A 71910-nucleotide genomic window follows, 5' to 3' on the forward strand; every position below is an offset into this window, starting at 1 on the left:
GCCTACACACATGCCAACACACACACACACACACACACACACACACACACACACACACACACACACACACACACACACACACACACACACACACACACACACACACACACACACACACACACACACACACACACACACACACACACACACCCGTCCTTGGCCCGTTGGGATAAGAGACGCATTCTTTCTCAGAAACGTTCTCTTGATCCTGAGAAACACATCCAGCCCAAATTCCAAAAGTGCTGGGAATCCTATGTTTATGGAAGGCATCTCGGAGGGAGCGTTGTGGGATCAGGCGTGGGGTGCCCTGAGGGGTTTTCAAGGACCTCTGCTGTCCCGGATCTGTGATAGGATTAGAGCCACAGCACACAGACGCTTTGATCTAGACGTACCCTGGTGAAGATGGGGCATGTACTGTCCAAACAAGTCCAGGCCCCAACGGTAGAAATGAGCTTTTAGTAGAAAGTTCAATTGCGTAAGCGACAGACTGACAGCCTTTGATTTCACAGCTTATTTGACTGTAGCTTAGTCATTAGTGCATTCCTTACACAGTAATACGTTAATAAGCCTCTGGATGGTTTTGACACGAAAGGATGGCTCTTAGAGTTATTCAGGGATGCAAGTTGCAAAGTTTCTCCCATAAATTTCTGCTCCTTCCCAGAGCTGTCAAATACTAGTCTGACAATAATGTCTCACTGTATGTTTAACAAAGTAAGACCCATGTGAAGGTTTGCCACGACGACTCATTAACCTCTGCTATGACATTAATTTCTTACTTTGTCTCCTCTGGTCTTTGCTTCTGAAATTTCAGCCTCACCACATCAGTGAGAGAGAGAGAGAGAGAGAGAGAGAGAGAGAGAGAGAGAGGGAGAGAGAGAGGGAGAGAGAGAGAGAGAGGAGAGAGAGAGAGAGAGAGAGAGAGAGAGAGAGAGAGAGAGAGAGAGAGAGAGAGAGAGAGAGAGGGAGAGAGGGAGGCTGAGTCAGTGTTGTAGCTCAGCGGTACTAGAAAGGCCTGGGCTTCATCAACTACACATCTGATTCATCTACCGTGGTATACAGAGAGAGCATGCAGTAGAGAGAGAGAGAGAGAGAGAGAGAGAGAGAGAGAGAGAGAGAGAGAGAGAGAGAGAGAGAGAGAGAGAGAGAGAGAGAGAGAGAGAGAAAAGAAGGAATGAGAGAGAGAGAGAGAGAGAGAGAGAGAGAGAGGGGGAGGCCTCCCCCACCCTCCTCACGCTTCCTGTCTAGATGATTTAAGGAGATGGGGAGAAATGAGAGGGGACCTTAAAAGGCAATGTTTGGGCGTGCAGGAGCGTTCGCTCTCTCCATTATCATACCCTGGGCCTGTGTCTGTGTAAACACAACGTCTGCCTGCACGTCTGTCTGTACGTCTGTGGAGGTGAGCACTTTGGCACAGACTGAGGCACTTCACACACACACACACACACACACACACACACACACACACACACACACACACACACACACACACACACACACACACACACACACACACACACACACACACACACACACACACACACACACACCAATGTAAACAAGAATTGGCAATGTATTTTTCACCTTGTCACTTTCAAGTGATAGTTTTCTGACTTTGGAGAAAAAAAGGGACAAGGTTTACAAATCACTTTGACAAATGTTTAGGCTGGAAAGGTCTTCGGTTATATGGTAAAATGGCCATGTATTTAAACCCAGAACATTACATTCATAACATCTAGCATAGGATGTGCCATGTATAGCAACCTGTAGATGAGCATATATTACACCCCAGTCTGTACATAGCAGTACAGACCATGTAATACTCAAAGAATGTGCACTATTGCTGTCATAAGAAATAAAGAAGTTGATATTAATGTGATAATAAAACTTTATTAACACAAGAGCATGGGAAACAGGAAATGGATCCAGGATGCAATGTTTATTGTTATGTGTTGGTTATTAACAGTGTCTGTGGTATCCGTATCATTAGACACACAAAGCATGGCAGAGGAGTGTTGCGTTTGTTTATATTTTCTCGGCCTGTAGACATCTGTGGTGGTGAGACATCCGGGGTCCTAGATGAGGCACGTATGCAGCACCCTATATAGATATGGAATAGTCTCTGGTCGGTTCCCAACACATTATTTAGACAAAATGGCAGTCCTTTTTGGTGACTGCGCTCGGGTTTTACTGACTTCTCCACCTTCGCGCTCACTTTTCCCTTTTTAAGTCAGCCAGCGGCAGGCTGTGACTAGAGAAGGGAATGTGTGCAGCCAGCCGGCGAGAGCGAGAGAGCGAGGAAGAGAGGGGAGGGAGCAGGCATGCTTCCATGATCACCGCCTGCAAGAGCCTGAAAGACCCCGAAAGAGTGAATGTTTACCAAAGTACAGCTACATTTTCCATGATCCCAAAATAAAATTGGCTCAGAATTCCTTATAAGGGCTGCGGGGAGGCTCCAGGAGGGAGGTTTGAGACAACCTAAAGCCCCTTGGAGATAGTTCAAAACTGTTACGGATTTCTCATGTTATTTCTTATTTTTATTTGATGATTCTTTTTGTTGTTGTTGCTTTCTCTCTTTGGAATAAATGGAAAACTCCTTAAATTAGATTACAGGAGATTTATTGTACTCCTAAGTATTTATTACAGCTTTCGGACACTTTAGTATGGACTGTGAGAACAACTCCGAGCATGGCTCTGTCTATGGCATCATCACTAAGCTATCTCTGCAGGCCATACCTTAGCTAAACAGAGTTAGACACAACTATCCCTGAGCCCATGCTATTGAGTGTCCTGTTTCTGTGTGTCTGTGTGAAGCATTGTGGATCTGCTGTCTGTCTTCTGGGACTGATGTTTAACTGCTCTTTTCTCTCTGTCTTTCCCTGTTTCAGACTGAACCAAAGGACAGCGCATACACGGTAACCAATAGGTGAGTATCACATGATGTCAGCTCCGTTATCTCAGCCCAATTATCTGCCTAAACCTCCTCAGGGGTCAGACATTATGGCTGTGATTGACAACTGATGTAACTTCTCAGAAATGAAAGAGAAGACTTTATTTTTTTCATGTAGGCTACAGTCTGGTGTATCCCTGTGAGTGGCCCCTATGCAATCCCCCAGACCTGTGCAACAATTGTGTGATTACACCATCCCTCTTCCTGGGATGAGGGTCAAAACGGAGCACTCAGTCACAGGTGTTTATATGAGCTCAGCATAGTGTCTGGTTGCTGAGTAATGTTCTGCGGTGTCCATGTCCACACACTGAAACGTGCCAGACAGAGACACTGTTCAAGGGCACAGTCAGCCCGCCATTCTAAATTGGCCGAAAGTCAGACACAGAGGGGAACGCTGTATATCAGATGATATCAGATATCAGATCCAAGAAAACTTGTCCGAAACCTTACTGTCACCAGTGACCCACAACGACATCACTTCCTCCTGACAGACCGAGATGATGGTGTCTTCTTTACTCTGATTCAATTGTGTGTTTAGCTATTTTTTACCTGCCAAACACAAACATTAAATAATGACCGTATATAAACCAGATGGAGTGTCAGCGCTTCCATCTCCTTCCTCTTCCTCCTCCTTCTCATCCTCCCTCCTTCACCTCCTCCTCAAGCCTCCTTGTGGTGCCTGAGGCCTGAGGCCTGATGTGGGTAGGCAGGAGGCTCCTGTAAGCCTGTCTTTGTGGGCCAGGCTAGTTACACACTCAGGAAGCAGGCAGGGCACTGTGCCCCTGCCTTCCTGCCTGAATTCTGTGGTGTTGTGACCTCAGTGACACCCAGATGCCCAGCAACAGATGTGTCCCCTGTGAACCCAGGGACCTGGTCACCCTGACACCTACACACATCTAGTCCATTCACCAGCACCTAGCATAGACATATCACACCTCTCCAGTGAGGGATCCTCTCCCATATTATTGGGGTATCAGTTCAAAAGTTATTAGAATGTTATAATGTTCTATCAAGTTAACTGATTATTTAATCTAATGTATATGAGTACACCAGTTTAATTATCAAGTAATAGCATTAAGAATCAACTGGGAAATGGTGCCCACAAACTTTATGTGAGAAAGGAGTGAGAGCAAGGCTAACGGTATGTGGAATGAGTTAGATCATTTTTTTAAATGGAAGCTCCAGCACAGTAGCAGTGATCTAGGGAGAGATTTCATAGCCACAGGGATGAGAGGCACGGCTGATGGAGGAAACCTGGGTGTAATGTGAAGAGTAGAGGAAGTATACTGAGAGCAGAGGGAGAGAGGGAGTTCCTGGGATGTGTCCCAATTGGCACCTTGTTCCCTATATAGTGCACTACTTTTGACCAAAAGTAGTGCACTCTATGGGGAATAGGGTACCATTTGGGACTTAATTGTTTGTTTGCTCTGCGGCTGGGTGTCCTGCAGTTAGGGGTTTAGTTTGGGCGATGCTCCTGGCACCCTACCCCCTCTGTGGTCGCTGTGAGAAGAACGTGCTGGAACAGGAGAACGGCCCACACCCCTGCTGTCATGATGGCAGCATCTCTCTCAACAGCGTGCTGCTGATTAAAACTCTGTGGCCAAAATCCAACATGGCTGAAGATCCTCAAAAATCAGTGCCAAACGCATTCCAAAACACCCCAAGTATTCCGATCCCCATGTAGGGGTTAGGGGTGTGGGAATTTGGGAATGTCAGTGGGATTGCAGGGATTAGGGTTATGGGAACAGGGAGGAATGTCAGTGGGAGTGAGGAGTTGAGGGCACAGGGACAGGAAGGAGCAACATTTAAATATGCAGGCAGGCAGGGGTCAAAGTCATTTCCTGTTCTCCAACATAACGTTTACAGCCCGCACATTCCCCCAATATACAGCAAGCCTCAGTCTTTATGGTACCTCCCTCTTACAGTTTGATACTGGAATGGGACTGCACAGACAACTGTCACAATGTACTTATGTGTGGTTCCTGCTGTTTGGTTGAGCGCTCTAAAGAATCCTCCATTGCTCTTCTTACCCACAGGTCAGTCTGCACTGGGGTCTTCGGACCTCTTTGGTTTCTTACCTAACTCCAACTTTCTTAGTCAGAACTATCCTATAGCGATGTGAAGAGAAGACAGGTAAGGTAAATCTGGGGGGGCCTGCCAGAACACTGGCGTTGATGTTTTACTGTGTAGGTCTATTGCTTGGTCCTCAGGCCCCAGGTGCAGTGCTGCATCTCTGGTCAATTGGGAGTCTGAGATGAAGCACTGTAGCTCGGGAAGGGGGGCGCAGCTACAACGGGGTGAGCAGTCTGAGTGGTGGCCCCATGTCTATACCTCTCTTCCTTATTTTAGACGGTCTTCTAATGGAGACATATGTTCAGGATATTAGGGATGGAGGGCCCACGTGACTGGTGCTGCCCCTCCCAGCCTCTCTCCCTCCCTCCCTCTCTCCCTCCCTCCCTCTCTCCCTCCCTCCCTCTCTCCCTCCCTCCCTCCCTCTCTCCCTCCCTCCCTCCCTCCCTCCGAGATGCCATATCATCGCTCCACCCATGATGTTTACCTCTGCTTCATACAGCCGTGTGGTCCAGTAAAGTTACTGGTGTGTTTTCCATGCTTTAATTCACCACCTCCTCCTGAGTGCATTTGCTGCATTACCCTGGCCTTTTCCTCGCTCCCGGGGTCCAGTTTTCCCAGGAATCCCTTGGGCAATCACAAGGGGGATTCCTGGAAATACTGTTCTTGGGGGTGGGGCTTGACTACATGGATCTGGGATAGTAATACAATCTGCTCGTGATATATGTTCCACAGACATGTGTGATGTCATGGAAAATTCTACGAACGGGGAAGGACAATGAAGTAAGATAGAACGAATGCTACACTATTTTATATCTTGATGCAAGGCCTGGCCTGGATAAATACTCTTATGTATATATGTGTCTTTACCTTTTGATATGAATTTCACTATGTCAGAGAATCTTTATAAACTCATACAATTTCATATTAGCTATAATATAACTTTTTCATATCAAATGTGCCACGTGAATTTTTTTTAAACTGTCAATAAATGTCAACATTTCCAACATGTCTGTCTCAGTCATTCCACTTTCTTGTTACACTACAATGTTTAGTATCATCGAAACTTGCTAGAATGACCCAAATCTCATTGTGGACACACGGCCAAATAGGAAAACAGTGCCCTCTACAGTGTATGTAGATATATCAACACCACAACTTGCTTGTCAAAATCTTCACCACAAGGGGTCAGAGTTGAGCCACTTCCTTACATATTCTGCTGGTAGAAACCCTCTTCTCACACCACTTTGATACAAAGTGATTTTCATTGCAGGTTAGGAGAGAATTTTTTGCCTTAATAACATATGTTAGTTCTCCCAACCTGCTGCTTAAGTTTTCCTAACCTACTACGAAAAAGTAACTTCGGTATCAAAGTAGAATAGGCCATCATCCTATCATCATCATCACCCATCAATGTGCTACATCAGATTAGCCTACCATGGCAGATGAATATTTGAGGGACTTAACATATTTCAGTTCACTTATGGTAGGAGTAGCATTTACACATACAGAGGAAATGTATATGAGTGTTTGTGTGCACCTTTCTATAGCCATCGTCAACAAAACAGGCAATGTGTACCACAAACTGGGTGTTCTGTGTACATTACAAGACGGGTAGTTGAAAGAATGTGGTAGTTTTAGACAAATAGATCTCTTTTGGGGGAAAAGCCAAACTCACTTTTGTATATATCAATGTATTCAAACAGGTAACTTGGACAAAGTTCATCTGACTACAGACAGGGGACTGTACAATGTTAATAGGATATGTAAAACGAATGCAGGGAGACGAAACTGCTTTAGACAGGAACTCACTTATAACAGATTTATTTTCAAATCTCTGAAAATGTATTTTTTCTTTTAAGCAGAAACTGCTGCTATACAAACTCCCCCTTCAGGCATGCAGGAAGCACATGTACAGTGACTCATATCAATGTAGGTCGGAAGATGGATAGATACTCACATTCATAAGAGCTTTGCTACACAATCAAATCTATCCCTCCAATGAGAGTCTACTCGACATAGAACACAGTCTGGGCTGCAGAGATCTGAGAAGCTTTCTACTGTCTGGCATAAGAAAGACAGGAGCACCACCATGGTAAATGTTCCCTTGCTCCACTCAAGCCTCCCTGCAGTCACGTGTAAGAGGGTCTTCATGGCAGAGAGCGAAGGGAAGTAAAAGGCACAGCATAGGAGTAGGAAGGCCTGCAGTGAGAGAGAGTTAGAGTGAGAGAGGCTGCCCCTTTAACACTCACTTCCCGCAAGGTTATCTGGAAACTCCTCAGGGCCCCCACACACACTCACTCACACACAAGGCACTAATGGGCTGTCTAGGCTGTAATTGCTTGGTCACGTTTGGCTCTACTTGCCCACTGGAATCCACTCAGAGCAGTGGAGGCTGCTGAGTGGAGGACAGCGCATAATGATGGCTGGAACGGAGCAAATGGAAACCCATGTGTTTGATGTATTTGATACCATTCCACTTATTACGCTCCAGCCACTACCACTAGCCCGTTCTCCCCAATGAAGGTGCCACCAATCCCCTGTGACTCAGAGGCGACAAAGAGAAGGCTATTTGTAGTGTACTACACAGCAGTAAATAAACACGTGCATACTTCAAATCGGTTGACTTTTGACTTCAATGGCTTTTCTGTAGGAATGTCTGTGGGTGTGTGGATGAATCTGAGACAAGGTTATACTGGCTGTGGAGACGAAATGCTGTATTCAAGATAGATGTTGACAACTTTAGCACTATGAATTGACCAGCATCAAATGACTAAATACTTAAACCCTTAACAGACACATAAGGAAGTAGTTAAGACTTTACTCTGTCTGGCATTTTCTTGCCTCTCTTTGGACTGGGGAATTGGCATTTCCCAGATTGCAGGTCAACAATTCTGTATGTCAAAGCTCAACTAACTCACTAGGCTGCGAGGGTTTTCCATGGTACACAAAACGATTATAAAGTAACCTATGAAAGATAGTTTAGCATGTGTCCTCCAATGAATGAGAATTCAAATACAATAGACACAGACCCTTTAAGATATGGCCTGGTCATTTTAAGGGTGATACCTTTAAATGCTATCTGATCAAGGTGGCCTGGTTTATCTGCTCCTCCTCATACCTTCTTAATGTCTGGAGTAGTGGGTGGTATGGGCGACGACATGTTAGATGCAAATTCCACAGGCTTGGAGGGAATCTGCTGCTGAAACTTCATGTGATGATGACTCACGGGAAGGGAGCGGCACACTTAGCCGTAAATGGTGCAGAGGCACCTGAGTTCACACACACGGAAACGCGCAAGCACGCACACACACACTTCCCTTACCTGCTGATTAAGCCGACAGCAACACACCTTGAGTTGGGTGCGGCCAAGCTCAACCCCTTATCTGAGTCACAAGTAAAACCATAGTGTTTGACCAGCACTTTGCCAGGCCGACAGGCCTCTTCCCTTCTCCGCTAGGTGTGAAAGTGAGAACCCCGGTGCTCCCTCATGCAGTCAGACATGTGTTGGGCCAGGTGCGGGATCATGGGTATCAGTTGCTCCCGGTAATTGTGTGACAGATTACAGCACAGCGTTCAGGGAGGAAGGGGAATGGCTGTTTGGGCCACGGCATAAGGAGTGAATGATACCTCCCGTCGAGCGGGAAAGATCCAGCATAGGAAGTGACTCCCCGCAGCCACCTGAAACCATGGATGGGACTTTTGTGTCATTCTGGCTCACAAAATAAACCCCTAGACTGAACATTTACACTTCAGGTCCAACTTGTTCCATGGGCACTTTCGAGCAGATCTCGTATGTTTACTTAGTCTGGGAATCTTGAGCTTTTCTGATCATGTTGTCTTGTATGACCACATGTTCAGAAACAGTACATACTGCACCATATAGTACAGTGCATACATTTACACAAGACAGCACCAGTCAGATTGAGTTGGAATCTCAAACTTTTGGTTACTGGCCTAACGCTCTAACCACTAGGCTACCTGCTGTATACGACCCACTTTATGCTTAATGTAAGATTATACAGTACCTAGGTCCGACAAGGACACCCACAAAGGAAGCCTACAAAGAAAATCTGTGAAAAAAGACAATAAAGGCCACACAAGCGCGTCTTATACTACACAGCTTGGTGAAAAATACAATACGAGGTGTTTTGATGCTTCAGAACAGCAAGCAAATGAGCTGTGTTAAAAATAAAGCCATGATTGGTTTTGTAGCAGGAAAAGATTACCTATTAAGTGGGCTATTGAGAATAGAACATTGTTGTTACTAAATATGGGGGTTATTTTAATGACCAAATCCATTCACATTCATTTAGAAGGTAAGCTACACAGCCTGAAATAAATATCTAATGGTAGGTAGCCTGAAATAAATAGCTATTGGTAGGCTATACACTGGAAAATGAGGTGAGGCAAGGATTTTCGGGTTCCTCTATGCATAGGAACTGAACAGTAGCCTACTATATCATCAACAGCAAACAACATAATTGAGAAACTATAGAAAATATATATTTTAAATTCTATTGATCATTGGATTGACTGGCAGACTCCGCAAAAACATCTGCACATGATGGATGGGGTGGGTTTATGAGGGGGGATATGTATCTGTGTTTACTAATATACTTTTCTGTAGCCTTGTGAATTCAAAATGTAACGCATTTTTTTCAATGTTCTGCCTATAGGTTGATTTAGGGACACGACAGATTGAAATGTGATACTTTTGTTCGAGCTCTCGGGCAGTTTCACAAGGACGCCACATTGGGGCGCGGTCTCTGTCATACAGTACAAGGTTCACAACGCAGATAATAACGTTTCTGTTTCACAGAATACACGCAGTTTCACAATTGAATCCATAAACAATTATATATGCAACGATCCATCGATGCGCCCAGCTGAATACGATCCTGTAAATGTAGCCGCGTTTAGACGTTGTCAAGAGCATCACAGTCATTTATGATAAATTCATTCCGCACATTTATTTTTACAACCTGTAACAACCGATGAATATCGAATGGCCAATCAGCACCTGAGATACGTGTCCTTGTTTAGAAGGTTACACTTTGGTCCTAAAGATCCCCCTCCCATTTGGAACGCTGAAACGGGGTCAGAAATCATGTTCTGAATATAATCCTTGGGGATCTGCTCCATATGATGTCTTCCCTCTTCAATCGTGTATTAATAGAGGCTGATGGTGTACAAGATGTGGGCAAACATTACATTACTAGGATAAAAAAATAAAAGTTTTCCTCAATTAACATGACTATGAAATGACATGTGTGGTGGTGCTGCTACTCATTTATAATCTGTCAAAGGAGCAGGCTTTCACCACCTCACACTGTTACGTGCCTGCTTGGTCTGTCGTGGGAGCAAATGGATAAGGTAGGACAAGGCCAAAGAGAGGTAGGGTTTAGTATGGCGCTGGGGCTACATTACACTGCAGTAGCAGCCCTGGTAGATGGCAGGAAGAGAGGGAGGAACTGAGCCCAATCAGCATGTGACACCTCACCACCACTCACTGGATCTGCCTATGTTGAGGCCACTCTTCTGCTCATGAAGAGACACCTTGGTAGTTATAGATCTTCTATTACTGAGATGGTGAATGAGTCTTGAGAAGATGCTCATGAATGGGATTTCGTAATTGGGCTGTTTCTTCTGAATACTCTTATTTTTTCCAAATACTCCCCTTTTACAAGTCACTAAGGAGTGCTGCTGTGGGTGAATAATGGTTCAATGGAACATTTTGAAATAGGGGTGTGTGTTCTTTCACCTTCTAAAAGGTCACCAATGACATCAGACACAAACTGTGAGATTGACCTACCATTTCGATTGACCTCGCTTACATTTGTGACAGGCATTTCTTCACTCCAAGCATGATCGTCCCTTTGGCCCCTTTTGTTCACCCAGAGGGATGTCTGGGGCCTCCCTCTTTCTCTGCAAACAGCTGCTTTCCACTTGTGTCGATCTCATAACGGATGAAAGGACAACCAGGACTTTTTCACCCTGCTGCAACCCTTGTGCTGTCCTGTCCTCCTTGCCTGGAGAATGACTTGGCTCTCAGCAGCCTGGTGTCTAGTGTGACCACACAAGGCCCCTTCTAGGACTCTCAGGATAACCCAGGGCAGTTAAGTACCATTCAAACAAAAATAAATACAAGTCACGTACCCAAAGATACACTATTTTCCTGTTGACAAAGTGGCCTAGCAGGAGTGCCATCGAAATTACTACACTGACAGACCCTACAGAACAATGCAAACACTCCAATAATGTTGTTGAGCTGAAGAAGGAGTAGTCTCACAGACATCTATTTTACTTGGAATCACCAATTTCCATTATGTAAGGGGGTGAGGGTAACCTACACCTTGTTGCATTGCACTTTGTCCTTAAACCCATTGTGTAGTTCTCCATGCGCTTCTCGGTTGTTCGACTAACCCCTTTGACACTTTTTACTATTGTATAGAATGTGAGTCCCATGGTGAAGACTTGCTGCCAGCAACAATTCTTCTTTGTTTTAGCCAGTTTTATGAGTTGTAGAAAAACAAATTTTCCACAACAGCTATTTTAATCCATTTTAATATTTACAGATATAAATCCGGGAAGATCTTTTCTTCAAAACACCACCACAGGCACCTACAACTACCCACCACCCCAACAATATTTCACAGGAACTGCTTTTTCTAGATTACAGCAATACCTTTCCACAAATTTGTCCCTTTGCATCAAGTGACCATACCTTTAGACAAATCCTTTGCATCTTTCCTTTTTATCTATCCCCAACCCTGCTGATGTCAAATTTGAAAGATTCTCACAATACGAGGGTTGTGTGGTAGTCAACACGTAAATGTGTAAAGACAAGAAAATGGAAAGACCAAATTGTAGTCCCCCCATCATCCGGGCCTAAGGAAGAAGTCTATGTGTTTTCTTCAAATTACAGAGACTTGGACAGTGATTCTGACAAGTCATTTAAATTTATTCTGACATGCTAAAGGGAATAAATTACATTTTTTATAGAATGTCCAGCTGTAAAATAGCTAAAGCTGGGTCAGGGGGATTATTAGGGAGGGGGAGAAACAGTTACTAGTGTGCATCTGTCTTAACTAAAGGCTGTGAGAAATCCAAATTATTCTTCCCTCAAGACTCAAAGTATACAGAAATGTAAACCCTCAAACTTTCTTTGCAATAAAAAAGAACAAAAATTAGGGAACAAAAGGTCACTACTCTAAGCAGCAGTGAAATTTAGTTGCAGAGAAAGAATATTTTACAAGAGGATCTGCTTCATCGCAGGAAGAAGAAACAAAAACACCCTTCCCCCAAAATGATCAATTCAATACAGGGAAAGACAACTCTATAAAACTGAAGGGGTAAAAAGTAGGTTCTGATTCTTTAAAAAAAAAGTGTATATATATAAAAATGATAACCGAAGGGTGGGTGGTGTGAGGTCCTCTCAAAAACGGAACATTGATGCCATCCATCAAAGCAACTCAATGAATAAAAATGAAAAAATAAAAAAAACGACATTTGTCGATTGGCATTAACATCTCAAAATAAAAATAATTTGTGTCATTTTTTTTAAATAAGCAATTTCCAAACAGGTTTAGTCAAGTGGTGCCTAATTTATAATGAATATGCTTTTGTGGAGTTGATCTTTTTTATTCATTGTTTGAGACTTCAGAATACCAAGTACAATATAGTTAATGCAGCGTTCTAAAGAGGAACCTAGTAGTCACTAGAATTGTTTTCATCTTCACATTTGAAGCTCTTCTAGCACATATCAGCAGGCAGAATCTTAATTACCCTTTTTATGAAAAGAAACTAAATAAATCCAATGTTTGCTTAGTAAATACCCAGGATTCATTCATAAAGAACAGTTTCCGTTTACATCTTTCATTTTGCTTGAAAATGAGGGAGAAAATTGTCGTTTCAAAATGTTCAATCTGACTGACGTGTGTCTGGGTCATCGTGCCACGCTCGGTGACTGAGGGAATGGGGACAAAGCTGCTCTGACAGGGGGCCATGAGGTGAGGCAGGCACCCGAGCAGCAGATCTCAGAGGGAGAAAGTATCAAGGGGAAAGTATTGCAATGTGCACAATAACATCCACAGTGAGCCAACCATGTCTTATTTTCAGTTTTGAAGAAACACAAAAAAAATTAAAAAAAATCTTCAGGGACAGGACAATAGAGACGGCTACAGCTTCGTAAAATTCCATACCAAGCCGGCTTTCTGTGTGGATATAGTATATACATACCAATATATAGATATATGCAGAGCATGTTATCTATATAGAGCAATTACATATATAGTATATGGAACGAAAGTTCTTTTACAGGAAAAAAGGGTTGCCCACAATGCCTGGCAGGCTCTGGTGAATTTGATCCTGGAATCCGGGGTGTGATTGGAAGGCAAATCCTGCTACGGCCACTCGTCTTAATTTCTTTGTCTTACTGCTCAGAAACCTGCAAGAGAAACGAGAAGAGAGAGAGAGAGACAAAGAGACAAGAGGCCATAGGTTACACATCAAGTCGAACGGGTTATCTTCATCAAAAAAAGGGTTGAGCGACTGCTATCAACAAGGCCAAGTAAATGACGACAGTTTTCCAGCCCTGTAATAAAAAAGTGCCCAGTCATCAGTCCCGCTCTGCAGCAAGCTCGGCCCCACTGCTGCAGAGTGCCTGAGACGGGGAATCAAACATTTACTCTGAGACTCCTGTAATGAAGACATTCACCACCACCTTAAAAAGGTTCACAACTAGTGCAGGAGACAACAGCAGCTGTGTAGTGTACCGGGAGTGGGTATAGACAGAAAGACAAGTGGAAAGCGAATAAGGAAACAATGAGTCTTGTGAACAAAAAAACAAAAAAAATCTACTTTTAAAGGGCGTAGTTCAACCGAGATAACAAAAACACTTCTAAAAAGACAAAACGGGGATGTGATCTGCCTGTGTGAGACAACCTCCCATCATGCTTCACTGCAGTGAGAAGTAATCTTTACAGACAGCCATTACCCAATGACATGTATTCCCTCTCCATAGCCACACCCATGCAGCTCAGCAGCTGGCCTTTAGAGGCGCCAATCCAAAGGATAGGAACATGGGCAGAACAGGATTAGGTAACACTAAGATGTGTGAGGATTCCTCACTCTTTCTCATGGGCTTTGACATTCTTTTGTCTTCCTCAAGCAAGCCTTCACACCTTGATGATGCGTTCCGAGACTCACCGAGTGGGTTTAGATAACTGCAGCTCAAGTCTGGACATGATCTCGTCAGATCTGAGTGATATGAGAAGAATTTGACATGAACGCTCCTGAGTCACCTCCTGCTACAGCAATTCTCTCCGATGTGGTAGGATTCAAAGGAAAGGTGCAGTTTCGCTGCAGGCATTACATGGGAGTGTGTTCAGAGAGCCATCAGAGGATCTATCCGTCCGAGAAATAAACAAAAGTAATGGTTCTGAATTACACATGAAACGCTCTGGACCTTTCGCGTATTTAATGGACGTCAATGTGAGTCATTGGTTCGATGACAAAATATAACACACGGATATGAAGGAGGAGATCCCTGCCGTGTCAAGTGTCCGTATTATGTTTCGTTGGGAGTGGAGGGGCTAGCTGATGTAACAGATCAGTCACACTCACAGGGGTGAAAGGGCAGCTCAATTCTCCATATGCGAGCTATTAATAGAACACGCCTCTTCTAATACAGCAAATATCCTTTAGGAGATTTCACAGCAACATGACGATGACATTTAGGCCCTACACAGACACTAAAATGACCATGTGATGATCGATATGTTTCAAAGAGTAAAGGCCTGGGTCAATGGAGTATGCTATGAGCGTTAGCTACTTGCGTTTGCCTGATTATATCAACGTGGCATGCTCTAAACAACTATCATATAATACAAGGCAATGGAGCAATAGAGGGCTGAAACGCAAACTCACATTAACAAGGTTTCCATTGTTACAAGGCTAACAGAGTGGCCAAGTCAAATTGGTATCCAAGAAACCCAGCAAGTTCTTTCAAGCTCCAATACGTCGGAGCTTGACTATTTAAATTCCTGGCTGTGGCTACTCAGCACCCTTCACTTGCAGTGTTATCTTAAAGGGACAGAGAGTAGTAGAGAACAGATAACCGTCACCAGACCTTAGAAAGAGATGTCCTTTTATAGCTTTGCTTGTGAGCAAGGGGTTCCTTTAACAAAAAGCTCCTTTTTATTATTATTTTATAAAAAATAAAAAAAATCAGTTACGTAGGGAAGACTTTGATCTCTCCACCCCTGCAGGGAAGGCACATAAGCAGCGCTCAACTGTGCGCATGGAGTCCACATACTAAAACAGACATAGTGCACAAAGGATTAGACCAATACCACGTCATCAGCAAATCCTATTTATAAACTAGCCTCTTCACAGCACTTGTTCACTGCCATCATTGTGGGATGTGCCTTGAAAGAGAGGGGAAGAGAAAGGAGGGCGGACAGAGTGTCCTCCTGCTTTGATTTCATATTTAATGGCTTTCAAAGCTCTTCTCGGCCGAGCGGAGACCGAACACCGTCATTTGTCGTGCCCGGAAAGGGGCAGAAGAGGATTTGCCTGACATCATGGAGAAAGCATCTCATACAAGAAAAACTATAATCATCAGTAAACCTAAGCAACCGGAAGCCTTGTTTGGGACAGGATTTTACCAACAATACGTCACACAAAATGGTAGCCTCTCTGCTAAATCAGAGGGGCTGGCGTGCTGGGGAAGAGCAGGACTGATACACTGAGCCCTCTCGGGGGCGCCATCCGTGTCATGTCACCAACATACATCGGGCCTTTTTTCCCCCCCTCTCCAATTAACCTGCACTCAACCCCCAAAAACATTTTTGGTCTAATAATAAATACTTAATCCACATAGCTCGGATGATAACCATTGTGTATTGAGGACTTAATTCAGCCCTGCCTAAGCCGTCTGGACCAAGCTGGCACACATGGACTAATACACATGGAACGGAGGGAGGGCTTCATTAGAGTCCTCCATGCAGTGTGTGGATAAACGCATGGTGTGTGCGGAGCAGTGAGGTCTGATGAAGCCAATGCAACAGATATTATTAGTGGTGGTTTTAAGTAATAGGGGTTTGGCATTGACTTGAAGTAAACGTGGCTTTTACTACTAAATCTAATACAGGTCAGGTAGTTGGTATCCAACAAGGCCGCCCTGCAATTTCATGCCAGAGATTACAAATCTAAATGGGCTATAGCCTAATCCCTGTGGAAATCCTAGTCGTCACCTGATGAAAACAGCTTCAGGTTTTTTGAAAAATTGGTTTGACTCCTCCACCATCAACCCTGGGCACCCGGGATACCCTCTACGAGAGGGAGGGGGGCGACTGGAATTAAAAGAGGTCATTCAAGAGTCACATCACATGAGCACTAAAATTACACATGAAAACCGACAGCAATTTATTAACTATTGCACCAACATGTATGAAACCTTGATTAGTATGTGGTTAGAATCTCACTCCTGCTCAACCAAGTATTTTAGAGCATTCCAATAAAGATTAACAAGTGTTAGATCCAGGAACAATGATTGCGAGAAAGAGTGAATCATACATCCCATTAAGAGAAGGGGTTCATTCAAAAGAGCGAAATCACTATGATTTTAACATCCAAAGAAGATGATAAAGCCACCCCTTTGTCCCAGAGAAGAATAAAGACATTTGGGTACAAAGTTAGTAGTCAAATTTCCCAAGGACGTCTTTGCATCTGCAAGACAGACCAATTGAATTTCTCTTTATCTTTTGGGGGCCTCCTCGAACTAACACTTTTTTTCTCTCATTAATCTGGTGGGAGAGAACGTTCCAAATCCACTTGTTTTTTAACGTTTTTTTTACCACTTTGAAGGGGGAACGAAAATGAAAGCAATTGGTGTCTCCATTTTTGCACTCCAAACGTCGCTTGGCTTTTTGCTACTAACCTTTCATGTTACTCTTGGGTTTGTCAGTTTGCTTGCCTGTAGGGGTTTGTGCCTGTTGCCCCTGTCCCCCTGAGGACGCGGCCTGCTGTGCTGCTTTCTGCTTCAGCATTGTCCAGTCAAACGTGTAGTCGTACTGGTGGTTCAGGGTCCTGGACAAGCACACAAATACGTTCAGACATTGTCACACAGCTCTGCTTTATTAAAAATACCACTTTACTGTTAAGGCTGAATTTGTTGTTTTCAGCCTTCACATACATGAAAGCAGACTGACGACATACAAAACATAGGACGAACTGCTGTAGGCAGTTTAATTTTTATTTTTTTTAAAGAACACTTCACTATTAACATTAGTACAATCTGTTATTAACACAACGTTGTTCTGCATTGTGTGTCAACACTGAGAAGAAGAAAAAAAACATGACTTGGTGTGTGTGTTTCAGCTCCCTTGGGGACAGAGGTAAGAGGTTGAGAAATGATGAGCACCTGAAGAGAATGCGGAACAGCTGACGCAGGTACATGTAGTCAGGCGCCTCCTCAAACCGCAGCCCACGGCAGTAGTTAAGGTACATGGCAAACTCTGCAGGGAAACCCTGAAAACAAGAGTAGGAGATCGAATGTTATCTACTTATCCATTTCTCAACTGTTTTGGTTATTATACATTACAATGACAGTCGGCACCTAATCAATTTCTTTAAGATGTGTTTTGGTAACTGACAGAACAAAAGTGATTGTGAGGTTACACAAGTCACTCCACAGCCTAATGCAAGGCTTGAGAATGCACTCGCAGCCAGCTACTTAAGTATTTTAATGACCAATGGCCACTATGCTTTCAGTTCCAAGGCTATGCATAACAACCACTATTTAAAGACTGGATTAGATTAGCGCCTCCAGCCACCATATCTCTGCTCTTGTACACAGAGAGAAAGCCTTCACCCGTTACAATGCACATACTTCACTTGCTGATGTGGCCACTCGTGGACACCAGTAATCTCTGGACTTCCATAGTATCTACCGTTCTGTCCCTGTGAACCTGACTAAAAATAGCGGCACGGCGTGTCAGAGTTCATCAATTTAACACAGTGGAATCCCTTTACACAGCTGATTGAAATTATCAAAAGGTTGATGATTAGTTGATCATTTGAAATCAGCGGTATAGTGCTAGGGCAAAAACATGCACCCATTGGGGTCCCGAGGATCGATTTTGGGAAACACTGTTCTATGGTTTCACACGCTCACCTTACACAACACCTCGACTGGAGTCGACATCTTCTTCTCGCTAATCTTCTCGTACTTCTGTTTCTTTGTGGCAGCCTGTGGAACATGTGGGCGAGAAATGAAAATGTTGTGCACCACAGTTTAACACTACCCTTTGCAGTTTTCCTTCATCCCCAGCGAGATCAGTGGCTCATAACATAACAGAATAAGGAATTTGTTTGGCCTGATGTGATTTATAGCACTGAAAGAGCCACCTGAGGGCCATTAGAGAAAGTTGCGTTACTCTGTAAGACTACTCATGGGTCAAGTGTGTGTACACAAGTGGTGTTTCGCGACCTAGTCCATCTCGCTAGGCCGGGCAATTGGGCTGTATATGCATGTAAAGAAAGGCTTGGTGCTGAAGGTATTTCAGAAAGCATTCATACCCCTTAACTTATTCCACATTTTGTTTTTATTAACCCTCATTCTACCAGGTAAGTTGTGTTACAGCCTGAACTCAAAAAATATATCTCACCCATCTGCACACAATGCCCATAATGACAAGGTGAACAAGTTTCTCTGCTAATTCATTACAAATGAAATACAGAAATCTCATTTACATAAGTTTTCAAACTTCTGAGTCAATACTTTGCAAAAGCACATTTGGCAGCAATTACAGCAGAGTCTTTTCTGGATAGATTATTCTTAAACTCTTGTCAAATTAGTTGTTGATCATTGATGGACAACCATTTCAGGTCTTACCATAGATTTTCAAGTAGATTTAAGTGCAAACTAACTTGGCCAATCCAGGACATTCACTGCCTTCTTTTTAAGCAACTCCAGTGTAGATTTGACCTTGTGCTTTAGGTTATTGTCCTGATGGAAAGCAAACTAATCCAGGTACTCCTCTAGGATTTTGCCTGTGCATCGCCCCATTCCTTTTCTTATCCACAGTCCGTATTACAACCATACCCATAACATGATGCAACACCACTATACTTGGAAATATAGAGTGTGTCACTCAATGTGTTGTATTGGATTTACCCAAAACATAACACTGTTTTCATCTACCAATAGGTGCCCTTCCGAGGCATTGGAAAACGTCCCTGGTCTTGGTGGTTGAATCTGTGTTTGAAATTCACTGCTTGACAGAGGGACCTTACAGATGATTGTATGTGTGGGGTACAGAGATTAGGTAGTCATTCACAAATCATGCTAAACACTTATTGCACACAGATTCCATGTAACTTGCGAAACACATTTTTACTCCTTAACTTATTTAGGCTAACCAAAAGGGGTACTTATTGACCCAAGACATTTCAGCTTTTCGTTATACTGAACAAAACTACAAAACACAACAATTTTACTGAGCTGGAGTTCATAAGGAAATCAGTCAATTGAAATAAATTGGGCCCTAATCTATGGACATGACTGGGCAGGGGCACCCACTTGGGTACATTCCCCCCACAAAAATTGCTTTATTGCTGACAGAAATACTCAGTTTACTCAGCTGTCCGAGTGGCTGGTCTAAGATGCTCCCACAGGTGAAGAAGTAAGATGGAGGTCCTGGGCTAGCATGGTACACATGGTCTGCGATTGTGAGGCTGTTTGGAAGTACTGACAAATTTCCTAAGCAATGGAGGTGGCTTATGGTAGAGAAATGTAGATCAAATTCTCTGGCAACAACTCTGGTGGACATTCCTGCAGTTAGCATGCCAATGTCATGCTCCCTCAACTTCAGACATCTGTGGCACTGTGTTGTGTATCACAACTGCACACTTCAGAGTGGGCTTTAATTGTCCCCAGCACAAGGTGCACCTGTGTAATGATCATGCTTTTTATCAGCTTCTTGATAATCCATCCACTTGACAAGTGTGGCATATCTTGGCAAAAGAGAACTGCTCACTAACAGGGAAACACATTTGTGCAGAAAATAATATTTGTGTGCGTATAGAACATTTGGGATCTTTTAATTTCAGCCCATGAAACATGGACCAACACCTTACATATTGCGTTTATATTTTTGTTCAGTGTAATTTGTTCAAATTTCTAAAAACGTTTACATTGTGGGGTATTGTATGTAGGTCAGTGACAAAAAAAGCATTTTAATTTTAAATTGAGGCTCCCGAGTGGCGCAGCGGTCTAAGGCACTGCATCTCAGAGCAAAAGGCGTCACTGCAGTCCCTGGTTTGAATCCAGGCTGCATCACATCCGGCCGTGATTGGGAGTCCCATAGGGTGGCACACAATCGGCCCAGCATCGTCCGGGTTTGGCCCAGGTAGGCCATCATTGTAAAGAAGACTGTTCTTAACTGACTTGCCTAGTTGAATAAATGTTAAATAAAAAATAAAGTTGTACCAAAATGTGTAAAAAGTCAAGAGGTATGAATACTTTCTGAAGGCACTGGACCTAACACCTTGCCGAGGACTTCAGTTTCAAGCACTAGTACTGCAGGCTGCTGTTACATGTAAATTAGACGAAGCACAGGCGTTGTGTACCCCATTTAACCCTGCTCGTTGTAAATTAAGAGCCTCACTCACACTGATTTTTGCCATGTCAGAAAGGGCAAAGGTACATTATGTTGTAAATGCAAGTCTAGGTGAGGTTACAATAAAGAGTATACAACTACATTCGAGGCACCCCAATTCTCTACAGGATATGTGCATTTAAAAATAAGGTAGCTAGTGGAACCTCTGGGAAGTAGCTGACCTCAAGGAACACTACAACTTGAATGGAAAGTTAGGGATAATCTACTAGTAAGACTCACTAACAAGCTACCCTGAAATGCACGAGGCACATCACACAATGTTAAATTGAATTCACTGAAGTTGTCAGAGGACAAAACTACTTAAACCATTCAGCTTGAGTAAAAAATGAATCCAATGTGAAGTCATGAGAATGGTAAAGCGGCTGAAATTGAATTGATGTTATGAGACAGCTTGGGGGGGGGGGGGGGGAGTAAAAAAAATATTTTAAAAAGCCTAGTAGCAGGAAAAGTGGCGGCGAGTGAATTAAATATTAACCACCTATTTAGTGGACAGGGGGCCCTAGAGTACCTGCCTGGCCTACCTTTAGTCCCTGCCAGGGCAGGCTGGTTCTGTTGAAATACATCAAGACGTATCCTAGCGACTCCATGTCATCTCGGCGACTGGAAAGAAACACATTTCATTCAGTACATGTACAGAGCTAATACATCTCTGTTGGTTCAAGCGCAACACATTTCACATTCATCTCAAGGCCTTTTGTAACAGCTGATCTGTACCAACTTCCAGACCACTGACACCATTTTACCATTTTGAATTATGAGATGCCAATAGGGTGGGGTGTCTATCCTGTTAAAGTGCTTTAACAGAAATCAATCCTTCTCTCCTTCACAAATTTTGTTTTAGGGGCACGGCTTAGTGAAGCAGCCACATCCTTTGTTTTTTCATATCCCAACTGAATGCTTAAAATGACAACATGAAAACATAAAAACGCTTGTTTAAACAAGGGAACTATAGGATTTCTAACCATGTTAAATTCTATTAATCACAAAAGGTAATGTTCGCAATGAACCAAGGTTATGAAAATTACTGCAAGCTTCGGTTGCTGCAATGCCATAATGGTATGTCAAAAGATAAAGTAGGGGAAAAACATCTCCAGTCTGACTTAATTGCTTTACATTACATCCCAATCCAGAGCAATGTGGATAAGGGGAGCAAGATTGATCTGGCTAAATTACATGGCCCCATTGGTAAAAACTGGTAATCTGGGTCAATGGGAAGTGCAGCCGTTTGGTGGCAGCTAGATTCTAGTGACCAATGGGACCAGGTTGACCATCATGAGAACAAGTCCTTCGAGAGCCACTCTGCAGTCTCAGCAGGAACAAATAAAAGCTCCTTCACGCCACAAAAAAACAAAACAATGGGTAGATACCAATATAAGTGGGGAAAGAGACCCATTAACCAACATAATTAGTCCTAGGAACCTAGCCACTGTGGCCTATACAAACGAGGAGGATTAGAGAATATCCAGCGAAGGCTGAAATATATTACTGTGTGCTGAACTGTTCTTACCTCTGCTCGATTCCCAGATGTGCGTTGATGCTGGCATAGCGAGCTGTGCCTGTGAGGTTTTTGTCTTCTCTGTAGGGTATGTGCTGTCGTGTCCGGTTGTCCCGGTATTTTTTGGCCAGACCAAAGTCAATGAGGAACAACTGTAAGGGGGGGGGGGGGAGAGAAAAATAAAAAATACAACACATTTTAAAGTTATCCTGATTCAGAGGAGCGGTTGACAAAATTGGAGGCTGGAGCTGTGAGAGACCATGGATCTATTCTTCCAATTTCCTGCTTTGCCTGGTGTACCATTTGACTAGAAAAGCAGCCATTCTCAAGGCCCCTCATTGTTATCTATGAAAACAATGCTGGCCATATGACGGCAGGATCAGGAAAACACCCAGGGGTCAAAGTCTGAGGCAAATTGAATTTCTGCAGGAAACTCAAGAACGTTTCTCCCTGCCTACTAACAGCCCTCTAAGGTTGTTGAAAGTGTCGGCCTTCAAAAGTCTGTCTTGGATCGGAATGACATCTAAATTTGTGGACTGCCTGCCATACTACTCCACTCTACTGCCCACGCACAACTGCAAGTTGCAGTCCCTGAGAAAATGCCTCGCCCAACAGAAGTGTTTGACTGACGGCTGCCGTCGTATTGAAACGGATCCACTCAGCCATGCCTGCTTGCTTGGCTCAGCCAGGGATTCAAACATTTCCTGTTGTCAAGACAAATAGCTACGCCAGCCGTAAAATTTTATTTGGCCGCTTCCATCTGAATTCTGGTCGGGAGAAAAGGCAGCGCCACACAGAAGAGTCCACTTGCTGCAAACTAACACTCACTTTACCACGTTATTCATTAACGTGAGCCTTTTTCTTCCGTGCTGAGGTACCTTTTGTTCAATAGGAAGTTTATTGCAGGCAGAATGGAACATTTGAGAGTCGATAAATACACAATGTAGCAAGGCGAGTGGCTACCCTAAATAGCATATTCCAGCTTTCATAGAACAAAAGCATGGGAGCTTCCATTAAACCTACTTCGTTTAAACAGTAAATCATGGATGTCATAAGGTGAATTCACCAATTTGTAAGTCGCTCTGGATAAGAGCGTCTGCCAAATGACTTAAATGTAAATGTAAGAATGCCTTAAATTGAAGTAAGCTGCTATCTGGTAAGATATCGGTCAACTATTGAACCTACAGAGCATGCACAAACAATGCGTACAGTCAAAGGATTGCTGAAAGTTAGTTTTATAATTTGAACAATAAAAAATGTGGTCCAAATAGACAACCTTTGTATTGTTCACAAAAAAAGTGGCCTGTTCTGTGTCAGTTACCTTGCAAAAAACACTTAAGAGCTCATCTCACAGGACAATGACCTTCACAATACATACATGTTGGTATCAGCTCTAACATGCCGAGTCATTACGATTCCTTGGATTTCAGTTCCTACTGGACCAATGTGTGTCAACATACTGAAACATTAATCTTAAAAACAGCCATAGTGACTCAACAGGCCTATCCTAACAAACCAAACTGTGAAACAAAGTAGCACAAATCTAGATACTTTTAAAGCTAAGTCAAAGTATGCATCATCATTTTCTGACTGGGGGTTCTGGTTGTGCAAAGCCATACTAGTAATTAGCCTTCAAGCACAGTCTAGTTCTCTTCCAACTTGATGTTGAACTGTAGGTCTGCGAGCGCACAACTCTACCCCACCCATCTACCGCGCAGGTCCTCATTCAGGCTTTTCAGGCCCTGTATTTCCAAACACTCCTTTTTTTCTGCGCATTGTGCCTCTGGCTTCTGGCCAACAGTTGTCCAGGCTAGGCAGCCTGTGAAGTCAGCAGCAGTCTCTTAACAGGCAGCTGGTTCAGACCAGCTCGAATGCTGCCACATAGCCCTCTGTTCCAGAGCAACTGGCAATCACCACAGCAGTTTTCACAGCCACATGGCCCAGTTATCCCTTCTCTGTAATGCTATGGTGCAAGTCATATAAACCAAGTAGCTACAGTTGTATTGAGCAGACAGAAAATCTTTAGGAACTTGACAAATTGCAGTGATCTCACCTCAATTTTAGCTCGTTTTGGCCAGCACGGTCCCTTGAAATGGACACACTAGTCATAGTGGTTAGTGACTGATATTTTCCTTGGTTGAGCATTCTAAAACCAAGAAGGTGATGATAATTTGGAAAACCAGGAAGATAAAATAATCTTGTGTGTAGCAGGCACTTAAAACTCAGTGAAACAGCTCCAAGGAAATGGAAAAGCACCCAAAATATCAATTAGCGCCATGACCACTTCAAATGAGAGAGCGTGTCCCTTCAAAAAAAATTATATAATAATCATAACCTAGAAAATTCAACATCATCTCCGCTACTCGTCACCATGTCCTTTATCCACCTACTCTCAGATCCCTGCAATCTGGATTTGGTGTTAATCTCTAGATCTGTTTAACATGTGTGTCTGGTTTAATGCCAATACAGTGGTCATAAAATAGTGACCAAATCAAATAAATAAAAAGTAGTAGTACTGCTTCTAAATGGTGTAAAAAAAAAAGAGGTAAAGTTTGAAAAGTAAAAAAAAAAAAAAAAAAAAAAAAAAAGTCAGAATTTGGGGGAGTATTAAGAGGCGGTTGTGGTTTCAGACCTGGTTTAATCCTGAGAAAGATGGGTCCTGAGAAGAACTAACAGCCAAGCTTCTTTTCCTCTTCCCCACTGGAGATTCTAAACACTGAACAAACAATAGAGGGTGCAGTGCATCAAACAGGATAGCTGACAACCCCACAAGGCCAGCGCAGACAGGCAACACCAAGGCTCAGAAAAAGAACGGGAGGAGAGGTAGGAAAATGGGAGGGGGAGAGAAAGCCCAAGGCCATCCTTCGTCCACCAGCAAGCATATGAGCTAAAATCAGAGGAGTCAGACTATGGGAGGACTTCCTAGAGGAGTCAGCCTGGGCTTAGTTGCAAGCCAGTATTTAGACTAAGCAGATGGGGGGGTCCTGCAGAATATACAGCCCACACTGACACACCAATTTCATTCAGAGGCAGAACTGAAGACAATATAACCGCCAAATCCCTAAGTTATTTTATCTTGCTATAAAAAAGTAAAACACCTATTTCCAAACCTGTTTCACGATTTTGACGTTGCAGTGGCTTTTTGATATTGCAGCATTTAACGCTAGCAGTGCCACACCAGTAGAAGTGCTTTTTACAATAATCATTAAACAAATTTGGAGTAACAGTCTGTCTGGGTACAGAACACAATATGCAGTTGACTTACTGGCACAACTAGGGTTAAAAGAGGAGGCAAATAATTAAGGCCATTCCCTAAAATGGGCACGCATTTAACAATGTGTGAAAAAGCTTTGTAAAAAAACAACAAAAAACGCAGCCACCCAACCCCACTACCTCCTTGAGATCTCACAGGAAGCAATGAATCAAATAATTGTTTAATAAGTTTATTCTGATGGCTTGGAAACGGTGGAAACCTTCAGTAAGGAAGAGGGTAGAATACTTTGGAAAAACCCAATCTGGCAATGAGCAGCTCTACAGCGCAAAACAGAGGAAAAGCGTGCAGTCAGAAAGGAGCATGAATTCATCTGCATGGTGTAGATTTAGCATAGCTGCGAGAGACGCATGACAGGACAGCCTTTGTGATAGTGGCTCTTAGATTCCAATAGAGCAGCCCAGGACAAAGCAACAAAACAAGCAATTAGTTTACAATGATGCCAAGCTGAGTATCACTCTCCAAACCATAGGGAAAAAACTATTGTTGGCGAGGTGTACACTTGCAATCTATTAAAGAGTGTGTGGGAGGGGGAGGGGGGGGGGGTTAAAGATTAACTATTACTCTTCACTCTACTGTTAGTCAAATGTTAGATTTACATCAATGGCGCTATATGTCCAAATGAAGACTACTTCATAAACACACTAACTGAATTAAAAGGCTTTTGGGTACAATAAGCACCATTGTAGAAGAGCAGGTTGGAAGCAGAATGCAGAGTGAGTTCAGGTGAAGAGAAAGGCAGTTGATTTAAACATCAAGAGGATAGAGTGGGGTTCGCAAAAGCTACTGCTCTGCCATGTCTTCCCATCCATTGAGTTCAGTGCACATCCTACGCAAGACTTCTCAGGCTTGGGTGTCAGAGCTTGCAGTCCAAAAGGATTGTATGCGCACCTATATAAATGTTGGTGGAGTTTAGTAAAAAAAAAAAAATTAAAAACAAGAAAATAAAGTGACAATTTCATGTGTATGTAAAAAAAAAAAATAAGCTTGAGGCTGGCATTCACACAGACACACAATGGTAAACACTTATTCCAGACAGCACTGCCAGAAATGGTAATACAGGCTTCAACGCTCGAGTACCCAAAAGGTACTGCTTCGTTTTGATTAGACTAGCCTGCCGCTATCTGATAAGTTTATATCACATAACACTAACAACCTCCACAGTTCACGTGGACAGGTATGTGGTAAAACACACACATTCCTGCTTTAACTTTGCCAAATGTTGCCTGTCTGCAAGGGCTCAAAATAGTAAGTTATTTAAAAACAAAATACAAAATCAGGCAACTTGAATACAGTTGGTATATGAAAAAAGAATCAAAAACGCCTTAATTATTTTCTGCAAGGGGGAAAAGAATAATTGAGATTACACATCATGCAGAAGCCTTTTTTTTGTCTTACTAACACCTGTCTATGATCTGAAAGAGATCCACAACTATAAGTAAACTGAGGGCTTGTATTACCTGGTCATAAACGCACCTTAATGTGTCTACCAAAACCATTCCATCCTTAACATGTGGACTAAACCAACCAAACAATTAGCCTTAAAATGGCCATTACCAAGGACACGTAGCGTATTCAAAGAAAATAAAATCACATGATTTGCCTCACTGAGGATTATATTTTCTACAGAAGAATACTTGGCACCACCAAAGCGTACAAAAACAAGATCATTTGGGCTACTTGTATCACTTCACACATCGTTGTATAAAACAAAGGCACTAACTAGGTCAGAGATAGTCAACATAATGCATCTCAGGACGGGGAAACTGCTGTAAGCTTACCTTGTTACAGTGACGGCCAATACCCATTAAAAAGTTGTCTGGCTTGATATCTCTGTGAATGAAGTTCTTTGTGTGCACATACTCGATTCTGCTGATCATCTGTGGATCAAAAAACAGCAACCTCTCAATCAAACGCAAGAACTTGAAAATGTTGTCTTAACTTTGGGTTTACATAAGATTTTTAGTCATTCTCCCTTTTGCAGCCAGAAAATGTGTGTTTTGGGTTAATCTTAATTAAAAATGTAAAAAGCAAACAGACAAAGGGGCCAAAGTGAAAGATAAGGAGCAATGATGAAACCAAGCCTTACTTGGTCTGCGAGCATTAGTACAGTTTTCATGGTGAACCGGCGTGAGCAGAAGTTGAAGAGGTCTTCCAGACTGGGTCCCAGCAGGTCCATCACTAGGACATTGTAGTCCTTTTCTTGGCCATACCACCTGCAAGACAGCACCAGCCACATGTCAATATTCATGCTAACCCATAACAAAAAAGTTTATTTTTTCACCTTTATTTAACTAGGCAAGTCAGTTAAAGAACAAATTCTTATTTTCAATGATGGCCTAGGAACAGTGGGTTAATTGCCTGTTCAGGGGCCGAACGACAGATTTGTACCTTGTCAGCTCAGGGATTTGAACTTGCCACCTTCCGGTTACTAGTCCAACGCTCTAACCACTAGGATACCCTGCCGCCCCAGTTATGGAAACTATACGGTAATGCAATGTGTGTGGTCATAGGTCAATACCATAGCCAAACATTTTGTGGAGGGTGGAGTTAAGCAATTAGGCCTAACCAGTTGCTCCAGAAGCATGGCTTTATTCACAGATGACCAGCATTTTCTGGTTAAAGAGCATAGGGTTCATCATAACCCCATCACAACCCCTGAACAAGCATTTCGCTACACTCGCATTAACATCTGCTAACCATGTGTTTGTGACAAATAAATTTGATTTGATTTTAAACTCTTGTGAATTACAGAGGGTGGTTTCATTTTTCATGCGGGGCCTGGTGCTAGTTAACTTCTTGAGTGTAGGGGCAGGATTTTCATTTTTGGCAAAAAAAACACACCCATTTGAAACTGCCTATTTCTCAGGCCCAGAAACTAGAATATGCATATAATTGTCAGATTAGGATAGAAAACACTCTAGTTTCCAAAACTGTCAAAACATTGTGAGTATAACAGAACTGACATTGCAGGCGAAAACCTGAGGAAAATCAAACCAGGAAGTGATGTTTTTTCTGAAAGCTCTCTGTTCCACTGGATGCCTTGCCTCCATTTAAAGGGATATCAACCAACCAGATTCATTTTCCTATGGCTTCCTCAAGGTGTTTGTCTGAAGACTTAGTTTCAGGCTTTTATTTTGAAAAATGAGCGAGAAAGAACTTCGCATCAGTGGATAGCTGGGTGTTCGCAGAGTTTTGATTGCGCAACAGAGTGGGGCAGCCATTGTCGCTCCCTCTCCTATTGAAAAAGCGACAGTCCCGGTTGATATACTATCGATTATATATTTTAAAAACAACCTGAGGATTGATTAGAAAAAACGCTTGACATGTTTGTGGACATTACGGATAACTGAATTTGTGTAACTGGGAGTCTCGTGTGTGCAAACATACGAAGATCAAAAGGTAAGCGATTTAATCTATTGCTTTTCTGACTTTCGTGACCAATCTACTTGGCTGCTAGTGTTTAATATTTTGTCTACTATGAGAGATGTTCTTACATAAACGCTTGTTATGCTTTCACCGAAAAGCTGTATTGAAATCTGACACACCAGGTGGATTAACAACAAGCTAAGCTGTTTTTTGCTATATTGCACTTGTGATTTCATGAAAATTTAATATTTTTAGTAATTTAATTTGGCACGCTGCAGTTCAACGGGTGTTGATGAAAATGATCCCGCTAAAGGGATGGGTGCATCAAGAAGTTGAGTAATCAAATGTAATCCTCACAGCTCTGCCATTAGAGGTCAGGGGGATTCCCAACACCTCTCCAGTACACTGCCAGACCAGCAGCCGCCAGGCAACCATCTTGTCCAAGAATCCAAACAGAGGTATTGTAGGGGAACGACTATATGCACAAAAGTATGTGGACACCTCTTCAAATTAGTGGATTGGGTTATTTCAGCTACACCCGTTGCGGACAGGTGTATAAAATTCTAGCACACAGTCATGCAATCTCAATAGACAAATATTGGCATTCCAATGGCCTTACTGAAGAGCTCAGTGTCTTTCAACATGGCACCATCATAGGATGCCACCTTTCCAACAAGTCAGTTTGTCAAATTTCTGCTCTGCTCAACTAAGTGCTGTTATTGTGAAGTGGACACGTCTAGGACCAACAACGGCTCAGCCGAACAGTGTTAAGCCACACAAGGTCACAGAACAGGACCACGTAAAGCACGTAGAAATCGTCTGTCCTTGGTACCAACACTCACTACAGCGTTCCAAACTGCTTCTGAAAGCAACGCCAGCACTAGAAGTTCATTGGAAGTTTCACAAAATGAGTTGCCATGGCAGAGCAGCCGCACACAAGCCTAAGATCACCATACACAATGCCAAACATCGGCTAGAGTAGCATAAAACATGCCGCCATTGGACTGTGAAGCAGTGGAAACGTGTTCTCTGGAGTGATGAATCATGCGTCACCATCTGGCAGCACAATAGACGAATCTGGGTTTGGCGGATGCCAGGAGAACACTTCCTGCATAGTGCAAAGCACAAGGTTTGGTGTTGGAGGAATAATGGTCTGGGGCTGTTTTTCATGGTTCGAGCTAGGCCCCTTAGTTCCAGTGAAGGGAAATCTTTACGGTACAGCCTACATTGACAATCTAACCAGTGGTTCCCAAACTTGTTTTTTTCTCTTTAAACATTCAACCTACAGCTGCGTACCCCCTCTAGCACCAGGGTCAGTGCACTCAAATGTTGTTTTTGTTGCCATCGTAAGCCTGCAACACACACACACACACACACACACACACTACAGTTAAACATAAGAGACCTACTCGTCACAAAACGGCTCGAGGGAAGTGACAGAGCTCTTATAGGACCAGAGCACAAATAACAATAATCAATACTTTTGCTCTTTATTCAACCATCTAACATATAAAACCTTATTTGTTCATTGAAAATTGTGAATAACTCACCACAGGTTAATGAGAAGGGTGTGATTGAAAGGATGCATATAACACTGAAATGTTGGGTTGTATTGGAGAGTCTCTGTCTTAAATAATTTTCTACACAGTCTGTGCCTGTATTTTGTTTTCATGCTAGTGAGGGCTGAGAATCCACTCTCACATAGGTACGCGGTTGCAAAGGGCATCAGTGTCTTAAGCACTAATTGCAACAGAGGACACCAAGCGACCACCTGGTAGATGTCGTCTCTTATGGTCAATCTTCCAACAATATGCCTACAAATACGTCACAATGCTGTTGACACTTTGGGGAAGCGACAAAGCCTAAGCTCATTCGTGACCCATTCACAGCCATATAAGGAGTCATTGGCATGAGGCGGTTTCAAAAAATGCGGCACTTCCTGATTGGATTTTTATCTGGGTTTCGCCTGTAACATCAGTTCTGTGGCACTCACAGACAATATCTTTGCAGTTTTGGAAACGTCAGAGTGTTTTCTTTCCAAAGCTGTCAATTATATGCATAGTCGAGCATCTTTTCGTGACAATCTTGTTTAGAACGGTTAGGTTTTTCATCCAAAAATTAAAATAGCACCCCCTATATCCAAGAAGTTAAAGCTGTCAGAAATTCCCTTGGAAGCAAGAGCCTCTCGGTGGATGCTACAGTGTACCCAAGTGGCGTCGGGAGCAACTGCTTGCACGCACATTACCACTGAACTAGGTCTACCTGTCTTGGCTTTTGCGCCATCAGCAGGGTTCTACAGCGCAAGTATTTCATTCGCATTTGCCAATAAAAATAGGTGTGAATCTGAAAAATTATTTACGAGTAGAGTATACCTACCGTAATCCATTTCTCCCCCGCTGCTAATTATTTAAAAACAACAAGTCTCACATTTCTAAGCGGCATGCGCCAATCACAGTATTGTTCTGTGATGACGCAGTCCAGTCAAAGTGAGAGAAAGTCTATAAGTTAACGTGCAGACATCACTAAAAAATGAGGCCCATTCAATTTTACTTAAGCGAAAAAGAGACAAGGAGAAAGAGGAATCCGGCGAGGGGGATTCGCAAGGTTCAACTAATGAAACTTCTTCACAACGTTAGCGACGCTGCCGTGACCAACGTTAGCGACGCTGCCGTGACCCCCGCTGCCACGTCAACGTCTACAGCCTTGGAGTCAAGTGCTGCTGGCTGAGGAGAAGAGGCAGCTGAAAATAAAGAAACATCGCACACTTCATTTGTGAAAGAAGGACCTTTCGTCAAATTTGGGCTGCTAATCAGACTACATCACAAAAATGGAGTTGACATTAATCCCACATACGACAATGATGTGCAGAGATGATCAGTCAAATTGCTGACATAAGAGAGCCTGTCAGTGAAGCTGAAAGCCGGAAATTATCTTGCCGTTCTAATAAATGGAGACACTGATATATCCAACACCAAATGCGAGATTGTCTACGTGTACTTGTAGGAGGATGGAACGCTAGTCAGACTCCTAGTCGGACAACAGACCCTTGAGCACTCCCTTGCCATTGCTAAGTTGTTTCTTTTATAGGCTTTAATATTGTATAAAGTTTAATCATTAATCGTAATGGAGATAGAATTTTGTATAATATTTTTTGTGTGTGTTGTCATTCAAGGTGTTTTGGATGCCACCAAGGCCACATTTGGTGCTGTTTTCCCAGAGGAGGATGGAGGGTCATGGATGAAGAAGTGCATCTCCTTCAGGGCAGATGGTGCCTCCGTGAGCATGGGCCACTATGGGGGAGTGATTTCCCACCTGCAGAGAGGCAGGGGGCATATAATCCCAATCCACTGTATGCAACAGAATGTATTAGTTACAAATCTATGATTTTGTTTTATTTGCTAGCAGAGACTGCTAAATACTGTGTGTGCGCGCGGTAAGTGTTGGAAAAGTAAATACCACAGAATTATTGTTCTCTGTTGACAAGAGACAGGGGGGAAGACGGTGAATTGTTTGGAAGATTGTTCTGACTTTCACAGGCTAGAGCTGGCAATACTGACCATTCAGAAGAAAGAGCCAATGGTGTCTGTCGTGTACAATCTTCTGAAGTGATAAGTCTTCTATCAGATTCAGCTGTAATTCCAAACAGGGAACTCTATATTTTTGGTCAAGAGCTCAGTGTGGATATTTACACACCGTCTAGCAACAAGGGAACTCCCTGGATCCCCCATGCCCACAAAGTGTTCCTGTGGCATGGACAAGACAAGGACCTTGTCATGTTTGAGGAGCGATCCTCACCCTGTAAAGGAATGACATGAACCTCCCCAAGCCACATCTGAGTTGAGGAAGACAGTGATCAGACTGGAAGCACTAAAGCTTAGGGCAAAGGCAGGAGGCATGCTGGAGAAGATCCAGATCATGCTTGCTCAGCGGCAGGGTGATGAGAGGAGATTCCTGGTGTGTTAGGATGAGAGCTTGTTAGGATGTAAGAGAAATCAATTATTAAAAATTGATGATTGAGACAGATTCTCAATGTGAGAATCAATGTATTCGTTGCCCAAATAGACAGAGTTGAGGTCAAGGAGGGAAATGCAGTGGAGGGGTCTATATGGGAGAGAGACATACATTTCATGGTGTTGGTATGTGTGCGTGTCTGTGTGTGTTATTTCTGTTAAAGGGAATAACACTGAAGGGGAATCTAAAAGGCTTCACAGACCTCACCAATCCCCAGCTGAAGCAGCACAGAGGCGGCCATCAACATCAACGTGGATGATCTCAAAGCCAGGTTTGGTGGTTTGCTTAAGGACGAGGGTGTCCAGACCCCAGTTGAGTTTTTCAGAGTGCTAAACCCTGACACATGGCTAGAAGACCAGGCCAGCCTTCTTACCTTTGGCAATCGTGTCACAGACCTGATGAGGCATTTCAAGGAGCCTCTAGAAAAGGTAAGAATTTATTTGACACTGCATTGCCATATGAGAGAATGTTATGTTTGCATATTTGCAAACTCACTTGCTCTGTTCAATCCTGCCGATCGGGTTGCAACATGGCTCCAATCCAGGATGAGCGGCAGGGGCTGAAAATCCTGGTCAGCCACAATTTCAAGGACAAATCCTACAAAGTGTTTGAGCTAGTAATGTATGAATATTTATCTTAAATTCACAATGAATGAATGAATGAATATAATCCATATCTCATTCTCAAATGGTTTAGACTGTTTGAAAGTTATTTTCCTCCTGCTTTGACCTGTGCAGCGCAGGTAGAAAAAGCAATTGCTGTGCCCGTTATGAAATTATCAACTTAACCCAGTATTTAAAAAAATGACCATATACACTGATTGTTTAAGGCAAAACTAACAAAACTATTGCTGATGGTGAAACAGAACATTTAAAATAAAATCTAATGTAGCCTAAAAGTTAACAGCGCATTTGATTACAATAACCAAGCAAATGACAGTTACGATTCCAATAATAATATTGCTTAAGCCATTAAACATTTGAATGCTGAAGGTGACATACGGCCTACCACTCGTTTGATCAGTGCACGAAGCCGCTCATTGTTTTACTAGGCTACTGATATTGCCTGGGTTGTTCAGCATGCAAAATGACTTGATCAATGACTCACAGTTACATGCCTAGTTCGACACTTAAGGAGAGGACACATCAGTTGTCACAAAACACAAGGTAGATTTGGGAAGGTAGAAAGTAAAAACCCGAGGGGGTGGGGTGTGAATCGGTGATCCGTAAATTTGAACTATTTTCGGACCGATGCGTGCTATTTGAACCGGGAACTGATGCCAATCAGTGAATCGTTACATCCCTATCACCCAAAAAACAAAATTTCTCACGTTCTTCCCAGACCTCAAGTTGTCTCCTGGTGTGGTTTAAGCATTTTTGCAGACTTAGAAAAACAACTTAGATGCTATAAAAATAAACTTAGATTGAGAGCGAAAACCTGAACGGGGTAAACGGAAACCTGAGCAAGCGGAATTTAAGGAATAACTAAACAGTCAAGCTAAAAAATCAAACCGATTAGAGCCCTGCAAGAGTCCACACTGCCATTTTTCTGCTCTGACAGATCTTTTGGAATTAGCTGAAGCAGGGCTTGACAATCTTTTTAGCCACTTGTCCTTAGGACAAGTAGGGTTGATTTCTCACTTGTCCAACAGCTCAAGTCACTTGTCCAACAATTAAAAATGGACTACTAACAACTTTGACATTGTAGGATTTCCAGACACCACTTTAGTAGGCCTAATCCATTTTATTTTCTATCTTTTTTACCATAGAGCATCAGACAAAAACATAGGCTAAACTCTGCCTATTGGCTTCATATATATATAAGCATGTCTTTAAATACAACAATGCCCTTTAAGGCTCTCCTGGAGGATAGTTGGCCACCCTTGGTAGCCTATTGAATATTGCAACATCGAAATCAAATAAAATGTAAGTCTTCAAAAAATAGTTCAAAAACAGACCATTGGACAGTTCTGAGACAACAGATCCAAAATTCATACAACCACTGCACATTATTATTAATATATATGTTTTAATTACCATTGAAGTTAATGTAACAGACTGTTTAGCTTAAAATGTTGCTAAAAATATATATATTTTCACATTATAAGCTCAATGTGCATATGGCTGTAGGCTACGCGGGAATGTTCCAAAACGCAATAAGCGGGAAACACCTTTTTCAAAGTCGTACTGCACGCACGATCGGTTACATGTGAAAGATTAAAATTAAGAAAGGGGACATATGACTAGGACTATGCCTTTGACTGCTGAATAATGAAAAAAAAAAAATGAAAACGAATATAGCATGAGAAAGATGGCATAAGGCCTAAATGTTTATATAATAATTCCCTCAACATATCTATGGTCTTACCATGGCTACTTAGTTACTTACTTACAGTCTTCATAAAATGACAAATGGGCCAAGTTTTAAATAATTAAGTTAATGGTTAAATAGTTTCAAAACGGCGACCGCCTCCGCTCAGATTCAAAGTGGGTGATGTGCTATGCGCAACAGGCACCGACAGTCCTTCACTCGCCAGTCTTGTGACCATCTGAACAACCTGTGCCTCGAGTACGTCGACAGAATCAGGCATTTAGACGTTAATGTTAATCATCCTTCATTATTGGTTGTCAAACACGATTGGCGTTTATAGCCTATATTTGGTCTCAATTTTGGCCACATTTTCTTGTGCCTCCCCTATGTCAGCATTGGTTTGGACATGAGGCTGTAGCCAATATGCATATCATCTACACTTTGACATATAGGCATTATTTATGTACATGAAAAATGTATTTGAATATTAATCCAATATTGGCCTCTCTAATACAATTCTTAGAGTAATAATAGGTTGATGTAATTTTTTTGTACTTCATTTGGACAATCCAATTCTATATATTTCTTGTTTCTTTCACTTGTTTCAGCCAAGAGGACAAGCGTTAATGTCGAGCAAGTGTGAGTGTGTTGTAAGTGTGTTGGTCAACAGCACGATTTCAAAAGACCACCATGATGGCAGCAGAGCAAATGTACCTTGAATAAAGCAAACCGTTACAAACTCTGCACTTCAAAACCCTTATACACCCCCCTGGACACAGCCTCCCAAGCACATGATTAACAGCCAACATGTGGCTGCCAAAAAGTATGGTGATAAAATGTGGTAGGCCTATGCAAAGCTCTAGAGGTGGGTAGATCAACAATTCCATGTTGGAATATTCCAGGTCATAGCCAATTCAGATACAGAACAATTTAAAACATGCCAATCTTCAGAACACAAAACAGAAAAAACTCAATATGCTGATAAACCATGTACCTTGACATGCTGAAGGTGTGCTGCTACATTTGAGCAACATGGAGAAAGTCAAAGAGAAAAAAAAGACATAAAATCAAACATATCAAACCATATAAAATCGTACAGACATTGTGTATGTCATCTAGGCTACACATTAAACTACAGTCAATTAGAGTCCAGGTACAATAAGCAATCCTCTAGTTGAATACTGTTCATAAAAACTGCTCAGGCAAACACATTACAGGAAACTGCAGGCCTCAGACCAATTTCCTCTTTTAGGGAGGCCAACAGCATGCTGCTCAAAAACAAAAACAAGAGAAATACGGGAATAATATCAGTTGATACCCAAGCTTAAGAGACCTAATCCAACATGTAACTACAAAAAGGGACTCAATTAAGGAAAGAAACAGATGGGCCCTGTATTTTTTGAAGGTGGAATTAATAAAAAAAGCAAGGTTTCAATCTCAATGGACCCAAGAGAGAATGCACAAGCCTTCCGTTTCTGTTGATTATAACACAGCCATACAATTGCAACAGGCAGTGTGGGGTAGGTGGGGCTTGTTAAGCAGGTTCTTCTGGCTTTGAAAAAGTTGAGTTCTTGTAATCTCTCTTGGTCCTACAGTAACAACCTTTCCAAAAATTCTAACACAGCTAAATTCAAAATCGCACTTTACAGCATGTGACACTACTCACTTGGCCTCAAATTCTATACTGCCCTGCACATTAATAAAATGTAACAAGTATTATTTAAATGCATGTGTAACTCCCGTCTCTGCTAGAGGGACCAGCTGATCACCACTGCTTTCATTCATGCAAATTCAAAATCCTCCTCCTTACCTGCCAACAGTCAAGGGCTCCATGACTGGAGTTACCTAACAAAACGGGTCTACATGGTATGTAGCTAACTCACAGAGTGCAGCTCTAGAGTCCAGGTTACCAATAAGCCACCATGCCACGGTCCACACTTAACCAGCATGGCTACCACAGCATTCTGCAGAAATACACCATCCTATCTGGTTTGCGCTTAGTGGGACTATCATTTGTTTTTCAACAGGACAATGACCCAACACACCTCAAGGCTGTGTAATGGCTATTTGACCAAGAAGGAGAGAAAGAGTGCTGCATCAGATGACCTGGACTCCACAATCACCCAACCACAACCCATTTGAGATGGTTTGGGATGAGTTGGACAGCAGAGTGAAGGAAAAGCAGCTAACAAGTTCTCAGCATATGTGGGAACTCCAACACCGTTGGAAAAGCATTCCTCATGAAGCTGGTTGAGAGAATGCAATGAGTGTGCAAAGCTGTCATCAAGACAAAGGGTGGCTACTCAAGAATCTCAAATTTATTTTTATTTGTTGAACACTTTTTTGGTTACATGATTCCTTGTATTATTTCATAGTTTTGATGTCTTCACTATTATTTCCACAATGTCAAAAATAAAGACCCTGGAATGAGTATGTGTGTCCAACCCCCCCGAGCTGATTGGAGTATCCCCTTACGAAATTGGTGACAGTTTGCAGAGCCAACTGTTCGGTCTGGACAGTCGGTTGTTAGAAGACATTGTCGAAATTAGGACTGCGACAGAGTTCAGGCAACTGCCGCCAATCTTGTGTGTCAGAGTGAAACTAACATTGTTGTGTCCGTGAGAGTAATCTTCCAATGGTGGTTTGTTTGTAGCTCAAATAGTTATGGATGTTGTAAAGCAGTGGTCGCCAACCTTTTATGAGTCAAGATGCAAGCTGAGATCTACCACTCAGATTTTTTTTATACATTACTTTAAAAAATGGAAGTCTATGCACCTTTGGTAAAAAATGTTATGCAGCAGTGAGGTTTGTGCAGTAGGTCAGTAGTTCCCAACCAGGGGTACTAGGACCCCTGGGAGTAGTTGGCCTATCCACAGGGGTTATTTGAGAAGACTCAAGAGAACATAGGCCTACTGGTAAAATGCACATGATTGGGTATTTCAGGGGTACTCCGGGTAAAGCGAAATTCAGTTGGTGGTACAGTAACCGAAAAAGGTTTGGGAACCACTACAGGAGGCTATAGGCCCAATACCTTATCACTGCATATTGGCTATGCATGAATCGCCCTGCCAATGTTGTTCTTCTCAGACCATTTTGAAATTATATTGCTACATGAGGTATAATCATCACACCGGTAAAATGTCATTTGTTGTATTACTTGTGAAGCACAGCTGAGCGAGCATAATACCTCACTTTTGTTTTTTATATATATATTTATTTTACAAGAAACTGTAAGTCTCTAGCGTACACACATTGTGAGCTATTCAATACTCAAAATGAAATCCCCATGTGCTGCACAGGAGCATCAATCTCTAAAAAAATATTTTTAGGTGGACTTTACAGTATACTAACACACAGATGGCATTTGGAAACATTTCCAGTGGACTTTATCTGTTGGTCTTTTTTTTATTTATTACTAAAGTGAATGTTGTTTGCACAAACTCACTAGGCAGTAATAGAATGGAATTATTTTCATGTCAATAACTTGGCTCACCACCACATAAAACCTGAGGTCAATTAAGTGGTGCCAGTTCTCCAGAATGTTTGCAGAACCCTCAGGCGAGTTCCATAACAGGAATGGCCTCAAGCGCAGAACTAGACAGGTGCACCAGCCACATGCTGATGATGTACCTGAAAACAAACAACCGGCTAGGACTGTACAGAGGAAGCACCCTCTTATACAACCCCCTTTCATATTTATCCAGGCAGTCCACAGGGTACACCACCACAAAGCAAACCTAACTTGCCCACAAAGGCTTTGATTAAACTGCATAACCAAGGAAGTAAGCTGTGAAACTAGCCTGCGTACTTATTGCACTAGTATCTAAGGGCGTTAGCATGTCTTATTCTGAAATTCTCTTTACCTTATTGCTTAATCACCAAAGCTGTCTTGCTCATTTAGGGCAGTGTTCCCTTACTCATTACAAGGTTAATACCCAGGGCAGGAACCTGGAGAGGATAGCAGATACAATTGTGTGGCATAATGTCTACTGCACATGTTTCAGTAGTGCATAAATAGTTAGAAGCCCCTACATCACTATGGCATGGCGTGAGTTCACGTGGGAGAAAATTGATCCAGAAGGATCATGGCATGACCAGTAGTCCCATCTTTCTTCCATTAAATCATTGAAGCAGCAGAGCCTAATGACCAGCCTGACCATCACCACTGTGACAGTCCAGCTTAAATCAGAGCATTAACTATTCAGCATTAAATAGCATTGACTGCCATTACTCGCATATCAAAACAAATAGGTACAAAACTTAAACGTGATTGTTTATTTGTTCAGAAGCTTTAACGGCTTAATGAATTCCCACATTAGTAATAGTATCCTTATGTAATTTTCCAAGTCAAATGCAAACAAGTGGTGTATTTTCTCACAACACCCTAAATTCACATAATAAATGACAACTAAACAAAATACATAACACGTTTCACTGATAGTAACGTTACTTATCCTTTCAACATATTTATTATAAAATATGGTTCCCAACTCAGTTCTACTGTTTAAAAAGTGCACATCCAGTTTACAGCCAGCCCCGATTCTAAATTCAGTGTCTGTGAACCAAGTCATTACCAAAGTCTCACTCTTCAATGACCTTGTAAACGACAAAACCTAAAATAAAATACTTAAAGGTGTTTGACGTTATGAAGTCACCTTGAGGAGACAAAACCACTAGGCCCAGATAGTTGTTTTCGCAAGCGCTGAGCCGCCATTTTCTAACAGGGTAGGAAGACATGTTGGAACAAACAAAAGAGGAGCGGCCATTTCCAACCACGAATTTTTGATTGCATGATCATTTCTTAAAAGCTGAAACAGTGAACAACCCTACATGGTTCATTGCGTTCGAATAATCTTGACGGTAAAAAGTAAATGTGCAACGTTTCCATAAGCAAAGACCAAGGAAAATAATGAAGCCAAGGAGATGAAAGCACTGCCAGCTAACGTTAGTTATACGAGCAAGCTTGTAGCGCCAGCTGGCATATGGTAAAGTAAACTAGAAATGTGTTTGCAGGCAAGATGTAACTTTGTACAAATGTTAGACAAATATGACTCATTTTCACATACATCTCAAATATTACACTGTGTTCAAAATACATTTACGTGTATATTACCTTATGTGTGGGATTCCAACTCCTCCTTGTAAGATTTTGTACAGTTTGCTTTCATATAACAACTGTGGGTGTCTGGCTTTCTGAGATTCCAATTTTACAGCTACCTCCTGCAATACAAAAGTATCAGTTATGTAGCTTAGTACAATCTATCCAAGTAACTTTCCAGTAGCCTAATTGGCAAACTAAATAATGTATTAATGCCATCCTAGTTTACTATGCTAAAATAACGTTATTTACACGGTTTGCTGTAACCAATATCTACTATCTTAGATGACAGTTGGCTAGCTAGGCTAACGTAGCTATCATTCAGCATCGTTGAACAACATTTCAACAAGGCAAGTTGAAGCTAGCTAAACAATCTACTGGGATGTATTCATGCGGCCAATTCTGTTGCAAAACGTTTTGCAACAGAATCCGTTTATTCCAAACGGAAAACTTTTGCAACGAAAACTAGATTTTCTAATGGACAAACACACAATTACTCCCCGTTTCGGTTGGTTCTTAAAACTGTAAACTTTTTCCGTTAGAATATACCCCAGTTAAATCTCGGTGAGTCAGCTAGGCCGTTGATTGATAGAGCTAAACGGTTAGTTAGTTAACATTAACCCAAATGGTCAAATGTATGTATATTTTAATGTTTTTTTACCTCTCCATTTGTGATGTTGATCGCCAGGTATATGTCACCAAATGACCCAGATCCAATTTTTCTGACAAGCTTGTATTTCCCACCGACAATAAATTCGGCTTTAGAGCCGCTGCTGCTTGCCATATCCTCAAAATCACGAGCAACTCCTGATCAGTTTAAAATAGGATTTTCTGGGACTGCGCCGTCGGTTTCCCTTCTCGGCCAGCTCGTTATCAGAACATACACAGAAGTCCTGGCTGCTCGTGGGCGATGTACTTGAAACAATGTAACGTTAGCCAGCTAGCTAGAACAGTGGTTATTTTCAGGCGTTATTCGCTAGCTAGCTAGTAAAAAATCTTGGAAAAAATAAAACCAACACATCACGAAAAAGGGAACACGATTCTTCTGAAAACACTCCTAACGTGCCTAATATGTCCGTCGCCCAGTGCCTCGGGGAAGCTAGCTAACGTTAGCACACTAGAGCTAATGGACACCAGTGGAACTGCGAAATTCCGTTCGATCTGTTTGAACCACCTCCGCAAGAGGGGCAATATTCTTCTTGTTTGTCAAATTTCCGAAGCTACCTACAATTTGGATGCGATTCTCATTTCTTCGTATAATATCAGGACAATCAAGGGTCGCTGCTTTCCTTCAAAGCGCAACCCAATCACTCCGCCATCTTCTTGTCACTACTTTTGATTCCACAGTCCGTCTCGAGGTGATTAGCTAGCTAGCTTCTGGGAGCGAGCGCAGAAGCAGAGACAAACGTTGACGTAAACGATTAGTTCTTCTTCTTTTGGGGGATTGGATTGGCGGATCGCTTTTAGGTGCTTTCACCGCCACCTACTGTACTGGACTGTGAGGCCAGTCACGGCTCACCTTACCTATGTACATAACATTCCGGTAAAAACAAAACTGGGAAAAAAGAAAAGTACCCTGCCAACTATTAGCCCTCAGTAAAAAAAAACGCCCCATTCCACTAATTATCCCATTCTAATGTTACTCCAGGCCAACCAGTCTGGGAGGACAGAACACTACCACTCAACACCCCCTGCAGCTCTTCTGCAGTAAAACCTCACAGTCCCAAGTACTTCTCTGCAGGTACCACCACACACTCTATTTTCTGTAACTTATGTCCCATGTCTGCTGTACAGTTGACAACCATGCTAAGAAACCAGTGGAGGCTGCTGAGGGGAGGACGGCTCATAATAATGGCTGGAACGGAGCAAATTAAATAGCATCAAACACATGGTGTATTTGATACCATTCCGCTCCAGCCATTAGTACAAGCCCGTTCTCCCCAATTAAAGTGCCACCAACCTCCTGTGTAAGAAATCTACCTTACTGAAGCATATATTATTCCCATCCCTTTCTATTGGTCTCTGCCTTCTCAATGGGCAAGTTAGTTTTGCATGGCCGGTGCCCCAAGTGGTCGTAGTTTACACATTTTAGACCATTCCATTGGTCCTCGGGCCATGCAATCGGGCATGCAAAACAAACTGGCACAGTGAATTTGCACTTGTGAAATCGAGGTTTGCCCAGCAAGTACATGAGTCAATTAAAAAACATTTACCATATTATAACTATCGTTGCATGAAATCTGGAAAATATTAAAGTTCAATATATGTATTGTAACTAGTGTGCAAGATAGCAAGTAGTTTCCACTGATGTTTTCAGATCAAAAGCAGCACTCTCTATCTACCTTTTAATCTAGGCCCCCATATCAAATCGGAGAGTATATCATCATATCCGTGTTGCAATTTTGATGACAGTTGTTTTGACATAGGCTACTGTATTAACGACGTAGTTGTAATAAGTGTCGCTGGTGTTACAGTGGTTCACTGGTGCCATCTATTACCTCACTGAGTCGCAGCCTATAAATATGTTTTGTGAAAGAAAATAAATGCAAATTTGACCCAAGAAATCCTCCCTCTTAACTCTTTGATGACATACCAACATTCATTGAACAAGCCTGCCCCCAAAGTCATCTGATAATAAAACAAATCAGAGGAACTCAGAGAAAGCCTGCTGCATGTGACCTGTTGTCATGCTGCATGTGACCTGATGCCTTCGAAATGAATAACCTACAGTACATACTAAGCCTACTCGGATTCGTCTGTTCATTCTAAAATATACACTACCATCTTATTCAATTGAAAATGTACAAAGTCTTCTGAGACTTGGTTTTCTATCTAATGGAGTCGTTTGTTCATGCGCATTTTAATTTAGGGACTACAAATGACATTGACAAAGGATAACTGACATGCTGCATTGTTACTGTCTCAAAGCACAAATGACCTCTTCAGGAAGCAAGTCCAACTTTTTCCAGTCATGCAAGTCTCTCATTATCTACTGCTGAACTGTCATTCACTTTGGTAGTTTGTAGTGAAACTGGGGTTTGCATATACAGACACAATAGAAAAATACTTATTATTCAGAAATATGTATATCCTATTTTGATAACATGAATTGAAAAAGGGAAGATATATATTCCATGTTAGTTTTGTAGCAGAGATTAAATAAGCATTGAGCAAATGAAAACAGAACACATACACAAGAACACAGACTGCAGTACTTTTTAGTGAGGAAGTAACCGAATAGATTGGAGAACATCAACATTGGCCTCTGCTGGCCAACTCACTGCTCTGCGGCAAAAACTCTGTGGCAATTATAAACAAACCAGTTGGGAGGAGAGATGGAGAGGTGGGAGAAGTGGTGTTTGACCGACATGTCAAGCCCCAAAAGCCCCATATAAAAAAGAAGACTAGATGGCAAGGGAAACACAAATCTGCAGACTCACAAGCTCCAAGCCATATCTTCACAGAGACCATGAAGCTGACAATACTGCTCTGCTCTACCATGCTTCTCTCTCTCTCTGGTGAGTACCATTATCATAACCAACTAGCAACAGCACTTACAAGCTGTTGTAACATACATCTTTTTTACATTGAATATTTCACATATTCTGTACTTAGATCAATGAGGTTTTGGAGATTATCAGGCAACTCTTCAAATGTTAATAGTTTTGTGCTAGTTCAATTGGTTACAAGCTCTTGGGCGATTGTGGGGGAAACTCAGCCATGAGCTGCCCAGTGACACAAGCCTGGAGGATGAGCAAAATCCCTTCTATGCCATGCATGAGAGCACCAGTTGTGCCGGAAGACTGTGTGATTACAGTCTCCATAGCTGATGTGAGTAAGATCTATAAAAAGGTTAACGTTCACAAGGCCGCAGGGCCAGACGGATTACCAGGATGCATACTCAGAGCATGCGCTGACCAGCTGGTTTGCGTCTTCGCTGAAATGTTCAACTTTTCCTTGAACCAGTCTGTAATACAGTACTTACATGTTTCAAGCAGATCACCATACTTCTGTGCCCAAGAACGCCATGGTAACCTGTAATAATGACTATCCCCCCGTGACACTCACATCTGTTGCCATGAAATGCTTTGAAAGGCTGGTCATGGCTCACATCAACCACCATCATCCCAGACACCCTGGACCTACTCCAATTCACATAGCGCCCCAATAGGTCCACAGATGAAGGAATCTCTATTGCACTCCACATGGCCCTCTCCAACCTGGATAAGAGAAGGACCTACGTGAGAATGCTGTTCACTGACTACATCTCAGCGTTCAACACCATAGTGCACTCCAAGCTCATCTCTAAGCTAATGACCCTGGGACTGTGGTAGGCTGGATCACAGACGACAATGAGACAGCCTCCGGGGAGGAGGTCCGAGACCTGCAAGGGGGTGCCAGGACAACAACCTCTCCCTCAACGTCAGCAAGACAAAGGAGTTGATCATTGACTACAGGAAACGGAGGGCTGAGCACACCCCCATTCACATCAACAGGGGTGTAGCGGAGCAGGTCGAGAGCTTCAAGTTCTTCGCTGTCCACATCACTAAGGATCTATAATGGTCCACACACACCAACACAGTCGTGAGGAGGGCACGACAACACCACTTCCCCTTGAGGAGGCTGGAAAGATTTGGCATGGGCCCTCAGATCCTCAAAGTTCCTACAGCTGCACGATTGAGAGCATCTTGACTGGCTGCATCACTGCTTGGTATGGCAACTGCTTGGCATCCGACCGCAAAGCGCTACAGAGGGTAATGCGTATGGCCTAGTACATTGCTGGGGCCGAGCTGCCTGCCATCCAGGACCTCTATACCAGGCGCTGTCAGCCACCCGTCATAGACTGTTCTCTCTGCTAACGCACAGCAAGCAGGACCGATGCACCAAGTCTGGAACCAACAGGACCCTGAACAGCTTTTACCTCCAAGCCATAAGACTGCTAAATAGTTATTTAAATACTTAACCTAATAGCTTCCCAAACTATCTGTATTGATAGTTTTTGCACAGTTTATTGACCCATCACATTCACTGCTGCTACTGTTTATTATCTATCCTGTTGCCTAGTCACTTTATTCCTAGTTTTATGTACATACACTATATATACAAAAGTATACGGACAACCCTTCAAATTAGAGGATTTGGCTATTTCAGCCACACCCGTTGCTCACAGGTGTATAAAATTGAGCACACAGCCATGCAATCTCCACAGACAAGCATTGGCAATAGAATGGCCTTACTGATAAGCTCAGTGACTTTCAAGATGGCACCATCATAGGATGCCACCTTTCCAACAAGTCAGTTCGTAACATTTCTGCCCTGCTTGAGTTGCCCCGGTGATATGTAAGTGCTGTTATTGTGAAGTGGAAACCTCTGGGTGCAAAAATGGCTCAGCCGCAAAGTGGTAGGCCACACACGCTCACGGAACGGGACTTCCAAGTGCTGGTGTGCGTAGCGTGTAAAAATCAGCTGTCCTCGGTCGGAACAGCGTCAGCACAATAACTGTTTGTCGGAAGCTTCAAGAAATGGGTTTCCATGGCCGAGCAGCTGCACAGAAGCTTAAGATCATCATGTGCAATGCCAAGCGTTGGCTGGAGTGGTGTAAAGCTTGCCACGATTGGACTCTGGAGTAGTGTAAACGTGTTCTCTGGAGTGATGAATCACCCTTCACCATCTGGCAGTCTGACAGACAGATCTGGGTTTGGCGGATGCGAGGAAAACGCTACCTGCCTGAATGCACACTGCCAACTGCAAAGTTTGGTGGAGGAGGAATAATAATCTGGGGCTGTTTTTCATGGTTCGTGCTAGGCCCTTTAGGTCTAGTGAAGGGAAATGGTAACGCTACAGAATGCAGTGATATTGTAGACGATTCTGTACTTCCGACTTTGTTGCAACAGTTAGGGGAAGGCCCCTTCCTGTTTCAGCATAACAATGCCCCTGTGCACAATACAAGGTCCATACAGAAATGGTTTGTTGAGATCGGTGTGGAAGAACTTGACTGTCCTGCACCGAACCCTGACCTCAACCCCATTGAACACCTTTGGGATTAATTGGAATGCCGACTGCAATCCAGGCCTAATCGTCTAAAGTCATTGCCTGACCTTACTAATGCTCTTGTTCCAACATCTAGCGGAAAGCCTTCCCAGAAGGATAGAAAACTATAAGGTCTTTAAAGAAGTAGAATGTGATCTCTTGTTTCAAACATCAATAACAAAAAGGCATCTGTTCACAGTTGTTCAGCAACATTCATCTGAACAATCAGCCAACCTTTTATCCATTCTGAAAGGAAAAAGTGAAAACCCTTTTCTTTCTTCTTCAATTGTACAGTTCTCACCACTAAGTGACACCCCCACAGCCTGGAGAGGTGAGATACATTAGGAAAGAGTTACTCTATGGAAACAATGTCTTTACAATATATATATATATGAGGGTGTGTGTGTAAAAAGCACTATTAAAGTAATGACTGCTCTTCCCCTCCCTAAAATAGCCCCAGTACGAAGTGTACGAAGGCAGCAAGTGCTCCAGAGAGTTTGATACTGTGTGTGGAAGCGATGGCCACATTTACACCACTGAGTGTGTGCTGTGTCGGAAGAACAAGAATACAATAAAATAGTATTGTTGTGTACGCATATTTTGCAGATGTTATTGTGGGTGCAGCGAAATGATTATGTACATCTCCACCTCATGGATGCCACGTTCTGACCTTAGTTCCTTTGTTTTTGGTCTTTGTTTTAGTAAGGTCAGGGCGTGAGTTGGGGTGGGCAGTCTATGTTTGTTTTTCTATGTTGGTTTTTGAGTTCGGCCTAGTATGGTTCTCAATCAGAGGCAGCTGTCAATTGTTGTCCCAGATTGAGAATCATACTTAGGTAGCCTGGGTTTCACTTTTGGTTTGTGGGTGTTTGTTTCAGTGTGAGTGTTTGGGCCACACGGTACTGTTTGGTTTTGTTCACATCATTTATTGTTTTGTTCCAGTGTTCAGTTTATTTATTAAAAAGAAATGAACACTTACCACGCTGCACCTTGGTCCTCCTCTCTATCTCCAGACGACATCCGTTACAATGGATTGCACCAGATTTGCCAGTTCTTGCTGTGAGATGTTACCCCACTCTTCCACCAAGGCACCTGCAAGTTCTCAGACATTTCTGGGTGGGAATGGACCTAGCCCTCACCCTCCGATCCAACAGGTCCCAGACATGCTCAATGGGATTGAGATCTGGGCTCTTCGCTGGCCATGGCAGAACACTGACATTCCTGTCTTGAAGGAAATCATGCACAGAACAAGCAGTATGGCTGGTGGCATTGTTATGCTGGAGGGTCATGTCAGGATGAGCCTGCAGGAAGGGTACCACATGAGGAAGGAGGATGTCTTCCCTGTAACACACAGCATTGATTGCCTGCAATGACAACAAGCTCAGTCCGATGATGCTGTGACACACTGCCCCAGACCATGACGGACACTCCACCTCCAAATCGATCCCACTCCAGAGTACAGGCCTCGGTGTAACGCTCATTCCTTTGACGATAAACGTGAATCCGACCATCACCCCTGGTGAGACAAAACCGCAAATCATCAGTGAAGAGCACTTTTTGCCATGCCTGTCTGGTTCAGCGACCATGGGTTTGTGCCCACAGACAAAGTTGTTGCCGGTGATATCTGGTGAGGACCTGCCTTACAACAGGCCTACAAGCCCTCAGTCCAGCCTGTTTCAGCTTATTGCGGACAGGCTGAGCACTGATGGAGGGATTGTGAGTTTCTGGGGAAACTCGGACAGTTGTTGTTGCCATCCTGTACCTGTCCCGCAGATGTGATGTTCGGATGTACCGATCCTGTGCAGGTGTTGTTACACATGGTTTGCCACTGTTGACAACAATCAGCTGTCCATCCTGTCTCCCTTAGGCGTCTCACAGTACAGACATGGCAATTTATTGCCATGGCCACATCTGCAGTCCTCATGCCTCCTTGCATTATGCCTAAGGCATGTTCAAACAGATGAGCAGGGACCCTGGACATCTTTCTTTAGGTGTTTTTCAGTCAGTAGAAAGGCCTCTTTAGTGTCCTAAGTTTTCATAACTGTGACCTTAATTGCCTACCGTCTGTAAGCTGTTAGTGTCTTAATCGTTCCAAAGGTGCATGCACATTAATTGTTTATGGTTCATTGAACAAGCATGGGAAACAGTGTTAAAACCCTTTACAAAGAAGATCTGTTAAGTTATTTGTATTTTTACCAATTATCTTTGTAAGACAGGGTCCTGAAAAAGGGGCGTTTCTTTTTTTGCTGAGTTTATATACTGTATTTATATAATGGTGTGTATTGACAGTATATGGATAGATAAGGTGTGTACAGCAGTAGTTATATAGGATGAGCCTTGACTAGAATACACATATGAAGTGTGTAAAACAGTATGTAAACATTATTAAAGTGACCAGTGTTCAATGACTATGTACCTAGGGCAACAGTCTCTAAGAAGTAGGGTAGAGTAGCAGGTGATAGCCGGCTAGTAACAGTGACTAAGGATCAGGGCAGGGTACTGGGCGGAGGCCGGCTAGTGGTGACTATTTAACAATCTGAGTGTGTAATGGAGGTGGAAGCTGTTTTTCAGTCTCTTGGTCCCAGCTTTGACGCACCTATACTGTCCCCGCCTTCTAGATGGTAGCGGGGTGAACAGGCCATGGCTCAGGTGAGAGGTCCTTGATGATCTTCTTGGCCTTCCTGTGACACCAAGTGCTCTAGATGTCCTGGGGGGCAGGCAGTGTGGCCCCAGTGATGCACTGGGCTGAACGCACCATCCTTTGGAGAGCTTTACAGTTGCGGACGGTGCAATTGCCATACCAGGCGATGATACAGCCTGACAGGATGCGCTGAATGTTGCATCTGTAGAAGTTCTTGAGAGTCTTAGTGGCCAAGCCAAATTTCTTCAGCGTCCTGAGGTTGAAGAGGCGCTGTTGTGCCTTCTTCACCACACTGTCTGTGTGAAAGGACCATTTCAGGTTGTCAGGGGTGTGCACTGCGAGGAATTTGAAGCTTTTCACCCTCACCACTGTGGCCCTGTCATGCTCTCTCTGCTGTCTCCTGAAGTCCAAAATCAGCTCCTTTGTTTTGTTAACGTTGAGGGAGAGGTTATTTTCCTGGCACCACTCTGCCAGGGCCCTCACCTCCTCCCTGTAGGCTGTCTCGTCGTTGTTGGTAATCAGGCCTACCACTGTTGTGTCGTCAGCAAACTTGATGATTGAGTTGGAGACGTGCATGGCCACGCAATCATGGGTGAACAGGTAGTACAGGAGGGAGCTGATCACCCACCCTTGTGGGGCACACATGTTGAGGATCAGAGTAGCAGAGGTGTTGTTGGGGCAAAGACAGGAAAGTGATCAAATGATTTGATATCTATATTTCATCGATATTTATTGTTAGATTGGGGTCGTCGAGCTCAACAACTCAACTCTGTTACATGAAATAAAGATAAGTAATAGTATTCTAATTTCTTAATTTCATGCATGCCATGTGGTCTCCCGTTCTTCACCAAATGAGGAGCTTTGGCCATTTTGAGTTTCCCACTCAACCCTGGTACTTGTTTGATCATAACAGGGTTGTGAGACTGTGACAGAGTTGAGTATGTCAAGTTATCCAATTATTTAAAATCATTATTATTGTCTATCTTCATTCTTATAACCACATGCATAATTGACGGTAATGTTGTCAATTTTAAGAATATACAGTAGTCCATGTGTATAAGCCTACTAGAGTCGTCACTGGAGGGAGCATTTTATTCTTGTCAATCAACATGTCTGCTTGGAACTTCACATCTCAGTCTAAAGTAATTGCCCTGAAAGTCTTTAAAGGTGGATATGCCATCTGATATATTGTGATGGCTGCTGCAGGTGCTCAACTCAATTGCAAGTACTTCAACACACAGCATTTCAATTTCAGCAAGAAGTGACCAAATGCTGCGCAACAGATAGCCAGTGAAGGAAGGATTCAACCACAGCCACTGGAAAAGGAAATCCAGTGGGCAAGTCCAGGGCTGCTTGGGCTGTGGTTTAGGCTCAGATACGACAAAGACCTAAACTACAGGTCAAACATTTTAGAAACACCTACTCATTCTAGGGTTTTAATGTATTTTTACAACTTTTTGCATTGCTGAATAATAGTGAAGACATCAAGACCATGAAATAACACATATGGAATCATTCAGTAACCAAAAAAGTGATATTCTTCAAATAGCCACCATTTGCCTTGATGACAGCCTTGCACACTCTTGGCATTCTCTCAACCAGCTTCACCTGGAATTATTTTCCTGAGCATTTGATGGCTGCATTTCCTTCACTCTGCGGTCCGACTCATCCCAAACCATATCAATTGGGTTGAGTTTGGGTGATTGTGATGGCGAGGTCTTCTGCAGCACTCCATCACTCTCTTTCTTGGTAAAATAGCCCTTACACAGCCTGGAGGTGTGTTGGGTCGTTGTCCTGTTGAAAAACAAATGATAGTCCCACTAAGCTCAAAACAGATAGCATTCTGCAGCGATATGCCATCCTGTGGTAGCCATGCTGGTTAAGTGTGCATTGAATTTGAAAGAAATCACAGTGTCACCAGCAAAGCACGCACACACCATAACATCTCCTCCTCCATGCTTCACAGTGGGAAATACACATGCGGATATCATCCGTTCACCCACACCGCGTCTCACAAACACACGGCGGTTGGAACCAAAAATCTCCAATTTGGACCTCAGACCAAAGGACACATTTCCACTGGTCTAATTAATCTTAATGGTTGTACAGTCGTCTCAAATAAAACTGTGAAGGACCTCGGCGTTACTCTGGACCCTGATCTCTCTTTTGAAGAACATATCAAGACCATTTCAAGGACAGCTTTTTTCCATCTACGTAACATTGCAAAAATCAGAAACATTCTGTCCAAAAATGATGCAGAAAAATTAATCCATGCTTTTGTCACTTCTAGGTTAGACTACTGCAATGCTCTACTTTCCGGCTACCCGGATAAAGCACTAAATCAACTTCAGTTAGTGCTAAATACGGCTGCTAGAATCCTGACTAGAACCAAAAAACTTGATCATATTACTCCAGTGCTAGCCTCCCTACACTGGCTTCCTGTCAAAGCAAGGGCTGATTTCAAGGTTTTACTGCTAACCTACAAAGCATTACATGGGCTTGCTCCTACCTATCTCTCTGATTTGGTCCTGCCGTACATACCTACACGTACGCTACGGTCACAAGATGCAGGCCTCCTAATTGTCCCTAGAATTTCTAAGCAAACAGCTGGAGGCAGGGCTTTCTGCTATAGAGCTCAATTTTTATGGAACGGTCTGCCTACCCATGTCAGAGACGCAAACTCAGTCTCAACCTTTAAGTCTTTACTGAAGACTCATCTCTTCAGTGGGTCATATGATTGAGTGTAGTCTGGCCCAGGAGTGGGAAGGTGAACGGAAAGGCTCTGGAGCAACGAACCGCCCTTGCTGTCTCTGCCTGGCCGGTTCCCCTCTTTCCACTTGGATTCTCTGCCTCTAACCCTATTACAGGGGCTGAGTCACTGGCTTACTGGGGCTCTCTCATGCCGTCCCTGGGAGGGGTGCGTCACCTGAGTGGGTTGAGTCACTGATGTGGTCATCCTGTCTGGGTTGCCCCCCCCCCCCGGGTTGTGCCGTGGCAGAGATCTTTGTGGGCTATACACAGCCTTGTCTCAGGATGGTAAGTTGGGGGTTGAAGATATCCCTCTAGTGGTGTGGGGGCTGTGCTTTGGCAAAGTGGGTGGGGTTATATCCTTCCTGTTTGGCCCTGTCCGGGGGTGTCCTCGGATGGGGCCACAGTGTCTCCTGACCCCTCCTGTCTCAGCCTCCAGTATTTATGCTGCAGTAGTTTATGTGTCGGGGGGCTAGGGTCAGTTTGTTATATCTGGAGTACTTCTCCTGTCCTATTCGGTGTCCTGTGTGAATTTGTGTGCTTTCTCTAATTCTCTCTTACTTTCTCTCTCTCGGAGGACCATGCCCCAGGACTACCTGACATGATGACTCATTGCTGTCCCCAGTCCACCTGGCCGTGCTGCTGCTCCAGTTTCAACTGACCTGAGCCCTAGGACCATCTGACATGATGACTCCTTGCTGTCCCCAGTCCACCTGGCCGTGCTGCTGCTCCAGTTTCAACTGTTCTGCCTTATTATTATTCGACCATGCTGGTCATTTATGAACATTTGAACATCTTGGCCATGTTCTGTTATAATCTCCACCCGGCCCAGCCAGAAGAGGACTGGCCACCCCATATAGCCTGGTTCCTCTCTAGGTTACTTTCTAGGTTTTGGCCTTTCCAGGGAGTTTTTCCTAGCCACCGTGCTTCTACACCTGCATTGCTTGCTGTTTGGGGTTTTAGGCTGGGTTTCTGTACAGCACTTTGGGATATCAGCTGATGTACGAAGGGCTACATAAATAAATTTGATTTGATAATGTCCATTGCTCATGTTTCTTGGTCCAAGCAAGTCTCTTCTTATTGGTGCCCTTTAGTAGTGGTTTCTTTTCAGCAATTCAACCACAAAGGCCTGATTCCCAGTCTCTTCTGAACAGTTGAGATGTGTCGGTTACTTGAACTCTGTGAAGCATATATTTGGGCTGCAATTTCTGAGGCTGGTAACTCTAATGAACTTATCCTCTGCAGCAGAGACCCAGCAGACTCTGAGTCTTCCATTCCTGTCGCGGTCCTCGCGAGAGCCAGTTTCAACATAGCGCTTGATGGTTTTTGCGACTGCACTTGAAGAAACTTCCAAAGTTCTTGACATTTTCTGAATTGACTGACCTTCATGTAATGATGACCTTCAAGTAATGATGGACTGTCGTTTCTCTTTGCTTATTTGAGCTCTACTTGCCATAATATGGACTTTTACCAAATAGGGCTATCTTCTGTTTTACCCCCACCTTATCACAACACAACCGATTGGCTCAAACGCATTAAGGAAAGAAATTCCACAAATTAACTTAAGGCTACACACCTGTTAATTGAAATGCATTCCAGGTGACAATCTCGTGAAGCTGGTTGAGAGAATGCCAAGAGTGTGCAAAGCTGTCTAAAGTTGCACATTTGAAGAATCTCACATATGAAATAGATTGATTTGTTTAACAGTTTTGTGGTTACAGTCTTCACTATTATTCTACAATGTAGAAAATAGTAAAAATAACAAAAAAAACCTGGCATGAGTAGGTGTGTCCAAACTTTTGACCGGTACTGTATGGAAGTATAAAGCACAAGGACATTTACCTTCTGTAAATACATTTGATAGGTATAATAGGAACAATTCTATCCTACTATAGGCTATACATGTCCTGTTATGGGCTAAAGATGTAAGTAAAGCACAAGGGTGAGGTTATTTACTTACTGTAAATAGTTTCTGAAAGAGAATAATTCCTTATAGAATATCAAAGATTGATGCAGTCATTGAGCCACTTCAGTCACTATCAAATACTGGCAGAGAGACAGACAAAACAGTAAGACAGACAAAACAGTAAGGTTGGGCATTACATGAATAAGAAAATATTAACCAGAAACATGTACAAATAAGATGGCGCAGGTGCACCTTGAATCAATGACACTGACCTCCCAACTTCACCACAGTTTTGGTGAGGCAACTTTGTTACTTTGTTCTAAAAACAGATAAGGAGATGTGCCTCTTACACACCCATCGTATCTACTGACAGTGGCTAGATATTTTGTAGGGTTTGTAAAATATTTTTTTTTAAGTCTCAGTTAAAGGCAGATTATTAGCAGTGCCTTTACCCAATGGATTTATTCTTATCAAACAAGTAAACAAAATACATAGTAAACGAATAACTTAGATATCAGTTAAGACATTTCAAATCATTAGAATAAATTGTGTGTATTTTAGAGCTAGACTCAATATTATGCGCAATAATTCTCAAATGTTCTGTTTACCATTTTACATTCAAGTCATGCTTTTTGGAATTGAAGGTGCCACATTTGAACCTTCTATTTTAAGCAGTTGAAAGAACACATCTCTTTTTGACAGGTTCAAACACAAGAAAGTCTTGGTCAAGCATGCAGGCATGTGTGAGGCACAAGAATTCTCTCTGGATGCCTTTCCTTCCTGCCGGAATGATGCAGTGCAATGAAGAGTATCACTGACTGGACATTGGCTTTCCAAATCAGTGGAAACCCTTAAACTAATAAAATGACGAAACATGAACCTGTACAGTCTCTCATGAAACCCCATAGGGAAGTATGGAAATAGCTCAGATTTCATTACTGCTTACAGCAGGCACTGACTAGGCACACTAGTATCACAGTGGACAATCCACTAACAAGATAGATGGAGCACACTGAACTAGGAACACAAATGCCATATAAGGAGAAATACTGTATTTTAGCCCAGCTGAATGCATTCCTCAGGGAGGACTGGAAAGCCTTATTTTGAGACACAAGCCAAGGCATGATGCATCACAGATGCAGAAAAAAGGTGTAAGGAAGGCTAAGCAACCGAAAGGCAACCTTGTGATTTGCAAATGTGTGAACTAGAAGCACAAGCATTTCGCTACGCTCGCATTAACATCTGCTAACCATGTATCTTACAAATAAAATTTGATTTGACCCTATCACACAGACGCAAAACTCGAACGCATTTCTGTAATCCTACATCCTCGTTTTTTTAATTGTCCTTTGATAAGGGTTTTCACCAAGCTATACTTGTTTCAGTTTCAGCACCACTGTCTCCAACAGAGCCAGGATCTCCCCAAAGTATCCATCCTCGTCACCGAGGACCTGCTCTGTGAGCACCAGCTCCTGGTACTGCTCCTGTAGGGCACTGAGGGAGGAAGACAGAGCGTAATCCTTTCGATACTGAGTCTGGCAAAGAGGCATCATGGCCAGGATAGTTCTCAGGGCCTTTTCCTTCCAGTCGTGCTCTGGGGAGGCCAACAGTTCAGGTACCAGACTGCACCAGCCTTGCTTTGCCAAAAGTGGCTGGAGGGAGACCTGCGCATACTGCCGCAAACGCTCATTGTGAGATGCATCTGGGATGGGGTCAAGTCCAGTCTGAGAGATCAGCTCCTAGAATAGAGAATGCCATTCATGCCATTCACATACATTTGATTTCACAAAACTAGCCTTGTATTATTGGCAAGGTTTTCGTGAAGAGCACCCCTCACCTTTTCGTTGATCATATCATAGAGTATGGTTACAATCCTCACACGGACAGCCCCACCTCCAGATGCTCGGAAAATATCCCCCAACACTTGCAGCCCACCCAGCTTCAGGAAGTGGCTTTGGGCAAAGGGGCAGTGACGTAGCAAACAGGCCAGAGCAAACAACGCCTGTATACAGGCAAACATTAGCCTTAGTTAAGTGCCAGGAAGAGAATGATTATTTACAAGTGATTGTCAGAGCTAAATTCTGTTCAGATTCTAAAACATATTTGAAGACAGATGTGATGAAACCTTGCAGCATTAAATTGAAAGCCATCGAGTGTCTCTGCTAAAGACGGGACTATTAATCCTGCTAGATATACTGGACTGATTCTAAAATAAAAGTATTATGAGTGAATTTTATAATGTGGGAACAGGACTTGCCCTCTTTTTAACAGACATGGGTCGTGGAGTGGCAAGTAACATTAACAGCTTCTGAAGGGTACCACTTTCAACTGCCTCCACCTGCACCACCGGGTTACTAGAAAGAAAATAGTGAATGATAATGTTACTGACCACACACACACACAAATACAAACAAAAACAGGCTGTCTTTTGACTGGTATTTAGAATTCGACAGTTGGAACGGGTTAATGAAGACTGCTATACCTTGATAGAGCTGATCCCAGAACGAAAGAAGCACTCTCTTGAAGTCGATAGTCTGTGCTGTTCAATGCATCAACCACAAGCTTCAACCCTCCACTAGATGCCAGGTTCTGTGCATTGTCCACCTGACAAGACATAACAAGAAAGGAAACCGTAATTATAACTCCATTACTAGAATCCAATGAAAGTTATTTTGTGTGTTTATGTTAACCTATGTAAAAGAGGGGTAGTTTCTCCTCCCCGACTATTAGTATATACAGAAACATCCCATGCTTGGGGGGCCTCACCTGATGAACAAGGTACTCTAAGTCATGTAGAGCTTGAACCTTCTCTTCCACAGTGGCATTTGAGCTGTTGAATTGGGACACCAGTCTACTCATAATCTGGAAGTCTGACTCCATCAGCATGTCTTGTCTGACCATGTCTTTTTTCAGCTCATCCATGGTATGAAACTGGGCCCTGAGAGCCTCCTGTACACATACACACAGGTTTGGGACCAAGATAACAATCAAAGACAGATGGGATCACAGATGCATTAGGCTCTTTATCACAGCCACTTGTTTCCATTGTGGTAAGAAACTACAGATCCATCAAATCAGGGCAAACCGTCTCTTCTTTGTCACTGGTTTTGGGATCCACGCCTTCTTTGATATTTTTCAAAGCCTTCTTCAGCTCCTCAGCACTGACAGATGGGCCCTGTGTGTTCTCCTTCCCCTGTCTGACTCACAGAGAGCAAAGACTGTAGTGAGTCTGATGTAATCTCAAGCAAACATAGTAGTGTGTGTGTGGCCATCTAATGTACAATAGCTATATGGCAACATTTTTAGATGGTGTTTCATATGGTTGATATACAAATTTCAATAGGATCCTCAACTCATACCTTTGTCCATCTATCTGGTATTTGAGAGTCTGGTGTTCCCCAAGTTTGACCTCCCTCTGTCCAGTCTGGAGGTTGAGCCTTACTTGAGAGCCCCTTGGGACCCCATGACCTGAACAATGCCAAAATTGTACAGTGAATACCTTTGATTCTGCCATAGACCTTAATCTCCAGTATACTACCGTGTAATAAAGGCACATGTGCGTTTCTGCCTTAGCAATCACCTGGTTTGAGAGTCTTCCACTTATCTGTTGGATGGAACACATCCAAATCCTCAGAATCTCCCTCTTCCACGTGGGCATCCTCCTCACCCTCCAGGCTGGCCTCAGGGCTCTCCACAACAGTCAGAGCGGAGGGAGACTATAGGGCAAAGGGTATTGTATCAGACTCTTGTACAGGCTTATCATAATCAGCTGGCCTACACAAACTGTTTTACATTGTATTTATTAAGTAGTGTAACAATTAGTATAGGTCAATAATTATTTAATTCATCATTACTCACATTTTCGCTGAGAACATGGACGAATTGACAAATTAATACTAAGAGCATGAGTGCTACCTTCAGTCTGGTGGATTGACGTCCTCTTCTCCGGCATCCGATCAACATACTGGCTGTAGGCTAGCTAACACAACTCATGTATTGGTGGCAATATTGATATGACACAGCAAAGGGTAACCAATACAATTCACGAGTACTTCGACGCACTGCACTATTTATTTACCCAACTCCACCATTCCAGATGTCAGCATGGACGTGTAACGTTGATGCGCCCAGAGATACTTTCTCTATTGGATTCGCATTAATGTCCATTTTGCACAATGCATTCTGGGGCAAGGCAAGTCAATGGGAGTCAATTGGGTGCTAGCTCAAAAACTCAACATTAGCATGAATTTAGTGAACAAGAACTACAAAATTACAAGATTAGTCGACTCATACCCTGATTTTGAGAAGAGATTGCGAGACGATTGTCTTAACAACCAAGTGACGCGGGATGACAACGTAAACGCGATTGGTAGACAGTCTGCTTGGTGGGGCGTCTCCCATTCATTGTCCGATGGGATTCCTATCTTTCTCTAATATCTCACATACTTTTCAGCAACTAGACCACTCCCACAGCACTTGTCTAGTACTTGTCTTCACGACCGGGAGCCAATCATATTTAAAAGCATGTACCTTGTATTCAAATTATATGCAATCGGATTGGCTAATGGAGATCCCCCTGTATGATCCCTGTGAAGCAATTACATTACATTTCTCATAGGGATTTTTTCCTTTAGTCCGTCTTCTCTCCTCCGTGACCCAGAAACCGTGGTCGATGAGTGTTTCAAATTCCTTCGTTGGCAAATGTAGAAAATCCTCCCCTCCTCGATAGCCGTCTGATGGCGAGGAAGCACAAGTGTATCCTATCTGGGGACGGGCTCTTTTCTCGCCACTTCGATACAAAGTGATTTTCGAAGTATTTTAGGAGAACATACTCAGTCCCCTAACTTGCTACGTTAATTGGCCTAACCTGTTGAGTAAGTTGAGCAAATTTGATTGAGAAATGGCCATAGACATCATATTGATGGTGCGTTCAAGACAACTGGGAACTCTGAAAAAAACGAGGTCATGACGTCATGGATCTTCAAGTCAGAAATTCGGAGCTCTTGAAAGATGCCAGAGTTTCTGACTTGGATTTTCGAGTTGAATGACAGTTCAAAAAGATTTTTCCAAGGCGGTACGAGTTTTATTTCAGAATTCCTGTTATTTTGAATGCACTAAGGTCGAAAGTAAGAGATTTCCGAGTTCCCAGATGTTTTGAACATGGCATCAGAACTTGGAGAAAAAAACGAGGTCAAGTCATCATGTCAGTGCCCTTCAGATCAAAAAGTTGGAGCTCTAGAAAGATTTTTTGTTATTTTAATGGACAAAGAATTAGCTTTTCTTTCAAAAACAAGGACATTTCTAACTGACCCCAAACTTTTGAAAGTTAAGTGTATAAAAGAAAACCCTGAAATATCACATTTACATAAATATTCAGACCCTTTACTCAGTGCTTTGTTGAAGCACGGTAGACAGTGATTAGAGCCTTGAGTGTTCTTGACTATGACGCTACAAGCCAGAGGTGGGACCAAGTAATTGTTTTACAAGTCACAAGTAAGTCTCAAGTCTTAGCACTCAAGTCCCAAGTCAAGACCGTCAAGTATCAAGTCAAGTCTCAAGTCCTAAACAAGTCAATGTGCTCTTCACCTAATGTAATACCATATATTTTTAACAAGAGTAATAGTTAGTATATTACATTTACTCAAATCATGAATGCTTTTAAAAATATCTATATTTTTATTACTTTCCAAATAAACGTTATACTTCCATGGAAATATATGGTAGCCATGAGAAAGACCCCCCCCCCCCCCAATAGTGATTGACTATCGACTAGGCTTGTACACACACACACACACACACACACACATGCACACACACTCTCTCTCTCTCTGTGGTTACAGTAGGCAAACGTATGTCAATGGTTTTAGGAACAGCAGTAACATCAGGAAGGATTTAGGCTACCAACTGCCTAGCCAGTTGTAGCTCAATCTTGGGTGCAATGATCACATTCCCACACTGACTAACTGTGTGGAGGCTCATTGATTTAACTTTACGCTAGCCTACATGATACATTAGTAAAGAAATAAAATATATAGCTGTCGGCTGTATTAGCCACGACTTAGCATTCTTTTGTGCAGCTTCAAATGTCGAACAAAGTTGGAAATTGTCTGTAAATTTCTTCCAGCATGTTTTGCAAGTTGCAATCCATCAGTTCGATCCAGAGATGTTTGATTGGGTTCAAGCCCGGACTCTGGCTTGGACACTCTAGGACATTCAGAGACTTGTCCAAAAGCCACTCCTGCATTGTCTTGGCTGTGTGCTTAGTGTTGTTGTCCTGTTGGAAGGTGAACCTTCGCCCCAGTCTGAGGTCCCGAGCGCTCGCACTGCATCAGGTTTTCATTAAGGATCTCTCGGTACTTTTCTCCATTCATCTTTCTCTTGATCTTCATCTTTTCTCCCAGTCCTTGCTGCTGAAAAATATCCCCACAGCATGATGCTGCCACCACCATTCTTCCCTGTAGGGATGGTGCCAGGTTTCTTTCAGACGTGACACTTCGCATTCAGGCCAAATAGTTATATCTTGTTTCTCATGGTCTGAGAGTCCTTTAGGTGCCTTTGGGCAAACTCTAAGCGGGCTGTCATGTGCCTTTTACTAAAAAGTGGCTTCCATCTGGCTATCCTACCATATAGGACTTATTGGTGGAGTGCTGCAGAAATGGTTGTCCTTCTGGAAGGTTCTCCTATCTCCACAGAGGAACTCTGGAGTTATGTCAGAGTGACCACCGGGTTCTTGGTCACCTCCCTGACCAAGGCCCTTCTCCCCCGATTGCTCAGTTTGGCCGGGCGGCCAGCTCTAGGAAGAGTCTTGGTGGTTCCAAACATATTCCATTTAAGAATGACGGAGGCCACTATGTTCTTGGGGACCTTCAATGCTGCAGACATTTTTTTGGTACCCTTCTCCAGATATGTGCCTCAGCCAATCCAGTCTCAGAGCTCCAAGGACAATTCCTTCAACCTCATTGCTTGGTTTTTGCTCTGATATGCACGCTGGGACCTTATATAGACAGATGTGTGCCTTTCCAAATCACGTCCAATCATTTGAATTTACCACAAGTGGACTCCAATCAAGTTGTAGAAACATCTCAAGGATGATCAATGGAAACAGGATGCACCTGAGCTCAATTTTGAGTACTTATGTAGGCAAAAAAAACAGTTTTCAAGTTTTCATAATGGTATTGTGTTAAGATTGATGAGGAAAAACATGTATTTAATAAACTTTAGAATAAGGCTGTAACGTAACAAAATGTGGAAAACGTCAAAGGGTCTGAATACTTTCCGAATGCACTATATCTCCCATTATGGTGTCTGTGAGCGCACAGGCAGCGCCCAATGATGAACAGTACCACTCAAAAGTTTGGACACACCTACTCATTCAAGGGTTTTTCTTTATTTTTACAATTTGTCTGCATTGTAGAATAATAGTGAAGACATCAAGACTATGAAATAGCACATATGGAATCATGTAGTAACCAAAAAAAGAAGTGTTAAACAATTCTAAATATATTTTAGATTATTCAAAGTTGCCACCCTTTGCCTTGATGACAGCTTTGCACACTCTTGGCATTCTCTCAACCAGCTTCATGAGGTAGTCACCTGGAATGCTTATCCAACAGTCTTGAAGGAGTTCCCACATGTGCTGAACACTTGTTGGCTGCTTTTGCTTCACTCTGCTGTCCAACTTATACCAAACCATCTTAATTGGGTTGAGGTTGGGGGATTGTGGAGGCCAGGTCATCTGATGCAGCACTCCATCACTCTCCTTCTTGATCAAATAGCTCTTACACAGCCTGGAGATGTGTTGGGTCACTGTCCTGTTGAAAAACAAACGATAGTCCCACTAAGCGCAAACCAGATGGGCTGGCGTATCGCTGCAAAAGGCTGTGGGAGCCACACTGTGCCTTGAATTCGAACTAAATCACTGAGTGTCACCAGCTAAGCACCCCCACACCTCCTACTCCATGCTTCATGGTGGGAACCACACATGCAGATATCATCTGTTCACTTACTCTGCATCTCATAGTGATGCGGCGGTTGGAACCAAAAATTTCAGACATAAGGACACATTTCCACCGGTCTAATGTCTTTTGCTTGTGTTTCTTGGCCCAAGCAAGTCTCTTATTATTGGTGTCCTTTCGTAGTGGTTTCTTTGCAGCAATTCGACCATGAAGGCCTGATTCAGTCTCCTCTGAACAGTTGATGTTGAGATGTGTCTGTTACTTGAATTCTGTGAAGCATTTATTTCGGCTGCAATCTGAGGTACAGCGAATGGCCAATTTTTGAGGCTGGTAACTCTAATGAACTTATCCTCTGCAGCAGAGGTAACTCTGGGTCTTCCTTTTCTGTGGCGATCCTCATGAGAGTCAGTATCATCATAGCACTTGATGTTTTTTGCGACTGCACTTGAAGTTTTTGAAATTTTCCGGATTGACTGACCTTCATATAATGATGAACTTCAGATAATGATAGACTGTCGTTTCTCTTTGCTTATTTGAGCTCTTCCTGCCATAATATGGACTTGGTCTTTTACCAAATAAGGCTATCTTGTCACAAAACAAATGACTGGCGCAAACGCATTAAGGAAAGAAATTCCACAAATTAACAAGGCACACCTGTTAATTGAAATGCATTCCAGGTGACAAACTCATTAATCTGGTTGAGAGAATGCCAAGAGTGTGCAAAGCTGTCAAGGTAAAGTGGCACCTTTGAAGAATCTCAAATATAAAATAGTAAAAATAAATTAAAACTCTTGAATGAGTAGGTGTCCAAAACCTTGACTGGTACTGTATATTAACCCTGGATTGCTGGTAAAAACAAATGTTGACATTTATAAATGCATTTCTATAGATTCCATTTAAAAAAGTTTTTTTTTTAAACAATGGTGGGGAAGTATCAAGACGGAGGCACGGCGGTTTCAAACAGCACCCCTTTAGTCTGTGTTTATCAATCATTGGTAGCGCCATTGAGGCCATCTCCATTTCATAGTGGTCAATTTTAGTCTTCTACTTCTATAAATTGGCAAACAAATTTAAAGGGTGCATACTGCCACCTGGTGTTTGAACAGGTATAAAGCTAAGGCTGGCGATTGACTGCCACCTACAGTATGGAATGTTTGCTCACGACTATAATTATTTGTCTGACCCCTCCTGATGGAATCATGTGATCCGTCAACGCATAGAAATGTCTCACCCAGTTGAGTATTTTAAAAATGAATGCAATTTCATACCCATAAAATGCATACATGTATGACCTTTGACCCCCCCCCAGTGGGACCATAGAGATGTCATTATCATATTTTCGTGTGTTGTATACTGAAGTTAATAACACATCAATAGCTTGTTTTGAGAAGATTGCCATCTTATAACAATTCATACCATCAAGCCAGTTGGCCCAACTAAGCGCATAGCTGCCATAACATTAATAACCACATTTAGCAACCGCCGATAAGCGGTTATCATACCAAAATGTAACCTACAAACACGGACCTCATAGAAAATCTTTTGCCAAATTTCACATTGGTCCACTCTGGGGTGGCACTCTGACCCAATAATATTTTAAATAAAAAAAGCCCAGACTAATTTGATACAATTCATATCTCCTGACCAATTCTGTAATTTAAACACTATTAGAATAGAAGATCATTTATCAGACGGAAATCCAGATTGTCATTTTATTAATGTACTAACAAACATTTTAAAATATACTCTAATGTTAGTAATTGATTGAAGGAATATAAAAAGTGAAGACTTCAGTCTACTGCTGAGCACATTGGTTTTCCAGTGTTTTCTGCGAGGAAACATGGATGACTTGAGATTTCAGCCTTTTCTTCTCATCCCTTCTGTTCTCTTCACCTTCTTTTGCCATCTCCAGCTCCTCAGTCATGGTTTTACAGTCAGCTGATGGAGACCTAAAAGGCAAACCATTCCATTTGTGTGAAGGTGTTGCCAAATCCATACAGATGACATTTACAACCCGGTTGTTATCATTTCTAGTAAAATATAAAGGATTCATTTGCAAAGACATGTTCTAGGCCTACGTGGTACACCAGTCAATCAATCCGTTTAGACCTAAACTGTTTACCTTAACTCTACATGCTGTATTACATTTCAAAAAGTGCAAAGACAAGGATCAACATAGTTGAAACTGTTCCTACTGGCAGCAGACTGTAAACCATTGTTAGTACCTAAATTTACATGCATCAAATACATGGAAAGGAAGATCAACACACTGACTCATGGTACAGTAAGTTACAACTGTGGTGAGAGCCCAAACAAAGCCCAGGAAGAGGAAGACGACAAAGAAACTGAAGTTGACACAGTAAAAGAGGAGACAGGAGTCTGAAGGACCATGGGGACACTGACCTGGGGGGGTTGGGGATAGTGGTTGGGGGCTCCTCGCAGATGCGCACACACTTGCTGTCTCGGGTCAAGGTAGAGTTAGGCTTGGGGTTGTTGGGGGGCTGCAGAGGGGCAACGGTGAGCCTCTCCTCTGTAAAAGGGTGGGCCTCTGCTTCCATTTCTTTCATGTGCTTGGGGAGCTCCAATACCATGGGCTCCTCTTTCTTCACTTCTGGAATGTCTACAGGGAGCTTCTCATGCTTGCGCTTCTGAATATGTTTTCTATTCACCTCTAAAGACAACATAAAATATATTTTTATCTTTCTTACCTAATGTCACATTTTTTAAATATGTAAGTTATCACTGCAACTGTGACCAAGTGAAACGTCACGATATAGGCTAATTTACCATTGGGCTCATATTTCAACTGGAGCTCTTCCACTTTGACTTGCAGCATGATGTTGTCACTCTGGCTCTGCTTGTGGGCACTCTCTGCACGGAAAAGCTTCCTCTCCAGATCCAGTGCTCTTTGACTCTCAGAGAGTGACTTCATCCTTTGCATAGACAACTCATCCCCCAGTCGCTCTGCATCCTTCCTACACACACAAATCAAACACTGATGCAGGTACGACAGTTCTAATCTCAACATTTGTAAGCCAAACCTTAAATGTGGAACGTTTATGGGCAAACTGAAGGTCATCACCCACCCAGCATGTAAATACTGACTGTGCCCCAAATCAAGCGATAACTCACACAGAGTTCGAAAGTTGCATTTTCAGAAGGTCAGTGTAGTATGTCCCATCCCCACTGTCTGTTTCCACCGGTGCTGAAGAGGGCTGTGCCTTCCATGTCATCTGCATAGACACAGTAACCAACCATTGTGACAACTGCACATCATTCACTTCATACGGTGTGAATCTGTTGCCTTATAACATGTTGTAGTGTACAGGATTTTAGTTGAAATGACAACAAGAGGCCTTCACCTCCACTTTCTCCAGGCGACGTAGTTTTATAATGAGGGCTTGAATCTCACTGTTCTTCTCTGAGAGCATCGACTGCAGGCGCTCCAGCTGGGCAGGATCTGCCCTAGAGCCTTGCAGTTGCACGAGTGTGGCTATCTGAACCTGGAGGATCATGCATGAGGGAAATGCACATTAATGAATCCCAAGTCTACTTCGGGTCAGTCTCACATTGTCATTAGGTGATTGAGTTAAAACCCCTATAAAACTTTCTTTTAAATGTTTTTAATCGTACCTTCATACGATGGAGCTGTTGTTTGGAGACGGCATGCTGCTTCTGAAGGGATTGGTGCTGTACTTTCATACTGATCAGCTGTCTCTCCATCTCTGCTCGTTTGTCTTCAAGCTAAAAATAAATCAAGAGGCTCTATAACACAGAACGGGGAGGAGGGCGCACACCCCCAGCCACAGGGCCACAGTGGAGAGGGTCAAGAGCTTCAAGTTCCTCGGCGTCCACATCAAGAGGACTTAACAAGGCCCTCTGACACCAGAAGTCGTGAAGAAGGCACGGCAACACCTCTTCTCCTTTGGGAGGCTGAAACGATCTGTCATGGCCCCTTAGATCGTCAGCAACTATTACAGCTGCATCATTGAGAGCATTGTGACTGGTTGTATCACCGTTTGGTATGGCAACTGCACCACCCACCCCAGAAAGCCCTACAGAGGCATCACTGGGGGTGAGGTCCCAGCCATCTAGGAAGTACATGCCAGGCGGTGTCTGAGAAAGGCCCGAAAATTTGCAAAAATATTCCAGCCACCCAAGACATGGACTGTTCTCAGTGCTCCCATCCTGCAGACGGAACCAGCTCAGACAAACACTCCGAAAAAGCTTCTATCCCCTGACCATAAGACTTAAATGGCTAACAACTACTACCTTCCCTCTCTGACTATCCACACTGACTCTAGGGCAATCCACAGGTCTCTACACACTCAGACAACCTACACTACTGGTAAAATGACTTAGGATTACATTACTCCTTTACGCTGATGTCCATTGATTAACATTTATCCTGCTACTAGTCACTATTACTCTTGTTTACACATATATATTACCACTAGTATACAGTTGAAGTTGGAAGTTTACATACACTAAGTTGACTATGCCTTTAAACAGCTTGGAAAATTCCAGAAAATTATGGCATGGCTTTGGAAGCTTCTGATAGGCTAATTGACATCATTTGAGTTAATTGGAGGTGTACCCGTGGATGTATTTCAAGGCCTACCTTCAAACTCAGTGCCTCTTTGCTTGACATCATGGAAGAATCAAAATAAATCAGACCCCAGAACACCTCCACAAGTCTGGTTCATCACAGGGAGCATTTTCCAAATGCCTGACTGTACCACTCATCTGTACAAACAATAGTACGCAAGTATAAACACCATGGTACCACGCAGCCGTCATACCGCTCAGGATAGAGACGCGGTCTGTCTCCTAGAGATGAACGTACTTCGGTGCGAAAAGTGCAAATCAATCCCAGAACAGCAGCAAAGGACCATGTGAAGATGCTGGAGGAAACAGGTACAAAAGTATCTGTAAAATGAGTCCTATATCGACATAACCTGAAAGGCCGCTCAGTAAGGAAGACACTGCTCCAAAACCACCATAAAAGCGCCAAATTACGGTTTGCAACTGCACATGGGGAAAAAGATCGTACTTTTTGGAGAAATGTCCTCTGGTCTGATGAAACAAAAATGGAACTGTTTGGCCATAATGACCATCGTTATGTTTGGAGGAAAAGGGGAAGGCTTGCAAGCCGAAGAACACCATCCCAACCGTGAAGCGCGAAGGTGGCAGAATAATGTTGTGGGTTCTGCTTTGCTGCAGGAGGGACTGGTCCACTTCACAAAATAGATGGCATCATAAGGAAGAAAATGTGGATATATTGAAGCATTGTGGATGTATTGAAACAACATCTCAAGACATCAGTCAGGAAGTTAAAGCTTGGTCGCAAATGGGTCTTCCAAATGGACAATGACCACAAGCATACTTACAAAGTTATGGCAAAATGGCTTAAGGACAACAAAGTCAAGGTATTGGAGTGGCCATCACAAAGCCCTGACCTCAATCCCATAGAAGATTTGTGGGCAGAACTGAAAAAGCGTGTGCGAGCAAGGAGGCCTACAAACCTGACTCAGTTACAAAATTCACCCAACTTATTGTGGGAAGCTTGTGGAAGGCTCCCGGAAACGTTTGACCCAAGTTAGACAATTTCAAGGCAATGCTACCAAATACTAATTGAGTGAATGCAAACTTCTGACCCACTGGGAATGTGATGAAAGAAATAATCTGAAATAAATTATTCTCTATTATTATTCTGACATTTCACATTCTTAAAATAAAGTGGTGATCCTAACTGACCTAAGACAGGGAATTTTTACGAGGATTAAATGTCAGGAATTGTGAAAAACTGAGTTTAAATGTATTTGGCTAAGGTGTATGTAAACGTCGGACTTCAACTGTTTACTGTAGCCATAAGTATTTATATATTCCTGCTACCAGTCCCTTTTCCAGCCCTGTTTACATGTAAATCCTACTACCAGTCACGTCATATGTATAAACCCACCTCAACAACTCCAGCACAATGACAAAGGTACTGACACTACTGTATATATTCTTGCACTCTCATTGTATTTAACCCTCATCGTAGTCCTTGAGGTTTTTAATTCTATTAGTATATTGTTGGAAAAGAGCTCACAAGGTAAGAATTTCACAGTACTGTTTTACACGTGTTGTCTCCTGTGCATGTGGCGAAAACTTTGAAATGCATTCAAAGACGCTACGGAGACAGATGGCAATGTAGTACCTACCTCTCCAAATAAAGAATTTCCCTTGCTGTTGGGATCTTGTGGCTTTTGCAACAGCTGATCCAGTTGAATCTGGAGATCTTGGTTGGCCTCTCGGGCTTTCTAAAGCAAACAGTGAAGCCTCGTGGTTAGAGAATTGGGCTAGTAACCGGAAGGTTGCAAGTTCAAATCCTTGAGCTGACAAGGTACAAATCTGTCATTCTGCCCCTGAACAGGCAGTTAACCCACTGTTCCTAGGCAGTCATTGAAAATAAGAATTTGTTCTTAACTGACTTGCCTGGTTAAATAAAGGTAAAAATAAAAAAAAATAAAAAAAGGAAAACACATTTGTTTCCTTAGTATGAATGACTAGTGCAATGTTATATACACAACCTAAACTGCCGAAGATTATGATCTTTACCTCCAAAGTGTTGAAACAGGAGACAGCTTCTCTCTCACGCTCTCCTTTCTCCTCACGGATTCTCTCCAGTTGACGTTGAAGGTTTGTGTTAGTTAGCTCCAGCTGCTGCTCTTTGTACTGGGCCTCCTGAAGTGCCAGCTCCAAGGTATCCTGAGTGGACAAAAAACAAAAATGACTACCTATACTGTACCACATGCAATCATTGTCGACTGAGATTTAAATCAGCTAAACGTAAAAAAAAGCAGAGTCTTTATGGGCCTATACTAATCTCCCGTGTACAGATGCATGTCACATCGGATGGAATCGGAGTTGTGGGCCCGATATAGAATAAATTAGCTCCTCCCATGCCACTCTAACAATAATGATGAGATCACTTCTTCCACTCTGACAAGTGGTTATTTTACTGTAATAGAGGAGAAGTTTTCCTTTCTATTGATACCCTTTTTAATGTCTTAACTTCTCAAGTTGTGCACAGAGCAGACTACTAAAACAGGAGTATCAATGAACATTGATTTGGTGTTCATAACAATTCAACTGCTCTGCCTTGATTGGCAGATAGATGCAAGTTGGCTAAACTTGGAATATAAAGATAGCTATAGAGATATACTGACTACTCATTAGCACGTGGGCTTGTGCTTGAGAGATTGTTTTTGATACCTGTGTTAATTTTCGATAATGCCTTCAACAAGAAGTGAATGTGCATTATACAGCGTTCTGGTTAAACTTGTAAGAAAAAGGGCATTTTCATAGACAGACTTAAAAACCAGATCTGTGGTTATTGCAAAAGCAGGTTAAACTAATTTGATAAAATAATTACATTATAAGTTAGGCTTATGGAAGGCTTAATTTAGCCTAGGTATAATTTCACAAACCATGAATTCATTAGATTATTGCTGACTGTTTGAAATGCATTGTATTTTACAGCAAAGCTTAGAAAATATTTATACAAAAATACACAATTATTTTTTTAGAATTAAAAAATAAAATTGAGATCTGATTTTTAGGACATGTCACCCAGCTGTGGAGCGTAGCGTCCGTCAACAGACTGCGGGATCAGACGACAAAGGAGCTTTCTTCCAGTTTGCAGATTTTTTCGATAACGATAATTTTGCCAAAACATGATTACGCAGGTGTTCGCAATCTTTCAAATTTCGGAAGAGAGGGTATATTTGGCCAACAGACTTGACCAAAACTTCCGTTTAGGGGGGTGGAGACTTTGCTAATCTTGGTAGTAACTTCTCATACATCTGACTCCAGAACTTAATTTAGCATCTGATGCAATATTTTAGTCCTGGGCTCCTGAGATTATGTCTTTACAGACAGTGTGGTAGGGTACTCACCTTAGCAGCCTCAAGCTCCATCCTCTCCACCTGCAATTCCATCATCTCTGTGGACAGGCTTTCATGAGTCCGCTCTGTGACAGATCGTAGCTCCTCCATCTTGATGCTCAGGGTCTCTGTCTGGAGCTCCAGTTTATGCCTCAGTTGCTTCTCACTCAGCTGCACCTCATGCAGTTCAGATCTCATTCTCTCCATCTACAGCCAACCACAGACATCCCATTCACTACATTGACTGGGCACACATACTTATTTCTTGACAATACTATTGCATCAAAGGCAACTCCTAATTAAGTATGTCATTAGCAGAGATGACTTCAGTGTGCATAATTCCACACAAAAGAAGTACCTTTGCATCAGTGGTGTAAAGTACTTTAGTAAAAATACTTTAAAGCACTACAAAAGTCGTTTTTTGGGGTAGCTGTATTTTACTATTTATACTTTTGACTACTTTTACTTCCCTACATTTCTTAAGAAAATATTGTACTTTTAACTACATACATTTTCCTTGACACCCAAAAGTATTAGTTACACTTTGAATGCTTAGCAGGACAGGAAAACAGTCAAAATCACACTTATCACCCGGCAGACTCACTAAACACAAATTCTGTTTGTAAATTATATCTGAGTGCTCCTGGCTTTCCGTAAAATGAAAACAAGAAAATGGTGCCATCTGGTTTGCTTAATATAATTATTTACACTTGTTGATACTTAAGTATATTTTAAACCAAATACTTTTACTCAAGTAGAATTCTACGTGAGTCATTTTCTATTAAGGTATCTGGACTTTTACTCAAGTATGCGAGTCGGGTACTTTTTCCACCACTGCTTTGCATGCTATTTTTTCCTTGCCTAGACTCAGCATAGCCCCCAGCCAATGGTGTACAGGTAATCAAAACCACATCAATGGCTCCCCAACCGTGTTCTTGCACTCATTGAGCTCCATAGCATGATTCCTCTCCAGCTGGGATTCATGTTGCTCCCACTGCAGCCTCTGCTGGCTCTTGATCGAGTCGTGGTCGGCACGCAAGCTGTCCAGCTCACGGCTTTTCAGCGCCACTTCCCGCTGCAGGGAGTATTTCTCCTGCTCCAGGGCCTGAGAAAAGACACACAAGAGATTCATACCTCATACATCAACCCAATCCATCTGCGTTCTCATCCAAACCCTGCTCAACATTACAGTAATATCAGTTGTAACAAGATTCATGTCATAGAATAGAAGGATGATTAGTAGTTGTTATGGGCAGCAGTTGTCTTGTGTTGTAATGAGTTAAACTGCTACTGTCATAGCCTATTCATCAACGGTCAAGAAGACAGCAGTCTTTAGAGATGTCAGTCATTGCCCAGTGTGAATGATCACCTCCACAGTGTTGGTCATCTCTATCCGTTGCTCCTCCAGTTTGTTCTGTAGATCCAGCTGCCCATCCAGCAGCTGAAGGCCATATTGGCCTGCTTCCTTCAACTTGCGTTGTAGTCGCTGGATCTCATCGTCTCCTGAAGTACACATCTTTCACAATTGAGGGGGAAGTAAAAGGGAGAGAAACTTAACTGGAGCACATATTGAGATTGTGGGACACCCATTTATGCCCAGCGATGGTTCATATGGGTTTAGGTGGAATAGTTGTTCAATTATGTAAAGAATGTGGCTACTCAGTGATCATATTGATTAAATGAACACAACAAACAAGGATGACAAATATAGCTATTAGCCTAATGGTGGAATAAAGTCAAACCCTGAACTAAACCTAGTTGAAAACAATGGATAAAGACTAACTAACTACTGTTCCACAACTTGGACTCGGTAATTAGGTCCTATTCAGTCGGCACGAAACGGGATAAAACAATTGTATACACGCAACGTTGTTTGCTTTTGCTAGAGAACAATACAGCATACGACTGCTAAACACTAACATTAGCCAGCTTTTTCCCCCTGATATGAGCTAGCTAAGTACGTTAAATAAACTTGCACGATATAACGTAAGTTGAACGCTATCTCGCTAGTACTAACTGTTGATTACACAAATACAGTTACCCTCGGAAATGTGATCGTAAGAGGATAACTAGCAAGAGATTGTAAAATTACTTTTCATATTTAGCTAGCTAGTAAGCATACCTTGCCACCATGCAGTCAAAAGGGAACAGAACCACCACAATTAAAATCTTCGTTGTTTTCGACCGCTTACACAAGACGATTTGAATTCTCCTGCAGCCCAATGACTGTTCAATGGGCTGACGTCAGAGTTTGGACATCCCAAGAAATGCGTTTAGACGTTCTGGCCAGCCAAATATCGCGAGCGATAATGAGATGTCTGTTGGTCTGCGTGGTGACCAATGAAGTGTTGCCAATTTAGCATTCAGAGTATTCAGACCCCTCTTAGCGACACATTTTCAAAAAAGCGACTAGCGACTTTTTCTGGTGTTATTTGAGACTTTTGG

At 42.6% G+C, this 71910-nt stretch overlaps 3 protein-coding genes across 9 annotated transcripts in view; all 3 read right to left on the reverse strand.

Annotated features, from left to right (window-relative positions):
• Nucleotides 1-11568: 11568 nt before the first annotated feature.
• Nucleotides 11569-41657, reverse strand: LOC135526185 (casein kinase I). Of its 6 annotated transcripts, none has more exons than XM_064954337.1 (12): nt 40919-41657; nt 40273-40379; nt 27559-27685; nt 27251-27349; nt 24831-24914; nt 22211-22350; nt 21225-21303; nt 18198-18272; nt 17445-17551; nt 16998-17110; nt 16276-16374; nt 11569-13466 (listed from the first exon to the last, which is right to left on the reverse strand). In XM_064954337.1, the coding sequence occupies exons 1-11, from the start codon at nt 41039-41041 to the stop codon at nt 16328-16330; spliced, it is 1101 nt and encodes a 366-aa protein (XP_064810409.1). In that variant the 5' UTR covers nt 41042-41657; the 3' UTR covers nt 11569-13466; nt 16276-16327. The 6 variants fall into 6 exon arrangements, with proteins under 6 accessions (XP_064810409.1, XP_064810407.1, XP_064810412.1 ...); XM_064954335.1 differs by having other exon boundaries at nt 16962-17110; XM_064954340.1 differs by lacking the exon at nt 16276-16374 and having other exon boundaries at nt 40919-41654.
• A 12118-nt stretch (nt 41658-53775) lies between these two features.
• On the reverse strand, nt 53776-58034 carry LOC135526186 (nucleotide exchange factor SIL1-like). Of its 2 annotated transcripts, none has more exons than XM_064954343.1 (9): nt 57495-58034; nt 57160-57295; nt 56939-57047; nt 56665-56776; nt 56346-56528; nt 56062-56183; nt 55837-55933; nt 55417-55581; nt 53776-55318 (listed from the first exon to the last, which is right to left on the reverse strand). In XM_064954343.1, the coding sequence occupies exons 1-9, from the start codon at nt 57540-57542 to the stop codon at nt 54950-54952; spliced, it is 1341 nt and encodes a 446-aa protein (XP_064810415.1). In that variant the 5' UTR covers nt 57543-58034; the 3' UTR covers nt 53776-54949. The 2 variants fall into 2 exon arrangements, with proteins under 2 accessions (XP_064810415.1, XP_064810414.1); XM_064954342.1 differs by having other exon boundaries at nt 57438-58034.
• Nucleotides 58035-63232: 5198 nt separating this feature from the next.
• spdl1 (spindle apparatus coiled-coil protein 1) overlaps nt 63233-71910 on the reverse strand; it is an 8756-nt gene continuing 78 nt past the window's right edge. The window contains exons 1-12 of the mRNA XM_064954344.1: nt 71588-71910; nt 70835-70981; nt 70394-70570; nt 69478-69672; nt 68138-68287; nt 67741-67839; nt 65168-65278; nt 64897-65037; nt 64667-64767; nt 64322-64509; nt 63938-64205; nt 63233-63483 (exon numbers count right to left, since the gene is read on the reverse strand). The exon at nt 71588-71910 is cut by the window's right edge and continues 78 nt beyond it. Of these exons, the coding sequence (XP_064810416.1) occupies nt 63330-63483; nt 63938-64205; nt 64322-64509; nt 64667-64767; nt 64897-65037; nt 65168-65278; nt 67741-67839; nt 68138-68287; nt 69478-69672; nt 70394-70570; nt 70835-70981 (1731 nt within the window). The 5' untranslated portion in view covers nt 71588-71910 and the 3' untranslated portion in view covers nt 63233-63329. The remainder of the gene's footprint in view (nt 63484-63937; nt 64206-64321; nt 64510-64666; nt 64768-64896; nt 65038-65167; nt 65279-67740; nt 67840-68137; nt 68288-69477; nt 69673-70393; nt 70571-70834; nt 70982-71587) is intronic.

Source organism: Oncorhynchus masou, chromosome 32 (genome assembly GCF_036934945.1).
Source record: "Oncorhynchus masou masou isolate Uvic2021 chromosome 32, UVic_Omas_1.1, whole genome shotgun sequence".
Lineage (NCBI taxonomy): Eukaryota > Metazoa > Chordata > Actinopteri > Salmoniformes > Salmonidae > Oncorhynchus > Oncorhynchus masou.

Excerpts from the sequence above, each read along its gene's own strand:
- LOC135526185 (XM_064954335.1), bottom strand. The coding sequence starts at position 41,041 with ATGGCAAGCAGCAGCGGCTCTAAAGCCGAATTTATTGTCGGTGGGAAA. Across the intron at positions 18,273-21,224 it reads TGCCCTGGCAGGGACTAAAG|GCTGCCACAAAGAAACAGAA; the intron begins GTAGGCCAGGCA and ends CATGTTCCACAG. Across the intron at positions 17,111-17,444 it reads CTGTTCCGCATTCTCTTCAG|GACCCTGAACCACCAGTACG; the intron begins GTGCTCATCATT and ends GTGCTTGTCCAG.
- LOC135526186 (XM_064954342.1), bottom strand. The coding sequence starts at position 57,542 with ATGTTGATCGGATGCCGGAGAAGAGGACGTCAATCCACCAGACTGAAG. Across the intron at positions 56,529-56,664 it reads CCAGTGACAAAGAAGAGACG|GAGGCTCTCAGGGCCCAGTT; the intron begins GTTTGCCCTGAT and ends GTATGTGTACAG. Across the intron at positions 55,934-56,061 it reads CTGGGATCAGCTCTATCAAG|TAACCCGGTGGTGCAGGTGG; the intron begins GTATAGCAGTCT and ends TTTTCTTTCTAG.